The sequence below is a fragment of the Eleutherodactylus coqui genome, chromosome 8, assembly GCF_035609145.1.
Source record: "Eleutherodactylus coqui strain aEleCoq1 chromosome 8, aEleCoq1.hap1, whole genome shotgun sequence".
NCBI lineage: Eukaryota > Metazoa > Chordata > Amphibia > Anura > Eleutherodactylidae > Eleutherodactylus > Eleutherodactylus coqui.
In genome coordinates, this window is record NC_089844.1 from 208,296,761 (window position 1) to 208,368,849 (window position 72,089).

At 48.5% G+C, this 72,089-nt stretch overlaps 3 protein-coding genes across 3 annotated transcripts; all 3 read left to right on the forward strand.

Moving 5' to 3' along the window:
- The first annotated feature begins 21,559 nt into the window (after window positions 1-21,559).
- LOC136577818 (histone H1B-like) lies at window positions 21,560-22,246 on the forward strand. Its single transcript, XM_066577741.1, has one exon. The coding sequence runs from the start codon at window positions 21,572-21,574 to the stop codon at window positions 22,226-22,228; it is 657 nt and encodes a 218-aa protein (XP_066433838.1). The 5' UTR covers window positions 21,560-21,571; the 3' UTR covers window positions 22,229-22,246.
- Window positions 22,247-22,878: 632 nt separating this feature from the next.
- Window positions 22,879-23,289, forward strand: LOC136578111 (histone H3). Its single transcript, XM_066578013.1, has one exon. The coding sequence runs from the start codon at window positions 22,879-22,881 to the stop codon at window positions 23,287-23,289; it is 411 nt and encodes a 136-aa protein (XP_066434110.1).
- A 684-nt stretch (window positions 23,290-23,973) lies between these two features.
- On the forward strand, window positions 23,974-24,332 carry LOC136577819 (histone H4). The gene has a single exon (XM_066577742.1). The coding sequence runs from the start codon at window positions 23,974-23,976 to the stop codon at window positions 24,283-24,285; it is 312 nt and encodes a 103-aa protein (XP_066433839.1). The 3' UTR covers window positions 24,286-24,332.
- The last annotated feature ends 47,757 nt before the right edge of the window (window positions 24,333-72,089 follow it).

The following is a 72,089-nucleotide window of genomic DNA, read 5'->3' on the forward strand; positions in this document are numbered from 1 at the left end:
GAAGTGTAAAGCACTGAAAACTATTCCTAATACACCACACACAGAGACTTGTAGATTTAAGAGGCTTTGAGCAGGGCCAGAAAAAAAAAAAATACTGTATAGCGCTGAGAAGCAGGGCTAATTCACCGTCCACAGAGACTTGTAGACTTGAGAGGCTTTGAGCAAGGCCAGAAAAAATTGAACCAGTGTAAAGCGCTGATACCTAGTAGTAATTTACCGTACACAGAGACTTGAAGATTTGAGAGACTCTGTTCAGGGCCAGAAAATCAGTTACGGTTCATTGCATCACACCAAAGACTGGATGAACCACAAATAAATTCCATAGGCCAAACTTGGCACAGTTGCCATCACCCAGGACCTTAGCCTCTCCACCCACCCTCAACAAACGTGGGCATAAAGTGGACTTGAATGCTAGTACTTCTGTGAAAGTCTCAATAAATCAGTTACGGTTCCTTTCATCGCTCCAAAGACAAGATGAAACATGAAGAAATTTTAATGAGCAAAGCAGGACAATTCAATCTGTGTATGTGTCAGATAGCTGAACACCACGCTGGGAAAATGTTGTGTAACAAGAGTTTAGACGAACCACTGGAAAATTGGTGGACCAAGAGTAGAGGTGGACACCTGGAAACATTTGTTTAGCAAGAGTATAGGCGACGCCCAAAAAAGTAAAATAGTTTGCTAAGAGTAAAAGCGAAGGCCTGAAAAATGTATGTACCAAGTATCAGGGTAAAATTTCTAAGTACAGCACCAATCGGGCCCACCCCACTTTCTCCGTTGCCGGCGGTAAGAAGAGACACCACACAGGGATCTGGTATCATTCCTCACACGGGACATGGCTGCGCTGTGCCGACGTGCTTTATTACAGATTACATGAGATCTTATACCCTTTGTCCCCTCACCAACAAGGGGTGATGGGCTTATAACCATATATGGGCAGTCCGGATTTTCGGCCTGAGACAGTGAAAATTATGTACATGGTTGAACATCTTGATACGGCACTTCTGGGGAAACGGCCAAGTACATGCGGCCTTCATGTCTGGTTCTTCTTTGCTGTGTTTAAGATACATTTTGTTCAAGATACGTTTTTGTCTTCGCCTGGCAAGGCCTCTTGGAATATCTGATGTAAGGCGACATATAAGTTTTTTTCATTTGGAATTGAATAGAACTTGCATACAGGTATAAAGCATAAAAAAAACATATGGCAATATATATATATATATATATATATATATATATATATATATATATATATATATATATATATATATATATATATATATATATATATATATATCCTCACACAAGAGTACAGGTGTACCCCTGAAAAATGTGTTTACCCAGAGTGCAAGTGAAATCCAGGAACATTTTTTTTAAGATAGAGCTTGTTGTTGCGTAATTTGCTAACAGAGCCTGGAGGCAGCCCTCCAAAACAAACAAAAAAAGATAGTTTTTACGAAGCCTTTTGGCCCGCAGAAGAATTGGCTGCTCAGCGTGATGTCATGCTGGCTTAGGAGAAGGTGGAAGAGGAGGAAGATCAGAGAAGCATAAACCAAGCTACTTCCCTCTATTTTTTGGGGTGATATAGGATGCATGGGTCTTGAGTTCCAGCTTAAATAATCTTTATGCTCCGCTGCTCTCCATTGGTGGAGAAGAGAAGTCAGGGGAAATCCAGCCTTTTTGTTCATCTTAATGAGTGTAAGCCTGTTGGCGCTCTCAGTCGACAGGTGGGTACGCTTCTCCGTGATTATCCCTCCAACAACACTAAACACCCTCTCTGATAATATGCTAGCGGCAGGGCAGGCCAGCACCTCCAAGGCATACAGCGCCAGTTTGTGCCACGTGTCTATTGAACCAGTGTAAAGTGCTGACATCTAGGCCTAATTCACCGCCCACAGAGACTGGTAGATATGAGAGGCTCAATGCAGTGCTAGAAAAAAATTAAAGCAGTGTAAAGCACTGAAATCTATTCCTAATCCACCACCCACAGAGACTTGTAAATTTGAGAGGCCTTGAGCTGGGCCAGAAAAAAAATAACCCACTGTATAGCGTGATAACTAGGGCTAATTCAAAGCACACAGAGACTAATAGATACAGTATGCTCCAATACATCAACAACACTTAGTCCCCCCCCCCAAAAAAAAAACAAAACAACAAAAAACAAAAAAAAAAACTAAATATAAACCCCTAGTAGTACACAGCATAAAACCTCTAACAGTGGGCAGAATACAGCTGGGATGCACGTACACACACACACACACACACACACACACACACACACACACACACACACACACACACACACAACAATTTTTACTTTGGTCAAACCCTTATTAGCAAGGCACATCTTAGCTAAGCACAACACTACCTGCAACCAAGGACAATCACTGCCTGCAGGTGACACTGCTGCCTCTTCTCCTGGGTTACATGCTGCCCAACCCAACACACACTGCACTCCTGCGTCCACAGCGCACACAAAAGTTTCCCTGTGCAGCCTTCAGCTGCCCTCATGCCACACGCTTGCTTCATAGCTACACCACCGTCATGTCTATTTATAAGTGCATCTGAGATGAGAAGGAACTGGGGGCACAAACTGCAGAGGGTTGGCAGGGTCAGGCAGCAACCCTTTTTGAAGGGAGGGGGGGGGGGTGCATTGTTGAGAATTGATGATAAATTGACGTACGATCATCATTCCAATTTCGTGCCACCTCTATCGCAAAATTGTCAGGAGCTGCAAACGTGGGCATAAAGGGGACTCAGGTGCCAGCCCAGCACTTCTACACATTTCCACAATGCAGCAATACCCTGTGTGGGAAGTATGTGAGCAGGCCCTGGGTCAGGCTTGGTCCCAGACTCCATTTTGTGTGACCCAAGGTACCGCCAATGACATAGCAGTGGGGACTCCATGTGTCCACACACTACTCATTGTGTTTGGGTGTCGGGTACCTCATCGACAACGCAAGGGGAAAGCCATCTGCACTCTGCACCCTACCCAAGTCAGTCAGTGTCTTTGTGCCAGACAGGTAAATCACCGCTATGGGAAGTCTGTGTGCACCCAAAGCATAGGTGAGTCCAAAGAATCCCAAGACATGAACCATGAAGAAATCAGAGTGCCCAAACATGGCAGACTTTCACTGCACCGAGGACATAGGCCTCTGCACAAACCCTCATCAATCGTGGGCATAGAGCAGACTCTGATGCTAGTACAGCAGTGAACGTCTCATTTAATTTGTTGCGGTTGCTTTCACCGTTCCAAAGACTGGATTAACCAGGGCCAAGTTCCACGGGCCCAACCTGGCACAGTTGCATTTCCATCATGACATAGGCCTCTGCACAAACCCTCAGCAATGGCGGGCATACAGCGGACTTCAATGCTAGTGCAGCTGTGAACGTCTTATTTGTGCAGTATCGCTCCTCTTGTTTGGCCCAAACCAGTGCCGCGGATAACTGTGGTAACGCAAGAGAAAATACATGTTGGCCTCAGCCCACAATTCATGCCCTAGTCAGTCAGAGTTTTGGGGCCAGATAGGTAAAACACTGTGATGGGAAGACTTTGTGCACCAATAGTATAGACAGATCCTTGTAACATTCCAGTAGCAAAGTTATAGGCAGACCCCTGTAACATTCCAGTAGCAAAGGTATAGGCAGACCCCTGTAACATTTCTGTAGCAGCAGTATAGGCAGACCCCTGTAACATTTCTGTAGCAGAAGTATAGGCGGACCCCTGAAACATTTCTGTAGCAGCAGTATAGGCAGACCACAGTACCATTTCTGTAGCAGAAGTATAGGCAGACCTCAGTAACATTTCTGTAGCAGAAGTATAGGCGGACCCCTGAAACATTTCTGTAGTAACAGTATAGGCAGACCACAGTACCATTTCTGCAGTAATAGTATAGGCAGACCACAGTACCATTTCTGTAGTAATAGTATAGGCAGACCTCAGTAACATTTCTGTAGTAGATATATAGGCGGACCCCTGAAACATTGGTGTACCATTAGTGTTGGCGAAGTCCGGAAAAAAAAAAAGGTAGATAACAGTATAGGCGAAGGCTAGAAAAAATAGTGTAACACGAGTACAAGTGAAACTCTGAAAATGTATCAACCGAGAGGGCAGGTGAAACCCAGAAATATATATATTTTTTTTCCATTTGTTCTTTATTGCATTTTTGAAAAAAACACTTACAGGACATACATTAAATATACGTGTGAGTGCACATGAATTTAGTAGGTCATACTTGATTACAATGGAGCAAATTGTTGTTTAATAGCTTCACTTTTGTAATAGCCTTGTAGAGTCCATGTCTATATCCTGTGTAAAAAAAGCGAATTTTAGACATAAAACCACGAACAAAACTGATCATGTGTATTTTTACTTAGTATTATATATATACACACACACATATACATACACACACATATATACACCTACATATTTACACATATACACACATACCTACATATATACACACATGCATACACACATATACACATACATCAAATCAAATCAAATCATGGTATTTGTATAGCGCCAACTTATTCCGCAGCACTTTCAGGTAATTATTACTTATTACCCCCCACCAAGCTGGGTTCTCATTTTACCGACCTCGGAAGGATGGAAGGCTGAGTCAACCTTGAGCCGGCTACCTGATTCATGTGAGAATCGAACTTGCAACCTCCAGGTCGTAGGCAAGAGCTTACACTCTGCACCACACGAGGCTCACTACATATATACACATACATACATATATACACACATATATACACACACATATGCACATACATACATATATACACACATTTACACATACATATATATATATATATATATATATATATATATATATATATATATATATATATATATACACACACATATACACATACATATATACACACATATACACATACATACATATATACACACATATGCACATACATACATATATACACACATATACACATACATACATATATACACACATATACACATACATATATACATACATACATAAATACACACATATACACATACATACATATATACACACATATATACATGCATACATATATACACACATATACACATACATACATATATACACACATATGCACATACATATATACACACATTTACACATACATACATAAATACATATATACACACATATACACATACATATATACACACATATACACATACATACATATATACACACATATGCACATGCATACATATATACACACATATACACATACATACATACATACACACATATACACACACATATACACATACATATATACATACACACATATATACATGCATACATATACACACATATAAACATACATACATATATACACACGTATACACATACATATATACACACATATACATACACATACATATATACACATCCATATATACACACATATATACCTACATACATACATATTTACACACATATATACATACATACATACATACATACATACATATATACACACATATACACATACATACATATAAACACACACATATACACATACATACATACACATATACACATACATATATACATACACACATATATACATGCATACATATATACACACATATATACATGCATACATATATACACACATATAAACATACATACATATATACACACATATACACATACATATATACACACATATACACATACATATAAACACACATATATACCTACATACATACACATATACACACATATATACCTACATACATACACATATACACATACATACATATATACACACATATGCACATACATATATATATATATATATATATATATATATATATATATATATATATATATATATATATATATATATATTACATATATACATACACACATACATACATATATACACACATTTTTATTTTTTCCTTCGTTCCTAACTTATAACAAGAGAGTAAAAAAAAAAAGTTAGTGGTACAGTAGGGTGGGGGTTAAAGGGAATATGGTGTCAGCTTTTAGTCATTAAGTAGGGTAGTTTTGTAACCATGGGTTCCATTTATTTCGGTATTTAGCATAGCTTCCATTTTTTAGGGCATATCATTTTTCATATGTAATATGGTCCGCGATTGTCTGTTTTAGTTCCAAAATGTTCGGAGCTTTGGCGGATTTCCACTTCCTTGACACCAATAATTTGGCGGTTAGGAGTATGTGGCCTGTCAGACTTTTCATTGAATTGGGGATATGTTTATTGTCTAGCAAAAGGATGGCTAACTCAGGAGATTTGGGAATATATATTTTTGTGATCTTTCTCAGTATGGAAAAAAACTTCGTCCCAAAAGCCTAGGAGTTTTGGGCAACTCCAAAATATGTGACATAGGTTGCCTATGTGGCCACAATGTCTCCAACAATGATTGTCTGAGTCTGTAAAGGCCCTAGCAATCGCCACTGGAGTGAAGTACCATCTAGTTAAGACCTTGATATGCACCTCGATCGTATTGGAGTTGATAGTTGCTTTATTGGCCCATGTGAAGGCCGAGAGCCACCTGTCTGGTGTGAATCTCTTTCCTATGTCCCTCTCCCAGTTGAGAATGTGAGCACGTTTTATGTTGCTCATGTCTCCAGAGAGCATGTCGTAGCAGACTCTCACCAGGGAGCGGGAGGTCGGAGAAGGATTGTTAAAGACTCTCAGCATGTCGTCTGTGAACTTCACTTTCCAGAGTTGGGCGGACTGTAATAAGGACCACACTTCAAGGTATTTAAATGCATCTCTTGAAGAGAGATTGAATTTTCTATCAGGATTTGGAAAGGCAGTATGTCATCATCTAGCAGCACATCCCCCAGATTTAGTATTCCCCTCTCCATCCGCGACCCCAAGTGTAGGTTGGGGATAAGAAACTCGAGAGTAGAAATTGGGATACATTCCATAGTTTTCACCGTGTGAGGGCTGGTGTTCCGAGCCAGCCAATTCCAGGATTCTAGTGAAGCTTGTATAGGTGGGGAAATAGACTGTAGATTATGGATCAGCGGCACAGACGAGGAGAGAGAGGATAAGAGGGAGGCCAAGAGAAGAGAGCGGATGGGCCTGTCATTGATTAATTGGGTCTCAACTTAAAGCCAGCTTGGATCCGGCCTTGGTTTCAGCCAATGTCTGGTTTGATTAACATTAGTCGCGTGGAGGTAAGACCATAAATTCGGCACTCCCAGGCCTCCCTGCTTCCTGTTAAGGTAGAGTATAGGAGCGGCGACTCTTGGTCTTTTCCCCTTCCATATGAAGTTAGAAAATTGTTTTTTGAAATTTTGAGATTTCAGATCTAGGGATCCGAAGGGTAATTGTTCGAAAAAGATATAGGATTTTAGGGAGAATCAACATCTTATAGAGCGTAACTCTGCCCATCCACGACGGCTCTTTGGTCGCCAGGGACTCTAGCTCCGTTTGAAGGTTAACTAACAAGGGTATCAAGTTCGCTGGGATAATATTAGCCAGCGGGGTGCATAATTTTATTCCCTGGTATGGGATGGTATTTTTTCCCCATTGGAAAGGGAACTCCTTTTGGATAGTGATTTTTAGGGGGTTGTCTATGTTAATGGGGAGTATCTGGGTTTTGTCTATGTTTAATTTGTAGTATGAATTTTTGCTAAATTCTTGGATTGTATTGCTTACTTCTCTTAGAGATGTTATGGGATCTGTAAGGAGGAGCAGGACATCATCCGCAAACAGACTTATTTTGTGCTGTCTAGCGCCAGCAGGGATCCCCCTGATGTTTGTATTGAGCCTAATATTCTCCGCCAGAGGTTCCATAACTAGCGTGAATAGCAATGGAGATAGCGGGCACCCTTGCCGGGTGCCGTTAGTGATTTGGAAGGGTTTTGAGAGGACCCCATCCACTAGAACCCTGGCGGAGGGGGAGCCATAGAGAGCTCGAATGGCCCTGAGAATATTTCCCTGGAAACCAAATTTCTCCAAGGTGGCGAAGGCGAACCCTCAATGTAGCCTATCAAAGGCTTTTTCGGCGTCTAAAGCCAAAAGGATTGTTGGGGTATGATTCGCCTTTGCCATTGCCATAAGATTCAGTACTCTTCTGGTGCCGTCCGACGCCTGCCTACCTCTCGTAAACCCGACCTGGTCGCTATGAATAATCTGTGGAAGGATTTTTAGTAGGCATTGGGCTAATACTTTTGAATATATTTTTGTATCGCAATTTAACAATGAAATTGGCCTAAAGTTTGCTGGAGAATTCAGGGTTTTTCCCTGTTTAGGAATTGTGACCAAAGTGGCTCTCAACATTTCCTCCGGTAGGCTACCACTGAGCATTGCTTTGTTGAATGTTTCGGCTAGACAAGGGGCCAGGTCCGGAGCGAAGTCTCTATAATATTCATTTGAAAAACCGTCCGGGCCTGGAGCCTTGTGTGCTTTCAGTGTCTTAATTGTTTCCAAGATCTCCGCAGGAGAGATAGGGGTGTTTAATGACTTTAGTTGGTCCTCCGCGACAGTAGGGAGAGCTATTTTCCCCAGGAAATTATTGATTTGCTGGATATCTGGTTGAGGGGTGGAGCCATCTTTATTCAAATTGTACAGATTGGAATAGAACAGACTGAATTCATCCGCTATTTTTTGTGGATGTATTATTTTCGTTCCCGATCCATCCTGCCTTACCAGATAAGGAATTTTGGATGGTGACTGGCGTTGTTTTATTATCCTAGCCATTAATCTAGAAGGCTTATTATACGCTGTGTAATAATTCATTTTTGAGAAATTTAGAGTTTTGACGTAGTCTTCTATTAATTCTTGGCGAAGTTTATGGCGTAGATACATTAGTTCCCTGTGGAGCCCAATTGAGGGGGAGATTTAAATTTTTTGCTCAGGATTAGCAATTTGTGCTAGGATATTGTTTATTTGGAGTTGTTTCTTTTTTTTATATTGAGAGCTAATCTTAATCATTATGCCCCTCATGTATGCCTTGTGGGCACACCATGTGGAGAGGACATCTGTGTCTGGGTTCCTGTAAACAAGAAGTATTCTGTCAGGGATTCTTTGATCAGCTTATTAAATTCAGGGATCCACATGAGGGAGATATTGTTTCTCCAGTTCCCAGGTGGGCGGAGAGGATTGGATGTCTCAAACGTAAGATATATAGGGGAGTGGTCTGACCATGTAGTCTTACCAATGTCTGCACTTCTAACTCCCGCTAATGTCAATTTGTCCACCAAGCATAGGTCGATCCTTGAGAAGGATCTATGGCGAGGGGAGTAAAAGGTATACTCCCTAGATGTGGAGTTGAGACATCTATAAGAGTCGAACAGTGCTCGTTTGTGAAGCCATGGGGCGAGGGTGGGTGATAGTCTATTGGCGGTGCTGGTTGAGTCAAGTTGTTTGTCAGGGATGATATTGAAGTCGCCGCATATGATAAGTTTGCCTTTTTGGACTTTACGTACTTTTTTTAAGGATCTTGCTTAAAAACGAGATCTGCGAGGAATTAGTGGCATATATGTTTACTAGAGTCATTTGTACCTCGTTAAATAGACCTACTAAGATAACATATCTACCATGGGGGTCTATGATCTTTTCGGTGAGATCTATATCTATGGTTTCTTTAATTGCAGTTATAACCCCCGCTCTCTTCTTCTCAGCGCAGGATAAAAAGATATTGGGACATGTCTTGTGGAGAAAGGGAGGATGTGCTGCCGCGACGAAATGTGATTCCTGGAGACATATGATGTCGACCTTTTCATGCATCACATCTCTCCAGACTGCTGACCTCTTATAGGGAGAGTTAAGCCCTTTTGCATTGAGTGAAGATATTTTTAACACCATTTTTTAGGAAGCTGCTGAGTGTTGTACTTATGGAACCTTGGATTTTTGCTGACTGTTGTTGGGTTGGGGAAGGGAAAGACAACATGAACAATCATAACAGAGATAGCTGGCCACAAACGCCAACTAGTATGGCCAGATATACAACTGTTTCTGGATGCAGTGTTTAATAGCCAGAAAATTGTTGGGAACAGCTGCCCATATTGAGCTGTTCTCGCAGGTTTGTGATCCTGCGTGGTTATGGGGGGGTAAAAAGTTCGCCCGACGGGAGAGAGAAATAAGCCTCCAGGTTTTGCGGGGGAATATATAAATCAGCGAGGTGAGCGAGGTTGCGTATTCTCTCCTGAACGCTCTAGTGGACGATGAGCGGCGGATTTATTTTGGGGTTCTTCGGTGAGCTGAAAGCCCCACGAGATGAGGGTTTTTTCACCTTCTTCTGGCTTGTTAAATACATATGTAGTGCCTTCTTTGTGGAGTATAAGTTTGGTGGGGTGGCCCCATTTGTAAGGAATTTTTTTTCTTTCCTGAGGGATGAGGTTATACGGAAGAAGGATTTCCTATGGTAGCGGCGGATAGGTCCACAAATAATTTAATATTTGAGAACTGTGGAGGTAGATCAGTCATTTTGCGGGAGGCAAACATGAGTGCCTCTTTGATGTGATAGAAATGGATCTGCGCTATGACATCACGTGGGACATTGTCGTGAAGGAATTTCGGTTTCTGCAGACGGTGTGCCCTATCAATTATGAGTTCCTGATCTGGAGTAGAAGGCAGGAGTTTTTTCATTAATTGCACCAGAAAGTCCTTCAAATCTGCTGGGCTGACTTTTTCTGGGATGCCCCTAAATTTTACATTATTGCGTCTGTTGCGATCTTCCAGATCCGCCATCTTAACTTTAATTTGGTCTACCTCCTCCTCCAGAGAGTAGTGTGCATCAATCAGGGAGTTGTGAGATTTAGTTAATTCCTCCATTTAATTTTCTATATGGGAGGTTCTTTCCTCAATCTCATTTATGGTGGAGCTGAATGATGACGAGAATGTGTGGAGATCTTCTCTTATAGTGCTCCTTAGAGCGAGCATCATCTCCTTTATAAAGGCCTCCGACGCAGGTTGGTCTGATGTTGGGACCATTTCTAAAAATTCAGCGGTATTGGGTGGGGACAAAGATATGTTTATTGCCTCCGCTAGCCTCTGTCTCCCCTTTTCAGGGCTAGCTGAGGGTGAACGACTGTCCTCTGAGTGTGACATGTGGCTGGGCGCCATCTTGGCTGGGAGAGTGGGGCTGCGTGTGATGGCTGCCGATGTCTCACTCACCTCTCCCAGGATTAGAAGTAGGCATGCATCCCTCCGGTCGGTGTTGGGACTCTCTGCTGATGAAGCTTGCCTCTGGGGAGAGCCGATAGCAGCATTGCTAGGTTCGTCCGAGGAGGGGGGGGGGGGGGAGCGCTGTCGCCGGAGCTCTTCTGCCTCTGCGGGCAGAGTAGAAGTCGGGAAGAGGCTGCGGGGGCGCCTTTGAAGGCTTGCGTCGGGTCATATCGGGACGGCAGGAGGTTCAGGTACGTCTTTGTGGCGGAGGGAAGTCCTGCTGGTGCTTTTCTAATTGCTGTGGAGGTTTATATCAGAGTGGTGCTCAAAGGATGGCGTCCGTCTTTGTCCGCAGTCAGGCCACGCCCCCAAAATATTTTTTTAAAGATACAGCTCGCTATTGCTTAATTTTCAACATAGCCTGGAGGCAGCCCAGTGGGGAAAAAATGGTTTCTGGTAAAGTATCAATACTTTTGAAACTTTGAACAATTGTAAAAAAAAAAAAAAAAAGTAAGCAGAGCCTTTTGGGCCACAGAAAAATTGGCAGTTCAGCATGATGACATGTTGTTTCAGGGGGAGGAGTAGGGGGAGGAGGACTAATATCCAAGAGTGATTGACAAAGCTAATCCCCCCCCTTTTTTTTCTGGTGATAGGGAATGCTTATTTATCCGGCTGCAGCAAAAATAATCTTTAGGTACTGCTGCTTTCTGCCGGTGGAGAAGAGAAGTCTGGGGGAATCAAGGCTTTGTTCATCTTTATGAGTGTAAGCATGTCGGCACTGGCAGTTGACAGGCGGGTACGCTTGTCCATGATGATTCCCCCAGCTGCACGAAACACCCTCTCTGACAAGATGCTAGCGGCAGGGCAAGCCAGCACCTCCAGGGCGTACGGCGCAAGTTCGTGCCACGTGTTCAGCTTTGCCACCCAATAGTTGCATGAAGCAAAGGCATCACATAGAGCGGTGGTACGATCAGCTACGTACTCCCTCACCATCTTTTTACAGTGCTCCCTCCGACTTAGCCTTGACTGGGGAGTGGTGACACAGTCTTGCTGGGGAGCCATAAAGCTGGGCAAGGCCTTGGAGAGTGTTCCCCTGCCGGTGCTGTACATGCTGCCTGATCTCTGCACCTCCCCTGCTACTTGGCCCTCGGAACTGCGCCTTCTGCCGCTAGCGGTCTGAGATGGGAAGTTTACCATCAGTTTGTCCACCAGGGCCCTGTGGTATAGCATCACTCTTGAACCCCTTTCCTCTTCGGGAATGAGAGTGGAAAGGCTCTCCTTATACCTTGGGTCGAGCAGTGTGTACACCCAGTAATCCGTAGTGGCCAGAATGCGTCTAACACGAGGGTCATGAGAAAGGCAGCCTAACATGAAGTCAGCCATGTGTGCCAGGGTACCTGTATGTAACACATCGCTGTCCTCACTAGGAAGATCACTTTCTGGATCATCCTTCTCCTCCTCGTCCACAGGCCATGCACGCTGAACAGATGAGAGGCAAGCAGGATGGGTACCCTCTGCAGAGTGCCCAGCTGTCTCTTCCCCCTCCTCCTCCTGAGGCTCCTCCCCCTCCTCCTCCGCCTCCAAAACGCGCTGAGATATAGACATGAGGGTGCTCTGACTATCCAGCGACATACTGTCTTCCCCTGTTTCCTGTTCCGACCGCAAAGCGCCAGCCTTTATGTTTTGCAGGGGACTTCCCAACAGGCATAACAGAGGAATGGTGATGCTAATGATTGCAGCCTCGCCGCTCACCATCTGGGTAGACTCCTCAAAGTTTCCAAGGACCTGGCAGATGTCTGCCAACCAGGCCCACTCCTCAGTAAAGAATTGGGGAGGCTGACTCCCACTATGCTGCCCATGTTGGAGTTGGTATTCCACTATTGCTCTACACTGCTCATAGAGCCTGGCCAACATGTGCAGTCTAGAATTCCACCGTGTGGGCATGTCGCACAGCAGTCAGTGCTCTGGCAGATTAAACCGATGTTGCAGGGTCCTCAGGGTGGCAGCGTCCATGGTGGACTTGTGGAAATGTGCGCAGACGCGGCACACCTTGCCGAGCAGGTCAGGCAAGTGAGGCTAGTTTTTAAGAAACCGCTGAACCACCAGATTGAAGACGTGGGCCAGGCATGGCACGTGTGTGAGGCTGCCGAGCTGCAGAGCCGCCACCAGGTTATGGCCATTGTCATACACGACCATGCCCGGTTGGAGGCTCAGCGGCGAAAGCCAGAGGTCGGTCTGCTCTGTCAGACCCTGCAACAGTTCGGGGCCCGTGTGTCTCTTGTCACCTAGGCAGAGTAGTTTCAGCACGGCCTGCTGACACTTGCCCACCGCTGTGCTGCCGCGCACACCGACTGCTGGCGACGTGCTGCTCACACTTCTTAATTGAGAGGTAGAATTTGCGTAGAAGGAGGAGGAGGGGGAGGGTTTAGAGGAGGTGGCATAGACCGACGCAGATACCAGCACTGAGGTAGGACCCGCTATTCTGGGTGTGGGTAGGACGTGACTCGGTCCCAGCCTCCACCAAATTCACCCAATGTGCCGTCAGGGAGATATAGTGGCCCTGCCCGCCAGTACTTGTCCACGTGTCTGTGGTTAAGTGGACCTTCCCAGTAACCGTGCTGGTGAGGATGCGATTTATGTTGCGGGATACGTGCTGGTGTAGAGCTGGGACGGCACACCGGGAAAAATAGTGGCGACTGGGGATAGAGTAGCGCGTGACCACCGCCACCATCATGTTTTTGAAAGTTTCTGTTTCCTCTAGCCTGTATGGCAGCATCTCCAGGCTGATTAATTTTGCAATGTGCACGTTTACAGCTTGTGCATACGGGTGCGTTGTGGCTGAGTTGCGCTTTTGCTCCAACGCTTTTGCTAGGGACAGCTGAACGCTGCGCTGAGAGACATTGCTGGATGGGGTGGAGGACAGTGGAGGTGAGGGTGTGGGTGCAGGCCGGGAGGCGCACGTGCCAGTATCCTGAGTTGGATCTGAGTGGCAGGTTGGGGGACAAGGCAGTGGTGTTACCCGGAGGCAGTGAACGGCCTTCGTCCCACCTTGTGGGGTGCTTGTCCAGCATATGCCTGCATATGCTAGTGGTGGTGAGGCTGGTAGTGGTCGCTCCCCGGCTGATCTTGGCGCGACACAGGTTGCACACCACTGTTCAGCGGTCGTCCACGCTCTCACTGAAAAACATCCACACCTTTGAACACCTAGCCCTCTGCACGGAGGCTTGGCGCGCGGGAAGGGGGGGGGGGGTGCTTTGGGAATCAGTTGGGGGATTCTTCGCTCTGGCCCTGCCTCTACCTCTGGCCACTCCACTGCCTCTTCCAAGCTGTCCTGCTGCTGCACTTGCCTCCCCCTCTGAAGCCCTGTCCTCAGTAGGCTTAGCAAACCAGGTAGTGTCAGTCACCTCATCGTCCAGCTGCTCTTCCTCCGAATCCTCTGTGCGCTCCTCCCTCTGACTTACTGCCTTTACTACTACCTCACTGATAGACAACTGTGTCTCATCATCATCATCATCCTCACCCACTGAAAGCTCTTGAGACAGTTGTCGGAAGTCCCCAGCCTCATCACCCAGACCCCGGGGACTTTCCAAAGGTTGGGCATTGGTCAAGACAAACTCCTCAGGTGAGAGAGGAACCATTTTTTTCCCACTCATGGCAGGGGCCCCAGAACAGTTCCTGGGAGTATGTCTGCTCAGAATATGTCATTTTCATGGAGTGAGGAGGCTGGGAGGAAGGATGAGTTGCAGCCAGAGGAATCAGAGTTGCAGTCCCTATCTGGGAGTAGTGGACTGCATAGAAGACTGGGTGGTCGACACATTGCTGGATGCACTTTCTGCCATCCACGACAGGACCTGCTCACACTGCTCTGTTTGTAATAAAGGTCTACCACATGGACCCATAAATTGTGATATGAAGCTGGGGACCCCAGAAACTTGCCTCTCTCCTAACCCCACAGAAGCCGGCTGTGATTCACCTGGACCAGGAACTCAGCCTGTGCCCACACCCTCACTTGCACGTCCATGTTCACGTCCTCGACCCTTACACCTACTCCTCATCATGGTGGATTAAGAATAGAGCAGGGGCTAAATAAAGTACCCCGCTGTATAGCACTGGCAACCTGGCCTTAATTCACCGCACACAGAGACTTGTAGATAGCGGAGGCTCTACTGCTCGCAGAGAATCGTAGATAATAGAGGCTGTGTGGAGTGGGAGAACACTGTAAAGCCAGTGGAGAGTGCTGGTAACTGTGGCGATCTCAACCCCACCAAGCTGCATAATACTAAAATGGAATCACTACAACTCCAAGTAGCCTCCCAGTAAAATCCACATGGTCAGATGTAGCCCTAAGAAGGACCGTTGGGGTTCTTGAAGACAGGATCCTACACTACCACTGTCCCTATCTCAGCAGCACTTTCCCTATACTCTGCATAATCGACTGCAGCCCGAGATAAAAAAAGAAAAAAAAGTGCAAAACTGCTCCCAGCAGCCACAACAGTAATGCACACGGTCAGATGTGGCCCTAAGAAGGACCATTGGTGTTCTTGAAGACAGGATCCTACACTAACACTCTCCCTATAGTAGCAGCAGCACTTTCCCTATGCACTCCCAGTGTGTGTCTGAGGCGAGCTGCGGGCGGGGCCGCTTTAAATATTCATCAGTCACTTGATCTCGCCAGCCACTCACTTCAGGGGGGTGGGATAGGGCTGGCACATCACAGGAGGAAGTGGTATTGCCTTCCCTGCATGTCTATTGGCTAGAAAATGGCTCTAAACATGTGGGGAAGAAAATGGAATTGACTCGAGTACCGCATGGTACTCGAGTCAATTCAATTCGAGTAACGAGCATCTCGAGGTCCCTAATGCTCGGACGAGTGTGCTCGCTCATCTCTATTAGTTAGTTCTTTTTTTTTTTATTAATTAATTTATTTTAAGGGAGGAGTAAAAACAAAAATGGGAAAAAATAAAACAAAAACAAAAATGCGTGGCCACTGAGGGGTTAACTTTAGAGATGAGCGAGTGTACTCGCCCAAGCTTGATACTCGTTCGAGCATTAGCGTACTCGGGATGCTCGTTACTCGAGACGAGCACCACGCGGTACTCGATTCAATTCCATTTCCTTCCCTGAAAGTTTTGCGCCATTTTCTGGCCAATAGAAACGCAGGGAAGGCATTACAACTTCCTCCTGTGACGTTTCAGCCCTGTCCCACCCCCCTGCAGTGAGTGGCTGGCAAGATCAAGTGACCCCTGAGTATTTAAAGTGGGTCCGCTCGCGGCTCGCCACAGTCACACACTGGGAGAGATCAGGGGCAGTGCTGCTGCTGCTATAGGGAAAGTGTTAGTGTAGGAACCTGTGTACAAGAACCCCAACGGTCCTTCTTAGGGCCACATCTGACCATCTGCATTACTGTTGTGGCTGCTGGTAGCAGTTTTGCTTTTATTTTTGTATATCGGGCGTGTAGCCCCATTACAGCTATAGCGTTCTCAGGCTGCAGTCTGTACTGCATAGTATAGGGACAGCGTTGCTGAGATAGGGACAGTGGTAGTGTAGGATTCTGTGTACAAGAACCCCAACGGTCCTTCTTAGGGCAACCTGTGACTGTGTGCATTTTACAGGTTGTCGGATGGGAGTTGTAGTCCATCACTATTGCACAGCTAGGCCTGTTTGCAGCCTTCCGTATAATTTTTTTTCTGGCTGCAGTTAGCGTTAGAATACCGCTGTCAGCCTCCAACTGTACGCCAATAATTCCATTTTTTTTTTTACACCGCTCTGTGTCTGTGGTCAACTTCACGCACAACGTACGGCGACAGCCCCTGGTAGAGGGAAAGTCATATACACGCTATATAGCCGGTATTCTTTTTTTAAAATAAAAATAAATATATAAAAGCTCCTTCTTAGGGCTACCTGTGACCGTGTGCATTTTACAGGTTGTCTGATGGGAGTTGTAGTCCCACACTATTGCACTTAGGCCTGTTTGCGGCCTTCCTGACTATTGATTTCTGCCTGGAGTTTGCCTTACTATACCGCTCTCAGCGACAAAGTCTACACACATAATTCCAAGATTATTTACACTGGCCTGTGTCTGCAGTGAATTAGAGACGCACAGCATACGGCCACAGCAACTGGTAGAGGGAACGTGATATACACACTATCCAGCCTGTATTCTTTGACCAAAAAAACCCCAAAAAGCTCCTACTTAGGGCTACCGCTGAGCGTCTGCATTTTACTGGGTGCCTGGTGGGAGTTCTGGTGCATGACTATTGCATTGCTTCCATTTTTTTCTGCCTGGAGTTAGCGTTACGATTCCGCTCTCTGCGTAGAAAACTGTACGCATATGATTCCATAATTATTTACAGCGGTCTGTGTCTGCTCTATTCATAATCCACGATGCTGAGGGGTAGGGGTCAAGGATGTGGATGCGGGCGAGGATGCGGAGTTCCAAGTGAGGGTGTGGGCACAGGCCAAGTTTCTGGTCCAGGTGTATCCCAGCTGGCTGCTGTGGGATTAGGAGAGAGGCAAGTTTCTGGGGTCCCCAGCTTCATATCACAATTTGTGGGTCCATGTGGTAGACCTTTATTGCAAACAGAGCAGTGTGAGCAGGTCCTGTCGTGGATGGCAGAAAGAGCATCCAGCAATGTATCGACCACCCAGTCTTCTACGCCGTCCACTGCTGAAACTCTGAATCCTCTGGCTGCTGCTCCTCCTTCCTCACAGCCTATACTGATGCAACAAAAATGGTACTGGGGTCTGCATATGCTTCTGCTACATTAATGTTACAGGGGTCTGCTGCTAGAGAAATGTTACTGGGGTCTGCCTATACTTCCGCTACATAAATGTTACAGGGGTCTGCTGATATTGCTGCTACAGAAATGTTACAGGGGTCTGCCTATACTGCTGCTACAGAAATGTTCCTGGGGTGTGTTTATACCTTTGCTACAGGAATATTACAGCGGTCTGCCTATACTATGGGTGCACTAAGTCTTCCCATTGCAGTGCTTTACCTATGTGGCACAAATAGTACAGTGGCTGACTAGGCCTGAATTGCTGTCCGAGGCCAAGTTGCTTGGCGGGGCGAAACTCTCCCATGGTTGGGCACTCCGAGTACTTCCTGTGTAATACCATCTTTGTGCACTTACAGCATAGGCTAGGCCAAGGAACTCAAAGACTGCCTCTTCCAGTCTTGAGCTATCTATGTTGTGTCACATGGATTTCTTGTTGCTATGTAACTCAGGGCACCTTGGGTCACAAAGGTGGAGGCTTGGAACCGAGCCTGACCCTGGGCCCGCTAACGTGCTTCCCACACAGACTATAGCGGGTCCTGGTCATGGTGTCTTGGCCTTGTAATGCCACCTCCTCCCGCTTGGGGTCAGGGGATCAGCAATGCACATCATGTGCTTTCTCTAGTGTTACTACAGTTATCGGAGAAACTTGTTTGGGCCAAATGAGATGAGCGTAACTGCATTAACGTTACAGGAGCCTGCCTATACTTCAGCTGCAGAAATGTTACAGGGGTCTGCCAATACTGCTGCTACATAAATGTTTCTGGGGTCTGTGTATACTTCTGCAACTAAAATGTTACTGTGGTCTGTCTATACTGTTACTACTGAAATGTTACTAATACTGGGCTATGCCTATACTGCTGAAACTGAAATGTTACTGGGGTCTGACTATACTGTAACTCAGGAGAAGAGGCAGCGGTGTGTCCCGCAGGCAGTGCTTGTGTTTGGTTGGAGGTAGTGTGGTGCTTAGCTAAAGTGCGCCTTGCTAATGAGGGTTTGTCCGGAGTTTGTCTGGAGCTACACAATGCTACAACATCAGCATCGAGGGGCATTTTCTGCTCAGCCATCGTGGTAACTTCCCGGAAAACCTTGGTGCCCTCAGCCATGAGCAAGGTGGACGATCCCACCAAGATGTGAAGGTCATGGAGGCAGGGTATCAGGGTAGACGGGGTGCATATATCAGGGCCGGCTATTATTGGGGCATCAAACTGGATTGCCAAAGATTGAACAACACTCCGTGACAAGCTATCAGCCTAACTATTTCCCTTTACCGCTACTACTTGCACACAATGTGACACAAGAACACTAGACCCTTTGTACGGACACGGTGACCTTTACATAAACATTACATTCAGAACTCATTTATTGTATTGTTCTCCATTGTATGTCCATGTTGGTCATTGTGAGCAGATTATTGACCCACCGGCCGCACTGTGTACTGCGGCTACTGCCTTTACATGTATGACTGCAGGTAGATACAGTGACCGGAGACTAGTGGGTTAAGGGTTAAATGTACATAGCTAGGCCGGTGTCCCGTGGGAAGTCACGCATGGGGCAGCCCGGACAGGGAGCTGTCTTCCGTGAAGCTTCTTGATGGCACCCCATGGTATTTATTATCCCCTCCTCCCCACGGAGGCATCACATAGACATAGAACAAGAGCAGCGTCCGAGGCAGCTAGGAGAGCCCGTCCTAGAGAGCGCTGCCCCCTCCCCTCACACCTGCCCGGAGGAGGGTTCATGGGAGGGCATGAGATGCAGCAAAGCCGGAGTGACCCTACTGTACTGAGAAGGAAGCTGGAGGCCGGCCGGGAGACGGAGCTCAGCTACAGTTGTACTGATGCCGTACCATCTGCGTTGCTCCTATTCACTTACAGCTGAGCGGCCCTGGTGCATTATGTCTCCAGCGGATGTAAGGGTGGAAACATGGGTTGGGAGCCCCGAGTTAGATGGTACGTCTAGGCGAGGGGCACGACGGTGGACCGGCTGCCGCACACACACCTCCCCACATGTACCGCCCATTCCCCTGGCAAGCTCACATATCTCCCAGGCGGATTCCCATCTCTGGTCCTGTCTCACACATCTCCCCGCCGGATTGACATCTACTCTCGTTTCCCCCCGGGCGCTCGCTGGACAGCTTTGTCTGCTCCCAGCTCCTGTCCCCGTCGGCCGCAGCAGCCGTCGCCGCTGTCACCCTACGCGCTGGCCTCCGCTCCCGTACACCGATGGCACTGGTGCCGCTGCCACGGCGAACCCCGCTCTCGCTGCCCATGGCGCCGCTGGTGGCCAGCTCTGCCGATGACTGTGCGCTGCTTTTGTTCGGCCGGAGCAGCGGCTTGCCTACAAGAGCTCCACTAGCTGCCCCTGACACTGCTCTCTTTCTGGGTCGCCTCCTTGGGCGCTAAATAGAAGAGCTGATTAGCGATCTGGAAGGGTATAGGGGACGGGGTTGTGGGGGAAGCGGGGGTCTCACAGGACCGATGGTCCTTTAGCTTTCTGGACCAACACGCTCTCCCGTAGGAATCCCAGCGGACACTGTACAACATCTGCTGCCCCCGGGGATCTACAGTGCAACCCTCCCTGCGGGTTCTGTACGATGTCACCGACTGTGGCACTGGATCTGGCGCTGAGAGTCCCGCTGTATCACTGCTCCGCTCGGACATCAGTGACTGACAGGCCATCGCCGGCTGCAGGAGACCCGCGGGTAGAAGGCTTTGTTCAGGCGTCATTTCTTGGCGATCTACATCCCGATTAGAGCGTTGTTAGATGCCACCGCTCTTCAGCCAAATCCCAAATTCCATCTTCACCGTCAACGATTGATGGGAACTACAGAGCCGATGCAATGGCCGTCACGTCCAGCACATGGTATCCCTGGGATGATATAGAACGGGCAGCAGCCCGCGGGAGGAGATGCACCTGCAGAGAAGAAGAATCGCTTCTTCTTGTGGACAACCACACCCATCATGTCCGGGGTATTAAAGGGACGATAACGTGTGGCATTCCCGATCGTCTGAGTGTACAGGGGGGTACTGGATTTCCTCATCTTACATTGTGCCGCAGTATAGAGAAGTCTGCAGTATATACAGTATACATTCAGCACCCGGGAGCTGGCAGTGAGCGGAGGCGCCGCCTGTGCTACACCTCTGGGCTCTCGGCAGCTCCAGGTCGTCCTCGCATTGTGCAATCAGCTTCTGCACGATGGAGATTGTGGAGTAGATCCCGGGGATGGTGACAAGGGCCGGGAATAGAGGGAAGGCGCTCCCGCAGCGGTTTTATCTCCGCAGATACGCGGTGATGTGCAGATCGGGAGAACTATGGCGAAGATCTCGTGGCCTCCTCTCCGCTCCTCCCCGGAACCTCCGCCAGCGGCGGCTATAAACGGTTGCATGAGATGTCAGAGAGTGAGGAGTCACGTTGAACGCGAGCTCTCCTGTCCGGTTCTGACCGGTGACGGACTCTTATCCCGGGCAGGGAAGCACAAGAGGAGAACGGAGCGGAGAGAGGCCCGGATGGGATAAGGCAGTAGCTGTGCTCAGTGTCAGCCAATAGCAGCTCAGGACGGGCCTGCTCACGAGCCAATCAGAGCGCGGCCGCTGTACATATAAGAGGCGCCACCAGCGCCGCTCTCAGAGTTTCTCTTCCAGGAGAGTTTTAGTATTTGATTTCCGCAGCACACAATGGCAGAAACCGCGCCAGCCGCCGCTCCTCCTGCCGCCGAGCCGGCTGCCAAATCCAAGAAGCAGCCGAAGAAATCCGCCGCAGGGGGCGCCAAGAAAAGCAAGAAGTCCTCCGGTCCCGGCGTGTCGGAGCTGATCGTCAGAGCCGTGTCCGCCTCTAAAGAGCGCAGCGGGGTGTCTCTAGCCGCCCTGAAGAAGGCTCTGGCTGCCGGAGGGTACGATGTAGAGAAGAATAACAGCCGCCTGAAGCTGGCCGTCAAGTCTCTGGTCACCAAGGGCAGCCTGCTCCAGGTGAAAGGCAGCGGCGCATCCGGCTCCTTCAAGCTGAACAAGAAGCAGGAGACTAAGGACAAACCGGCCAAAAAGAAGCCAGCGTCTGCGGCCAAGCCCAAGAAGCCCGCTGGAGCCAAGAAAGCGGCGAAATCTCCTAAGAAGCCCAAGAAGGCTCCGGCCAAAAGCCCGAAAAAAGCAAAGAAACCTGCAGCGGCCGCCGCCAAGAAAGTGGCCAAGAGCCCGAAGAAAGCCTCAAAGCCGAAGGCCGCCCCAAAGCCCAAGAAGGTGACGAAGAGTCCGGCTAAGAAGGCGGCCAAACCCAAAGCTGCCAAGAGTCCGGCTAAGAAGGCTGTTAAAGCCAAGAAGAGTGCGGCTAAGAAATAAGCTGAAGCCGCCCATGCATTTACCCCACAAAGGCTCTTTTCAGAGCCGCCACCTTCTCACCGCAGAGCTGTATTATCACTGCCTCGGATTCTGTTCTAGATAGCAGCGGCCCATAGCGGCTACAGGGGACTTCATATCAGTTGGGAGTCTAGGGAGCGAGGGGGAGGCTGTAGAGGGGGAGTAATACGAGACATTGTCGCCGCATCATCCCCGTTCCTGTTGGGCACTGTGACCTATACAACGCGTGTATGGATGCCGGGCTGAGTGTGAAGAGGGAGGGGACTCGCCGACCTAATGCATTTCCCATAAAATCAGCGCAGCTTCTAATGGGGGAGACTGCCGTGCAGCGTGGAGTGCGTGTTTCTGCGGACATATCAATGCAGGGAAGCAGCTGAGAACATGATTTCACAGACACCCGTACGTATCATGCAGTGGCCTGATAGGGTGAGGTGGGGCCAGCCTCTGCCGACTGCTGATTGGTCGCGGGCATCAAGCGTTTTGGCGGGCTAGTGGTTTGTTTGAAAAAGCCAATGAGATGTAGGGGGCGTTGTTTCTAAGAGCCAATAGGGAAGAGCAAGTAGGGTATAAAGGCTCTGCTCTGTCTACGGCTCCCATCATATCACATCTGTGTGCATCTCTACAGTAGAGCTATGGCCAGAACCAAGCAGACCGCTCGTAAATCCACTGGAGGGAAAGCTCCCCGCAAGCAGCTGGCTACGAAGGCCGCCAGGAAGAGCGCTCCTGCCACCGGCGGAGTGAAGAAGCCTCACCGCTACCGTCCAGGTACAGTGGCTCTCCGTGAAATCCGTCGCTACCAGAAGTCCACCGAGCTGCTGATCCGTAAGCTTCCCTTTCAGCGCCTGGTGAGAGAGATCGCCCAGGACTTCAAGACTGACCTGCGCTTCCAGAGCTCAGCGGTCATGGCCCTGCAGGAGGCCAGCGAGGCTTACCTGGTAGGGTTGTTCGAGGACACCAATCTGTGCGCCATCCACGCCAAGCGGGTCACCATCATGCCCAAAGACATCCAGCTGGCCCGCAGGATTCGCGGAGAGAGGGCTTAGATCTGCTCTGGGCACCGCATGGAACACAAAGGCTCTTTTCAGAGCCACCAAATCCTCCTCAAACGAGCTGCATCCTGTCCTCCGCTGTCATTTCCCCAACTCGGGTTCACAGCCAGCCTGTGTGCGGTGTACCCTGGCGCCGCCTCTCCCCAATAATGTTCTGTCGTCAGCAGGAGGTGGTCTGTTAACCCCTTCAGGGACCTAGTCAGTTCCTCAATTAATTTATGCCATTCTCTAATCTTTTAAATGTAGTAGAAAGAGATTTGAATTCCCGGCAGACTGTTATGAACGTGGTTGATCAAACGTGTCCGTATGAGGCATCTATCTGTGCCTGTGGGCCGGGAAGGGATTAGTGTTGAGGATCTATTTATGTGGGTATTATCTCATTGTACGAAGAAGAAAGACAGCAATACACAAAACTACACTAATTAATACCGCATAATGGGACTGGGAACCGGCCGGGAAACTTGAGAATTGTAAGAATACGCGTTAAATTCTAAATTCCAAACGGTTCTGTGTTAAACCAATCAGCAAGGAGAGGGGCGTGGCCAACATGTAATTGCCCCAATAGGAACGCCTAAACTGTCGTCATTGGTTACTGTTTTCAATCTGGTCCGCACGTTGAGTAGCTAAGGGAGGACGCTTGAACCGGTTTGCAATTGCTTTCTACTTACAACGTGGAAGATGTCTGGTCGCGGTAAAGGAGGGAAAGGTCTTGGGAAGGGCGGCGCCAAGCGGCACAGGAAGGTGCTCCGTGATAACATCCAGGGCATCACCAAGCCTGCCATCCGCCGTCTAGCTCGCAGGGGAGGCGTCAAGCGTATCTCCGGTCTCATCTACGAAGAGACTCGCGGCGTCCTGAAAGTCTTCCTGGAGAATGTGATCCGCGACGCCGTCACCTACACCGAGCACGCCAAGAGGAAGACCGTCACCGCTATGGACGTGGTGTACGCGCTCAAGCGCCAGGGCCGCACTCTCTACGGCTTCGGAGGTTAATAATTCTGCTCTTTCTCCATAACACAAAGGCTCTTCTCAGAGCCGCCCACCTCTTCCAAGGAAAGGCTGTAATACAACTTCTTGTGGGGTCGCTGCTGCCTGATTGCCCATCTATATATATAAATATATATATATATATATTTTTTTTTTTTATACATTGCTGGATGAATTGCAGGGAAGGGCTTATATATTTAACCCCTTCCCGACAATTCATCCCGCGATCGCCGGCAGCCAATTGCTTTCAATGGAGCCGGCTGTATTGCCGTCTCCATTGAATTCAATGGGCTAACACCGTTCTGCCGGGACAAGGTGAGTATACATATATATTTTTTTATTTTTACACATTTCTGGATGAATTGCAGGGAAGGGCTTATATATTTAAGCCCTTCCCGACAATTCATCCTGCGATCGCCGGCAGCCCATTGCTTTCAATGGAGCCAGCTGTATTGCCGATTCCATTGAATTCAATGGGCTAACATTGTTCTTCTCTGCCACAGCTGTTACAGCTGTGGCAGAGGAGAACGATCTTTATGCTGACGGGGGGGGGGGGGTGTCTCACTCTTGCCACTATTGTGCTTAATAGTGGGACCTGGGAACTTGAGATGCAGCCCAACAGCTAGCCCCTTGCCTGCCCTATCCGTTTCTGTGTCGTTCCCATCACTTTCTTGAATTTCCCAGGTTTTCGCAAATGAAAACCTTAGCGAGCATCGGCGATATACAAAAATGCTCGAGTCGCCCATTGACTTCAATGGGGTTCGTTACTCGAAACGAACTCTCGAGCATCACTGAAAGTTCGACTCGAGTAACGAGCACCCGAGCATTTTGGTGCTCGCTCATCTCTATTGCCAACTCTTATACAGGAAGAAGAGGGCGTATCCAAATGTTGCTTGGTACAAAGATTAGTGTTACGTAGCCTACTGTTACAAAGGTGAAAATACTTATTGATCTTAAGACTTATTGACATCTACCAAATATTCTCAAAGCTCTTAAGGCCTGTCTCAGACATAGAAATTACTTAAGTCAGGATATTGCTGTTGCAATTTTGGGAGATATCCAATATGTTCACCATTTTGTATGTATTTTCTGTTGTCAACTGTGAATATACAGTATTTTGTGTATGGTCTAGTCCTTTGGGGGAAGGGAACATCACCCCCCCCCCTCCACAAGAATTGGAGAAGCAGTGCTGTGTGTCCAAGAACTGGCAGAAACCTATCTAGGAATATCTTTGTCTTTGTCTTGGTCAAGCAGAGAGGAGAAACAGGATGTTCTTCTCATGAGACCAAATTCAAGAATGAACTGAGCGTGCTCACCGAAGTTCCTCCCAGATGGATGACATCACAAGCTACCTCACAAATACCTCCCTGTATGAACGACCAATCAGCACACTAAATGATGTAACCGTATACTTCCTGTGTTGAAACTTATTTAAGTTTTACCCGCGCTTAATAAAGCTAGAGACTCTTTTGGGGACACATGATGTAGACTCGTGGTCTTTGAAAGGCTCTCCAGGCCTGCACATATTATCTCATTTGAAACACACAGTATATCTGATATAATAATTTTGCGCTCACATTAGACAACATTTCTGCAATAGTTGTGTGTCTTCTCTGTTAACATAGCTTAGCCTTATTTAATTTGTCTTTTGACTTATCTTAAAATCCTAGTTCCCGGCACTACAAAGCATAGGTTTCAGTCTTCTCATCACGGGCTTCCGTATCTACAAATTTGGGACCTGGCAACGAGGTCATCAGATCGGTAGCGGTGTGGTCTGATAACACAGAGGATGGGTGCTGCTCTGGTGAAGTCCTGAAGGCGAGCATGTGAGGTTCGTATTAGAGGGATGTTTAGTCTGAGTGTGTTAACGGATGGGAGTGAGAGGGCTGTGTGGTATACGGAAAGGAGGGAGGTGATGCATGGTGGTGCGGCACCATGCACAGCTTTGTGGGTGCGGTTGAGGAGTTTAAATTTAGTTCTGCAGCGGATGGGCAGCCAATGCAGCGACTGGCATAGTGCAGAGGTGCCTGAATAATGGCGGGATAGAAAAAAAATGAGCCTAGCTGCCATGGTTAGTATGGATTGGAGCGAGTCTGGTGTGGGTGAAGCTGATGAGAAGCAAGTTGCAGCAGTCGAGTCAGGAGTGGTTGAATGCAACCACCAGTGTTTTTAGCATGTCCGTGGTGAGGAACAGACAAAATTTGGCAATATGTCTGAGGTGTAGGTTGAATATGTGGGCAAAAGATTGGATGCGCGGGTGTCTATGAGACCCAAACCAAACCGGCTGTTTACCACTCAGGGTATTTAAAGCAAACGCGGATGCTAGTACTTCTGTAAAAGTCTCATTAAATCAGTTACAGTTCCTTTCATCGCTCCAAAGACAACATGAAACATGAAGAAATTTTAATGGGCAAAGCAGGACAATTCATTCTGTGTATGTGTCAGATAGCTGAACACCGCGCTGGGAAACCTTTGTGTACCAAGAGTATAGACAATCCCCAGAAGCATTTCTGTACCTGGAGTACAGGCGAACACCTGAAAAAAATGTCTTTACCAAAAGTATAGGCGAACCCCTGAAAAATTGGTGTACCAAGAGTGCCGGTGTACCCCTGAGGGTGAAACCCAGAAACTTTTTTTTTTTAAAGATAGAGCTCGTAGTTGCTTAATTTGTAACAGAGCCTGGATGCAGCCCTCCAAAAAATTTACTTTTAACAGAGCCTTTTGGCCCTCTGAAAACTTGACTGTTCAGCGTGAGGAAAGATGAGGGGGGGGGGGGAAGATCAGAGAGGCATAGACCAACCTACTTTCCCCCTTTTTGGGGGTGATAGAGGGTGCAGGGTCCCCGTGTTCAGCGTACGTTTGTGCCACGTGTCCAGTTTTAATCCAAGTAGTTTTTTTATTGAGTTTACATATGATAGGATGTTACATTCACATCATCACAGTAAATAGACTGATATATAAGAATATCACAAAAACAGGATTAGAAGATTACTGCTTACTTAACAGTCGTTAATCATTGAAGGTGATTTTGATTGTCGCTGATAAAAAGCGATGAACAGAAATATATTTGGTATACATAAAGAAAACAAATATTTTTCAATAACCAAACTAAACTTCAGTGTGGTCTACGATTATATCTCAGGAACTATGCACGACGCGTCTATATTAAAGAGTCCGAACAGGCTTATCGTAGGATATGATTTAGCCAGGGGTTCCACATGCGAGAGAAGTTAGGCATGGTGTCAGTTGATAATGCTAAAAATTTTTCGTAGGAGCAACAGTCAGACATAACATCAGAGACCTCGGATAGTGTTGGGAGGACTGCGGATCTCCACTTCCTGAAAACAACTAACTTGGCAACCATCATTAAAGGGGTTGTCCCGCGCCGAAACGGTTTTTTTTTTTTTCAAACCCCCCCCCCCCCCCCCCCTGTTCGGCGCGAGACAACCCCGATGCAGGGACGTACAGAAAGCTTACCGGAGCGCTTACCTTAATCCCCGCGCTCCGGTGACTTCTATACTTACCTGTGAAGATGGCCGCCGGAATCCTCTTCTTCCGTGGACCGCAGCTCTTCTGTGCGGTCCATTGCCGATTCCAGCCTCCTGATTGGCTGGAATCGGCACGTGACGGGGCGGAGCTACACGGAGCCGGCATCCTGCACGAAAGGCTCCATAGAAGAAAGCAGAAGACCCGGACTGCGCAAGCGCGGCTAATTTGGCCATCGGAGGGCGAAAATTAGTCGGCACCATGGAGACGAGGACGCCAGCAACGGAGCAGGTAAGTATAAAACTTTTGATAACTTCTGTATGGCTCATAATTAATGCACAATGTATATTACAAAGTGCATTAATATGGCCATACAGAAGTGTATAGACCCACTTGCAGCCGCGGGACAACCCCTTTAAGTGGCATATCAGTTTTCGCCTTGGAAATGGGATGTTGTTGCATTTTAGCAGCAGTAGGGCTAGTTCTGGTGTCTTAGAAATAGAGCAGTTAGAGATTTCTTGAGAAATAAGAAATATTTCTCTCCAAAACGATTGTATGGATGGACAGGACCAGAGTAAGTGTATGAGCGAGCCTTCTTGACCGCAGCCTCTCCAGCAATGTGGGTCCGTACCGGGAAAACATCTAGCCAATTTAGCAGGAGTGTAGTACCATCTAGTTAAGGTTTTATATTGTATCTGGAGGAGATTGGCCGACAAGGTAGATTTATTTGCCCACTCAAAGGCTAATAGCCATTGATCTACAGAGAAGGATCTCCCCAAATCCGTTTCCCAATTTAGCAAATGAATTTTCTTCCTTGTGCCCATATCTCCTGAAAGAATGTTGTAAAATTTTCTTGTTAAGGAGGTATTTGATGAATTTGCTTTGGAAAATAAGCTGAGTAATTTATTAGGTAAATAGTACTTTTCCAAATGGGTCTTTGATAGAAAGGAGCATAGTTGGCAGTAAGAGTGGAACTCTTTATCAGAGATTCCATGTTTGATTTTTAAGGATTGAAAAGAAGCAATCCTTCCCTCCAGAAAAAGGTCCGCTATTTGGGTTATTCCTGCCTTGGTCCAATTCAGTATTGATAAGTTCGGAATGAAATAAGTGAGGATTTCTAGGGGGAGTTTAATCTCTCTTTTATTTGTATCTCCTTTTAATTTGAGCTTGCATATATTTCAGGCTTGTAAGGTTGCTAACATGGGCGGAGAGAAACCTTGAAGCTCCAAATCTAAGGTGGGGTGTAGAGGGGGTCCGGCTACTGTCGTAGCTAAGAGTAGGGACTCTAATTCTCTATTTTTGTTGAAGTGTTTTTCTATATGTTGCCATGGAGGGGGCTGGTCTGTACCTACCCAAGGGGCAGGCAAATTTAGATTGATAGCTTGGCAATATGCCCACAAGTCCAGAACCCCCAAACCTCCTTGTCTACGGTTAAGAAACAATATTTTGGATGCAACTCTGGGTCTTTTATTGTTCCAGATGAAGGACGATAGTTGTCTCTGAAAAGCTACTATTTTGCTATAGGGGATTGGGAGAGCCATGGTGCGAAACAGGTATAAAAGTTTAGGTAGGACTAACATTTTGTACAACATAATTCTACCTATCCAGGATTGTTCATGTCTCCCCAGATAGATCAATTCCTCCTGAATTGAAGTGAAAAGAGGGTCTAGATTAAGCACCAGCATTTCCGACAATGGAAGAGATAGGTTTATTCCCAAATATGGGATCGCTGTTTTCCATGAAAATTTAAACTCGGTTTGAATGGCCTCCTTTAGGGAGGAAGGAACGTTTATGCCTAGGATTAGGGACTTATTTATATTTAATTTGTAGTAAGATGCATTACTGAATTCTCCGATAATGTCCTGCAATGCCCTCAACGACGTTAGTGGGTTTGATAACGTTAGTAGGACATCATCGGCATAGAGTCCAATCTTGTGTTGTCTACCATTCATTGGGTAGCCGATGATATGGGGGGAACATCTAATCAGTTCGGCCAAGGGTTCCATAACCATTATAAAAAGCAGGGGGGAGAGGGGGCAGCCCTGTCTAGAGCCATTGGTGATTTGAAAAGGAACAGATAGGGCTCCATCAATCAAGACATTCGCCGACGGGCAAGAGTAAAGTGCCTTAATTGCTTTAAGTAAGTTATTACAGATGCCAAACTTTTCCAGGACCGCAAATGCGAAGTCCCAATGTAGTCTGTCGAAAGCCTTCTCTGCATCCAGGGCAAGGAGTAGAGAAGGCGCTCGACTAGACCCCATGCGTGACAACAGGTTGACAACCCTTCTTGTTCCATCCGATGTCTGCCTACCTTTGGTGAAGCCCACCTGATCGCCATGAATTATATCTGGGAGTATTTGAAGAAGTCTTGCCGCTAAAATTTTGGAAAAAAGTTCTGCATCCGAACTAAGTAAGGAAATAGGCCTAAAATTTGCTGGGTTATCTGGTGTTTTTCCTGGTTTGGGGATTGCAACAATAGTGGCCCGGAGCATCTCTGTTGGCATGGTGCTCTTTGTAATGGCTTCATTAAAGATATCAACTAAGTAGGGGGAGAGGGTCTGCAAATGGATCTTATAATATTCGTTTGTGAAACCGCCTGGGCCTGGTGATTTAAAGTTTTTTAATAGTTTGATAGTTGATAAAACTTCTGTTTTAGTGATAGGGGCATCCAGATCGTATTTAGATGGGTCTATTTTGGGAAGGGGCACTTTTTGTAGGAAGTGGTTGATTAATTCTAAGGTCGGTTGGGGAGTGGCGGGGTCATTTTTTAAATTGTATAGATTGGCGTAAAACGAGCTGAATTCGTTAGCAATATCTTGGGAATGGGTGAGCCTTACATTTGGGTTGCTAGGTTTGAGTAAAAATGGAACCCTTGCCTTTATAGGTTTTGGTTTGACTTTGTTTGACATAAGTTTGGAGGGCTTATTATATGAAGAATAATAATTAGCTGTCATGTAATTGGTGTTTTTATTATGTTCTTCTATAAGTAGTGATCTCAATTTTCTCCTAAGAGTTGCTAATTCGATATGATCAGACGTCTGGGAGGTTTTTTGGATTTTGGTTTCTATGGTTTGGATTTGGCTTAACAATTCGTCCATCAGTTTTTTCTTATTTATTTTATGTTGGGCGCTTATTTTGATCAGTACCCCTCTAATGACCGCTTTGTGGGCATTCCATAGAGTGAAAGGACTGATTTCCGGGCCTGCATTTATCTCAAAATATTCCCTCAAGGCTTCAGCGATTAAAATTTTATTTTTGGGGATGTTCATTAACGGAACATTGTAGCGCCAAATCTTGGTGTTTGTTCTAGCGGGTCCAAGGTCTAATTTAAGGAATATTGAGGAATGGTCAGACCAAGTTGCTATACCAACTTCAGATGTCTTGACTAGTGGTAGTGTCCATCTATCTGTTATGAACAGGTCTATGCGTGAAAAAGTTTTGTGGCGTGGGGAGAAATACGTGAATTCTTTAGAAGAGGAATTCAAACATCTAAATAGGTCGTATACAGCTTCTTTATGAAGCCAAGGGGAGAGTGTAGGCGAGGATCTATGGATATTTGTTGAGTCAAGATTTCTATCTGGTGTAATGTTAAAGTCTCCACCTATTATTAATTTACCTATCTGTAGTTTTTTAACTTTTTTTATGGTTTTATTTAGAAAGGAAATTTGAGATGTATTTGGAGCATAAATGTTAGCAAACGTTATAGGAGTTTGATCAATAGTGCCGGATAGAATAAGGTACCTTCCCTTAGGGTCTATTAGGCTGTCTTTAAGTGTAAAGTTGACTTGGGCTTTAAAAGCAATTAATACGCCTGCTTTCTTTTTAGGGGCGCAGGCCATATAAATTTGGGGGAAATTTTTATTGGAAAATTTTGGGCATGCTAAAGAGGAAAAATGTGTTTCCTGTAGAAAAATCACATCAGCCCCCATTTGCCTGGCATCCTTCCACACCATGGCTCTCTTAAAGGGTGAATTTAGACCTCTCGCGTTTTGAGATGTAAGCCTAAGTGACATGGTTTTCAATCATGTGGATATTAAAGTTCCGAGAGTGAGACAAGACCACACAAACAACAGATAAACAATTATAGGTACATACGAATGAGAGTGCATCAGGTTCGACATTTGTAGGGGATGTCATGCAGATTTCTTGATGCCTAAGAAGAAAACTGGAGAGAACAAAACAAGTGTAACAAACATCAAGAAAGGCAGGGTTTGTTGCCTGCATACTGGTGGGGGAGAGCAAAAGTTCGCCTGAGGTTGGTCAACCTTCCCTCAAGGTTGGCATGAGCAATCTCACCCAGGAAACAAGAAGCAAAAAAGCTTAAATTTGGAGAGTCCCATTCTGGGTTTGGGAGTCTCTGAATGTAGATTCAAGTATGGGTCGTACGGGACCACGAGTTGGATAATTTGTTGGGTCTTGTTGTAGAGGTGTCCCGGCTAAACTCCGGGAGATAAATATTCCACGTCGCGAGAGTCTTACTTCCCTCTTGGGGAGTTGCGATAATATGGAGGGTGCCGTCTTTGTTGATCAGCAGTTTCGTTGGGAAACCCCATTTGTATAGGATTTTGTTTGCGCGTAGTGCCGCCGTCACAGGAGCAAAGGCTTTTCTTGCTTGGATGGTTGCTTGGGAGAGGTCAGAGAATATTTGAATTTTAGAGAAAGGATCAGGCAAAGAGTCCATTTTTCGTGCTGCCTGCATCATGGCGTCTTTTACATGGAAAAAATGGATTCTCACAATCACATCCCTTGGAGTGTCTGGTGGGAGGAAATTTGGTTTGGGGAGTCTGTGAGCTCTATCTATAATCCGTTCAGACTCTGGAGTCCCTGGCAGAATGGCGGTGATAAGTTTTGCGAGGAAGGTTTTTAAGTTTGATTGATTTACGTTTTCTGGTATTCCTCTGAGTTTTAAGTTGTTTCGCCTACTCCTATCTTCTAGGTCCGCAAGTTTATTTTTAATAGCCGAAACTTCCTCCTCTAGTGAATAGTGTGAGTCAATTAGATTGTTATGTGAGGAGGTCAGCTCCTCCATCTTGTGCTCCACATGGTCTGTGCGGTCACCTAGTTCTTGTATGGATGAATTAACGGAAGTAGAAAGTATCTTAAAGTCCTTCTGCATAGACTTTCTCAAGGCCATCACTATGTTTTTTATAAACGATTCAGAGGCCGGTTGGTCTGTGGAGGGTAGATTTATAAACGGATCTTCTGCCGCAAGTGAGCTGGTATCAGAAAGGGAGGGGGAGTCTACTCTTGGCCGTTGCTTTTCAGGGCTAGAGGTGGGGGAAAAAGCACTTCCCCGCTGATTTACTGTTGCAGGCGCCATCTTATCTATGTCTCTGGTGAGATTGTGTGTGATAGATTTTTCACTCACCCTCCTCTGGCGTTGTGACAGCGGCTCTTGTTCTTGCCTGGGTGGGGAGGAATCACTGCTCTTCTCCCCTGCTCTACGATCGGTGCACAAGCTCCCTCTGACTCAGCAGAGGATTGCAGCGCTTCTCCGTCTATGGAACGTTCGGGGAGCGCGGGCGGGCCGTCCGCAGCTGCAGACTCTCCCCGGCCGGCACCCCGGGCAGAGAAGAAGTCGGAGACTTTCTGCGGGGGCGGCTTGGAAATCCTGCGCTTTGACATCGCTGTGTTCTCTCCGGTAGGTAGCTCGTCTTTAGGGTGAAGAAAGCTCTTTTAGCAGCTTAATAGTCGCTCGGAAGGGAACCAGCCAGCGGAGCCTAGCAAAATGCGCCCAGCTCGGTCGGCAGTCAGCCCCCCCCCCACACACACACGTGTCCAGTTTCGACACCAAATAGTTGTGTAGAGTTGCTAAATGGCCCACTGAAGCACGTCCTCTACCACTAGCGTTGTCAGATGGGAAATTTAGCATCAGCTTTTCCACCAGGTCCTTGTGGTATTGCATCACTCTCGTACTCCTTCCCTCTTCGGGAATGAGAGTGGAAAGCTTCTCATTATACCGTGGGTCGAGAAGGGTGAACGGCCAGTGATCCTGGTTGGCCATAATACATCTAACGTGAGGGTCACGGGAAAGGCAGCTTAACATGAAGTCAGCCATGTATGCCAGAGTCCCAGTACGCAACACATCACTGTCTTCACTAGGAGTATGACTTTCATGATCCTCCTCCTTTGCTTCAGCCCATACCCGCTGAGCAGATGTGAGGGAAGTAGCATGGGTACCCTATGCAGTGTGGGCGGCAGTCTCTTCCCCCTCCTTCTCCTCCTCCTCCACCCCCTCCTCCTCCAATACGCATTGAGAAACAGGCATGAGGGTGGTCTGGCTATCAAGCGACATACTGCCATCCCCCATCTCCTGTCATAACCGCAAAGCATCGGCCTTTATGCTTAGCAGCAAACTTCTCAGCAGGCAAAATAGCGGGATGGTTACACTGATAATGGCCGCACCACCGCTCACCATTTGTGTAGACTCCTCAAAGTTTTCTAGGACCTGACAGATGTCTGCCATCCATGCCCATTCCTCTACGAAGAACTGCGGAGGCTGACTACCACTGCGCTGGCCATGTTGCAGCTGGTATTCTACAATGGTTCTATGCTACTCGTACAGCCTGGCCAACGTGTGCAACATAGAGTTGCAGCATGTGGGCATGTCGCACAGCAGTCGGTGCTCTGGCAGCTGGAACTGATGCTGCAGTGTCTTGACGGTGGCAGCATCTGTAGTGGACTTCCTTAAATGGGAGCACACGCGACACACCTTGCTGAACAGGTCAGACAAATGGGGGTAGTTTTTCAGAAAGCGCTGAACCACCAGATTAAGCATGTGGGCCAGACATGGCATTGGCATGGCTGCCAAGCTACAGAGCCGCCACCAGGTTACGCCCATTATCACACATGACCATGCCTGGTTGGAGGTTCCGAGCTAAAGCCACAGATCTGTCTGCTCTGTCAAACCCTGCAACAGCTCTTGGGTGGTGTGCCTCTTGAATTCCAAGCCAGAGAAACCTTCACGGACGTAGGACCCGGAATCCTCGGTGTGGGTAGCACGTGAGCAGACCCAAGGTCAGACTCGGTCTCTGCCTCCACGACGTTCACCCAATGTGCAGTCAGGGGGATGTAGTGCCCCTGCCCTACAGCACTTGTCCAAGTGTAGGTGGTTAAGTTGACCTTTTCAGTTACCACGTTTGTGAGTGCACGGTTTATGTTGAGTGAGACGTGCTGGTGTAGGGCGGGCACGCACACCGGGAAAAATAGTGGCCACTGGGGACCGAGTACTGAGGTAACGCCGCCGCCATCATGTTGCAGAAAGCCTCAGTTTCTACTAGCCTGCATGGCAGCATCTCCAGGCTAAGTAGCTGTGCGGTATGCACGTTTAAAGATTGTGCATGTGGGTGTGTGGCAACTAGAGATGAGCGAGCGTACTCGTCCGAGCTTGATGCTCGTTCGAGTATTAGGGTGTTCGAGATGCTCGTTACTAGAGACGAGCACCACGCGATGTTCGAGTAACTTTCACTTTCATCTCTGAGACATTAGCGCGCTTTTCTGGCCAATAGAAAGACAGGGAAGGCATTGCAACTTCCTCCTGTGATGTTCCAGCCCTATACCACCCCCCTGCAGTGAGTGGCTGGGGAGATCAGGTGTCACCCGAGTATTTAAATCTGCCCCGCCCGCGGCTCGCCACAGATGCATTCTGACAGAGATCAGGGAAAGTGCTGCTGATGCTGCTGCTTCTATAGGGAGAGCATTAGGAGTTATTTTAGGCTTGAAGAATCCCAACAGTCCTTCTTAGGGCCACATCTGACCGTGTGCAGTACTGTTGAGGCTGCTTTTAGCAGTGTTGCACTTTTTTTTTGTTTTTGTATATCGGGCGTGCAGAGCATTGCGCCCTCAGTCTGCAGTCATTGTACATAGTATAGGGCCAGTACTTGTGAGGCAGGGACAGTGGGAAAGGTGAAAGAGATATACTGTCTATATAGGCAGTGGGCTTTTTCAAACAAATTTGGGAAAAATACTATATTTGGGCTGCCTGTGACCGTTTTCAGTGTACTGCGTGTCTGCTGGGGGTAGTAGTCCTAATTAATACGCAGCTAAGTGTTACAGCAGGCTTGCGCAAAATTGTTTCCTGGCTCTGCGTTGCCCGTTACATCACCACCGTCATCCCGTCCAGAGGGAAACAGTCTGCAGTAATTTTACATAGTATAGGGCCAGTACTGGTGAGGCAGGGACAGTGGGAAAGGTGAAAGTGATATACTGTCTATATAGGCAGTGGGCTTTTTCAAACAAATTTGCGAAAAATACTATATTTGGGCTGCCTGTGACCGTCTTCAGTGTACTGAGTGTCTGCTGGGGGTAGTAGTCCTAATTAATACGCAGCTAAGTGTTACAGCAGGCTTGCGCAAAAGTGTTTCCTGGCTCTGCGTTGCCCGTTACATCACCGCCGTCATCCCGTCCAGAGGGAAAGAGTATACATATATACGCTGCCTACAGTATCTGTCTGCTGTCTCAGCTCAGCCTTTCAAAAAATAGAAGCAAAATACTTAAGGCCCACTAGTGGCGTTTGGCCACTTGACTGCTTCAGCGCTGTGAATTTCACTAGCTGAGTCATACGCACCTACGTCTCACTACAGGCGTGCGCTAAATTGTTTCCTGGCTCTGCGTTGCCCGTTACATCACCGCCGTCATCCCGTCCAGAGGGAAACAGTATACATATATACACTGCCTACAGTATCTGTCTGCTGTCTCAGCTCAGCCTTTCAAAAAATAGGAGCAAAATACTTAAGGCCTACTAGTGGCCTTTGGACACTTGACTGCTTCTGCGCTGTGAATTCCAATAGCTCAGTCATGCGCACCTACGTCTCACGACAGGCTTGCGCAAAATTCGTTCCTGGCTCTGCTGTGCGTTCCGTAAGCGAAGTCAGCCTCCAACCACAGGCCAATAAGCGGCACATTTAATTACAGCGGTCTGTTTCTGCACTACTGGTAATACACCATGCTGAGGGGTAAGGGTAGGCCTAGAGGACGTGGACGCGGGCGAGGACGCGGAGGCCCAAGTCAGGGTGTGGGCACAGGCCGAGCTCCTGATCCAGGTGTATCGCAGCCGACTGCTGCGGGTTTAGGAGAGAGGCACGTTTCTAGCGTCCCCAGATTCATCTCACAATTAATGGGTCCACGCCGTAGACCTTTATTAGAAAATGAGCAGTGTGAGCAGGTCCTGTCGTGGATGGCAGAAAGTGCATCCAGCAATCTATCGACCACCCAGAGTTCTACGCCGTCCACTGCTGCAACTCTGAATCCTCTGGCTGCTGCTCCTCCTTCCTCCCAGCCTCCTCACTCCATTACAGTGACATTCTGAGGAGCAGGCAGACTCCCAGGGACTGTTCACGGGCCCTTGCTCAGAATGGGCAGCAATGGTTCTTATCCCACCGGAGGAGTTTGTCGTGACCGATGCCCAACCTTTGGAAAGTTCCCGGGGTCCGGGGGATGAGGCTGGGGACTTCCGGCAACTGTCTCAAGAGCTTTCAGTGAGTGAGGAGGACGACGACGATGAGACACAGTTGTCTATCACTCAGGTAGTAGTAATTGCAGTAAGTCCGAGGGAGGAGCGTATAGAGGATTCGAAGGAAGAGCAGCAGGGCGATGAGGTGACTGACCCCACCTGGTTTGCTAAGCCTACTGAGGACAGGTCTTCAGAAGGGGAGGCAAGTACAGCAGCAGGGCAGGTTGGAAGAGGCAGTGCGGTGGCCAGGGGTAGAGGCAGGGCCAGACCGAATAATCCACCAACTGTTTCACAAAGCGCCCCCTCGCGCCATGCCACCCTGCAGAGGCCGAGGTGCTCAAAGGTCTGGCAGTTTTTCACTGAGAGCGCAGACGACCGACGAACAGTGGTGTGCAACCTTTGTCGTGCCAAGATTAGCCGGGGAGCCACCACCACCAGCCTCACCACCACCAGCATGCGCAGGCATATGATGGCCAAGCACCCCACAAGGTGGGACGAAGGCCGTTCACCGCCTCCGGTTTGCACCACTGCCTCTCCCCCTGTGCCCCAACCTGCCACTGAGATCCAACCCCCCCTCTCAGGACACAGGCACGACCGTCTCCCGGCCTGCACCCACACCCTCACCTCCGCTGCCCTCGGCCCCATCCACCAATGTCTCTCAGCGCACCGTCCAGCCGTCGCTAGCGCAAGTGTTTGAGCGCAAGTACGCTGCCACGCACCCGCACGCTCAAGCGTTAAACGTGCACATAGCCAAATTGATCAGCCTGGATATGCTGCCGTATAGGCTAGTGGAAACGGAGGCTTTCAAAAACATGATGGCGGCGGCGGCCCCGTGATATTCGGCTCCCAGTCGCCACGACTTTTCCTGATGTGCCGTCCCAGCCCTGCACGACCACGTCTCCCGCAACATTGTACGCACCCTCACCAACGCGGTTACTGCCAAGGTCCACTTAACAGCGGACATGTGGACAAGCACAGGCGGGCAGGGCCACTATATCTCCCTGACGGCACATTGGGTGAATTTAGTGGAGGCTGGGACCGAGTTAGAGCCTGGGACCGTTCACGTCCTACCCACCCACAGAATTGAGGGCCCCAGCTCGGTGCTGGTATCTGCGGCGGTGTATGCTTCCTCCACCAAACCAACCTCCTCCTCCTACGCAACCTCTGTCTCGCAATCAAGATGTGTCAGCAGCAGCACGTCGCCAGCAGTCGGTGTCGCGCGGCGTGGCAGCACAGCGGTGGGCAAGCATCAGCAGGCCGTGCTGAAACTACTCAGCTTAGGAGAGAAGAGGCACACGGCCCACGAACTGCTGCAGGGTCTGACAGAGCAGACCGACCGCTGGCTTTCGCCGCTGAGCCTCCAACCGGGCATGGTCGTGTGTGACAACGGCCGTAACCTGGTGGCGGCTCGGCAGCTCGGCAGCCTCACGCACGTGCCATGCCTGGCCCACGTCTTTAATTTGGTGGTTCAGCGCTTTCTGAAAAGCTACCTACGCTTGTCAGACCTGCTCGGAAAGGTGCGCCGGCTCAATGCACATTTCCGCAAGTCCAAGACGGACGCTGGCACCCTGCAACATTGGTTTAATCTGCCAGTGCACCGACTGCTGTGCGACGTGCCCACACGGTGGAACTCTACGCTCCACATGTTGGCCAGGCTCTATGAGCAGCGTAGAGCTATAGTGGAATACCAACTCCAACATGGGCGGCGTAGTGGGAGTCAGCCTACTCAATTCTTTACAGAAGAGTGGGCCTGGTTGGCAGACATCTGCCAGGTCCTTGGAAACTTTGAGGAGTCTACCCAGATGGTGAGCGGGGATGCTGCAATCATTAGCGTCACCATTCCTCTCCTATGCCTCTTGAGAAGTTCCCTGCAAGGCATAAAGGCAGATGCTTTGCGCTCGGAAACGGAGGCGGGGGAAGACAGTATGTCACTGGATAGTCAGAGCACCCTGTCTATATCTCAGCGCGTTGAGGAGGAGGGGGAGGGGGAGGAGCATGAAGAGGAGGGGGAAGCGACAGCTTGGCCCACTGCTGAGGGTACCCATGCTGCTTGTCTGTCATCGTTTCAGCGTGTGTGGCCTGAGGAGGAACAGGCGGAGGAGGAGGATCCTGAAAGTGATCTTCCTAGTGAGGACAGCCATGTGTTGCGTACAGGTATCCTGGCACACATGGCTGACTTCATGTTAGGATGCCTTTCTCGTGACCCTCACGTTACACGCATTCTGGCCACTACGGATAACTGGGTGTACACACTGCTCGGCCCACGGTATAAGGAGAACATTTCCACTCTCATACCCGAAGGGGAAAGAGGTTCGAGAGTGATGCTATACCACAGGACCCTGGCGGACAAACTGATGGTAAAATTCCCATCCAACAGCGCTAGTGGCAGAAGGCGCAGTTCCGAGGGCCAGGAAGCAGGGGAGGCGCGGAGATCAGGCAGCATGTACAGCACAGGCAGGGGAACACTCTCCAAGGCCTTTGACAGCTTTATGGCTCCCCAGCAAGGCTTAGTCGGCGGGAGCACTGTAAAAGGATGGTGAGGGAGTACATAGCCGATCGCACGGCCGTCCTCTGCCCCCTACAACTACTGGGTGTCGAAGCTGGACACGTCGCCTGAACTCGCGCTGTATGCCCTGGAGGTGCTTGCTTGTCCTGCGGCTAGCGTCTTGTCGGAGAGGGTGTTTAGTGCGGCTGGGGGAATCATCACGGATAAGCGTACCCGCCTGTCAACCGACAGTGCCGACAGGCTTACAATCATAAAGATGAACAAAGCCTGGATTTCCCCAGACTTCTCTTCTCCACCAGCGGACAGCAGCGATACCTAAACAATACGTAGGCTGCACCCGCGGAGGGAAGCATCGTTCTCTATAACCATAAAGAACGGGGACCTTTTAGCTTCATCAATCTGTGTATTATATTCATCCTCCTCCTCCTGCTCCTCCTCCTGAAACCTCACGTAATCACGCCGAACGGGCAATTTTTCTTAGGCCCACAAGGCTCAGTCATATAACTTTTGTAAACCATGTTTATACGTTTCAATTCTCAATTCAATAAAGCATTGAAACTTGCACCTGAACCAATTTTTATTTTAACTGGGCCGCCTACAGGCCTAGTTACAAATTAAGCCACATTAACCAAAGCGATTAATGGGTTTCACCTGCCCTCTTGGTTGGGCATGGGCAATTTTTCTGAAGTACATTTGTACTGTTGGTAGACCAATTTTTTGGGGCCCTCGCCTACATTGTAATCCTAGTAATTTTTAGCCCACCTGCATTAAAGCTGACGTTACCTCAGCTGTGCTGGGCACTGCAATGGGATATATTTATGTACCGCCGGTGGCTTCCTGGGAGCCACCCATGCTGTCAGTCCACACAGAGTTGTAACTGCATGTGTCCACTTCTAAAGAACCCCAATCTGACTGGGGCATGCAGTGTGGGCTGAAGCCCACCTGCATTAAACCTGACGTTACCTCAGCTGTCATGGGCGATGCAATGGGATTTATTTATGTACCGCCGGTGGCTTCCTGGGACCCACCCATGCTGTCGGTCCACACGGTGTTGTAACTGCATGTGTCCACTTTTAAAGAACCCCAGTCTGACTGGGGCATGCAGTGTGGACCGAAGCCCACCTGCATTAAACCTGATGTTACCTCAGCTGTGATGGGCAAAGCAGTGGGATTTATTTATATACAGCCGGTGGGTTTCAGGGAGCCACCCATGCTGTGGGTGCACACGGAATTCCCATTGCGGAGTTGTACCTGCCTGTGACTATTTATAAAAAACCCCGGTCTGACTGGGGCATGCAGACACCTTGACAGAATGAATAGTGTGGCACATGGGTTCCCCATTGCTATGCCCACGTGTGCAGCTCCTGGTGGAGGTGGCACAGGATTGGATTTCTCATTGCTTCTGTACAGCATTATGGGCTATCGCTCCGTCACTTTTAAAGAGGGTCGCTGCCTGGGCGTGCCAACCCTCTGCAGTGTGTGCCTGCGGTTCCTCCTCGTGGCAGACACACTTATAAATAGACATGAGGGTGGTGTGGCTATGAGGCCAGCGTGTGGCATGAGGGCAGCTGAAGTCTGCACAGGGACACGTTGGTGTGCGCTGTGGACACTGGGTCGTGCGGGGGGGGGGGGGGGGTTGGGCGGCATGTTACCCAGGAGAAGTGGCAGCGGAGTGTCATGCAGGCAGTAATTGTGCTTTGTTGGAGGTCGTGTGGTGCTTAGCTAAGGTGTGCCTTGCTAATGAGGGTTTGCCAGAAGTAAAAATTGTTGGGAAGGGGGTGGGGGGGTGCTATTGTGGCTTAATAGTGGGACCTGGGAACTTGAGATGCAGCCCAACATGTAGCCCCTCGCCTGCCCTATCCGTTGCTGTGGCGTTCCCATCACTTTCTTGAATTGCCCAGATTTTCACAAATGAAAACCTTAGCGAGCATCAGCGATATACAAAAATGCTCGGGTCGCCCATTGACTTCAATGGGGTTCGTTACTCGAGACGAACCCTCGAGCATCGCAAAAAATTTGTCTCGAGTAACGAGCACCCGAGCATTTTGGTGCTCGCTCATCTCTAGTGGCAACGTATTTCCGCTTTCATTCCAACGATTGGGTTAGCGACAGCTAACGCTACACTGGTGCGCTGGGACACATTGGTGGAGGACCGTGAAGGTGAGGGTGTGGGTGCAGGCCGGGAAAAACTTGTGTCTGCGTCCTGGGAGGGGGGTTGCATCTCAGTGCCAGGATGTGACACTGGGGAAGAGGCAGTGGTGTGACCCGCAGGCGGTGAATGGCTTACGTTCCACCTTGTGGGGGTGCTTAGCCATCATATGCCTGTGCATGCTGGTGGTGGTCAGGATGGTAGCGGTGGCTCCCCGGCTGATCTTGGTGCGACACAGGTTCGCACCACTGTCTGTTGGTTGTCTGTGCTCTCAATAAAAAACCTCCAGACCTTCGAACACCTTTACCTCTGCATGGAGGCTTGCCGCGAGGGGGTGCTGTGGGGGACAGTTGGTGGATTATTTGCTATGGCCCTGGTTCTCCCCCTGGCCACCACACTACCTCTTCCAACCTGCTCTGCTGCTTCCTCTCCCCCCCCCCCCTGAAGCCCTGTCTTCAGTAGGGTTTGCAAGCCAGGTGGGGTCAGTCACCTCATCGTCCACCAGCTCTTCCTCTTACTCCTCAGTCAGCTCCTCCCTCCGACTAATTGCCCTAACAACCACCTCGCTGACAGACAACTGTCTCATCCTCATCATCCACAAATAGCTCTTGAGACAGTTATTTAAAGTCCCCACCCTCATCACCCTGAGTCTGTGAAAGTTCCCCATTTTCGGCATCGGTCACGACAAACTCCTCACGTTGCTGTGGAACCATTTTTTTTAGACTCAGGGCAGGGACGCAGGAAGAGTTCTTGGGTGTATGCCTGTTCAACGCAAATCCCCTTTTCCTGGAGTGACCAGGCTGGGAGGAAGGAAGAGCAGCCTGAGGATATAGAGGTGCAGTCCCTTGGGTGGCGTGAGTGGGCTGTGTGGAAGACTGGGAACTGGATAAAGTACTGGAGGTGTTATCCACTATCCACGTCAGCACCTGATCGCACTGCTGTGCTTTAAATAATGGTCTACCATGCGGACCTGCAAAATATGACATGAAGCTGGGGAGTGGAGATAAGCGGCGCTCTACCAATCCCTCAGCAGCAGGCATTGTTTCACCCTGCCAAGGACCTCGGCCTGTTCCCACACCCTCATTCTAATGCCCGCGTCCATGCCCTCGACCCTTACCCCTAATCCTCGTTGTGTAGGGTAAAGGACTGAGCAGTGCCAGAAAAAAAAAAAAATCAATGTATACCGCTGATACCTAGGGCTAATTCACCGCCCACAGAGACTGGTAAATATGAGAGGCTCAATGCAGTGCTAGAAAAAAATTAAAGAAGTGTAAAGCACTGAAAATTATTCCTAATACACCACACACAGAGACTTGTAGATTTGAGAGGCTTTTAGCAGGGCCAGAAAAAAAATTAAAGGGGTTGTCCCGCGGCAGCAAGTGGGTCTATACACTTCTGTATGGCCATATTAATGCACTTTGTAATGTACATTGTGCATTAATTATGAGCCATACAGAAGTTATCAAAAGTTTTTTACTTACCTGCTCCGTTGCTAGCGTCCTCGTCTCCATGGTGCCGACTAATTTTCGGCCTCCGATGGCCAAATTAGCCCCGCTTGCGCAGTCCGGGTCTTCTCCTGTCTTCAATGGGGCCGCTCGTGCAGAATGCCGGCTCCGTGTAGCTCCGCCCCGTCACGTGCCGATTCCAGCCAATCAGGAGGCTGGAATCGGCAATGGACCGCACAGAAGAGCTGCGGTCCACGGAGGAAGAGGATCCCGGCGGCCATCTTCACCGGTTAGTATAGAAGTCACCGGAGCGCTGGGATTAAGGTAAGCGCTGAGCGTTTTTTTTACGTCCCTGCATCGGGGTTGTCTAGCGCCAAACGGGGGGGGGGGGGGTTGAAAAAAAAACCCCGTTTCGGCGCGGGACAACCCCTTTAACTAGTGTAAAGCGCTGAGAAGCAGGGCTAATTCTCCACCCACAGAGACTTGTAGACTTGAGAGGCTTTGAGCAAGGCCAGAAAAAAATGAACCAGTGTAAAGCGATGATACCAAGTAGTAATTTACCGTACACAGAGACTTGGGGATTTGAGAGACTCTGTTCAGGGCCAGAAAATCAGTTACGGTTCATTTCATCACTCCAAAGACTGGAGGAACCACAAAGAAATCCCACAGGCCAAGCTCGGCACAATTGCCATCACTCATGACCTTGGCCTCTCCACCCACCCTCAACAAACGCGGGCATAAGGTGGACTCGAATGCTAGTACTTCTGTGAAAGTCTCATTAAATCAGTTACGATTCCTTTCATCGCTCCAAAGACAACATGAAACATGAAGAAATTTTAATGGGCAAAGCAGGGCAATTCAATCTGTGTATGTGTCAGATAGCTGAACACCGCGCTGGGAAACCGTTGTGTAACAAGAGTTTAGACGAACCACTGGAAAATTGGTGGACCAAGAGTACAGGCGAACACCTGGAAACATTTGTTTAGCAAGAGTATAGGCGACGCCCGAAAAAAATAAAATAGTATGCTAAGAGTAAAGGTGTAGGCCTGAAAAAATAGTGTACCAAGAGTACAGGTGTACCCCTGAAAAATGTGTTTAGCCCTCCGAAAAAAAAAAAAAAAAAAAGCAATAGTTTTTACAGAGCCGTTTTGCCCGTAGAAAAAGTGGCTGCTTAGCGTGATGTCATGCTGGTTTAGGAGAAGGTGAAAGAGGAGGAAGATCAGAGAAGGATAGACCAAGCTACTTCCCTCCATTTTTGTGGGTGATATAGGATGCATGGGTCTTTAGTTCCAGCTTAAATAATCTTTATGCTCCGCTGCTCCCCATCGGTGGATAAGAGAAGTCAGGGGAAATCCAGCCTTTGTTCATCTTAATGAGTGTAAGCCTGTTGGCGCTCTCAGTCGACAGGCGGGTACGCTTATCCGTGATACCAAACACCAAACACCCTCTCTGATAATATGCTAGCGGCAGGGCAGGCCAGCACCTCCAGGGCGTACAGCACCAGTTTGTGCCACGTGTCTATTGAACCAGTGTAAAGCACTGACATCCAGGCCTAATTCGCCGCCCACAGAGACTGGTAGATATGAGAGGCTCAATGCGGTGCTAGAAAAAAATTAAAGCAGTGTAAAGCACTGAAATCTATTCCTAATACACCGCCCACAGAGACTCGTAAAGTTGAGAGGCCTTGAGCTGGGCCAGAAAAAAATAACCCACTGTATAGCGCTGAGAACTAGGGCTAATTCAAAGCATGCGTAGACTGGTAGATACAGTATGCTCCAATACAGCAACAACACTTAGAGCCTCCTAAAAACTAAATATAAACCCCTAGCAGTACACAGCATAAAACCTCTAACAGTGGGCAGAATACAGCTGGGATGCTTGGAAAAAAAAAATGGTGCACTACTGGTCCCAGCCAGCCAAAATGCTAAAGCACACAATAAGAGTAGTCCTAGAAAGGACTGTTGGGTTCATGTAGTCAGGATCCCTGCTTAACTGCTACCTAATCCCTACACTAACACTTTCCCAATCTCAGCAGCTCTATCCCTAAACTCTGCCAGCATGCATCTGAGGCGAGTCGCGGGTGGCAACAGTTTAAGTACTCAGCATTCACCTGATCCGGCCAGCCACTCACTGCTGTAGATGCGCACGGGGTTGGAACGTCTCAGCAGGAAGTGGTAATGCCTCCCCTGCGTGTTTAGTGGCTAAAAAAAAAAGAAAAATGGCACTAAACATGCAGGAGGGGGCATTAAAGTTTTTCGAGGAAAGGAAGGGAAATCTTTGTGTGGTGGAAAGTGGGCCAGGTCCCACAATTAAGCCACAATGGGGACAAGAGCCTGCCACAAGAGGCGTCCACAGCACACACAAAAGTTTCTCTGTGCAGCCTTCAGCTGCCCTCATGCCACACGCTCGCTTCATAGCTACACCACCCTCATGCCTATTTATAATTGCGTCTGAGATGAGGAGGAACCGGGGGCACACACTGCAGAGGGTTGGCAGGGTCAGGCAGCAACCCTTTTTGAATTTCAATCCCGTGCCACCTCCGTCGCAAAATTGTCATTAGTCGCAAACGTGGGCATAAAGGGGACTCAGGTGCAAGACCAGCACTTCTACACATTTCCACAATGCAGCAATACTCTGCGTGGGAAGTATGTGAGCGGGCCCTGGGTCAGGCTTGGTCCCAGCCTCCATTTTGTGTGACCCAAGGTACCACCAATGACATAGCAGTGGGGACTCCATGTGTCCAGACACTACTCATTGTGTTTGGGTGTCGGGTACCTCATCGACAACGCAAGGGGAAAGCCATCTGCACTCTGCACCCTACCTAAGTCAGTCAGTGTCTTTGTGCCAGACAGGTAAATCACCGCTATGGGAAGTCTGTGTGCACCCACAGCATAGGTGAGTCCAAGGAATCCCAAGACATGAACCATGAATAAATCAGAGTGCCCAAACATGGCAGACTTTCACTGCACCGAGGGCATAGGCCTCTGCACAAACCCTCATCAATCGCAGGCATAGAGCGGACTCCGATGCTAGTACAGCAGTGAACGTCTCATTTAATTTGTTGCGGTTGCTTTCACCGTTCCAAAGACTGGATTAGCCAGGGCCAAGTTCCACGGGCCCAACCTGGCGCAGTTGCATTTCCATCATGACATAGGCCTCTGCACAAACCCTCAGCAATGGCGGGCATAGAGCGGACTTCAATGCTAGTGCAGCTGTGAACGTCTTATTTGTGCAGTATCGCTCCTCTTGTTTGGCCCAAACCAGTGCCGCGGATAACTGTGGTAACGCGAGAGAAAATGCATGTTGGCCTCAGCCCACAATTCATGCCCTAGTCAGTCAGTCAGTGTTTTGGGGCCAGATAGGTAAAACACTGTGATGGGAAGACTCTGTGCACCAATGGTATAGACAGACCCCTGTAACATTCCAGTAGCAAAAGTATGGGCAGACCCCTGTAACATTTCTGTAGCAGCAGTATAGGCAGACACATGTAACATTTCTGTAGCAGCAGTATAGGCAGACCCCTGTAACATTTCTGTAGCAGCAGTATAGGCAGACCCCCGTAACGTTTCTGTAGTAGAAGTATAGGCAGACCCCAGTACCATTTCTGTAGTAACAGTATAGGCAGACCCCAGTAACATTTCTGTAGCAGAAGTATATGCGAACCCCTGAAACATTGGTGTACCATTACTGTAGGCGAAGTCCGGAAAAAATAGTTAGATAACAATATAGGCGAAGGCCAGAAAAATTAGTGTAACAAGAGTACAAGTGTACCTCTGAAAATGTATCAACCGAGAGGCAGGTGAAACCCAGAAATATTTTTTTTTAAAGATACAGCTCGCCTGGAGGCAGCCCAGGGGGGTGGGGGTGGGGGTGGGGGAATGGTTTCTGGTAAAGTATCAATACTTTTGAAACATTGAACAATTGTAAAAACAAAAATGTAAGCATAACCTTTTGGGACGCAGAAAAAGTGGCAGTTCAGCGTGATGACATGTTGTTTCAGGGGGAGGAGGACTAATATCCGAGAGTGATTGACAAAGCTAATCCCCCTCTTTTTTTTCTGGTGACAGGGAATGCTTATTTATACGGTTGCAGCGAAAATAATCTTTAGGTACCGCTGCTTTCCGCCGGTGGAGAAGAGAAGTCTGGGGAAATTCAGGCTTTGTTCATCTTTATGAGTGTAAGCATGTCGGCACTGGCAGTTGACAGGCGGGTGCGCTTGTCCGTGATAATACCCCCAGCTGCACTAAACACCCTCTCTGACAAGATGCTAGCAGCAGGGCAAGCTAGCACCTCCAGGGTGTACAGCGCAAGTTCGTGCCACGTGTCCAGCTTTGACACCCAATAGTTGTATGGAGCAGAGGCATCACATAGAACGGTGGTACGATCGGCTACGTACTCCCTCACCATCTTTTTACAGTGCTCCCTCCGACTTAGCCTTGACTGGGGAGTGGTGACACAGTCTTGCTGGGGAGCCATAAAGCTGTCAAAGGCCTTGGAGAGTGTTCCCCTGCCTGTGCTGTACATGCTGCCTGATCTCTGCGCCTCCCCTGCTATTTGGCCCTCGGAACTGCGCCTTCTGCTGCTAGCGCTGTCAGATGGGGAGTTTACCATCAGTTTGTCCACCAAGGCCCTGAGGTTTAGCATCACTCTCAAACCCCTTTCCTCTTCCGGGAATGAGAGTGGAAAGGTTCTCCTTATACTGTGGGTCGAGAAGGGTGTACACCCAGTGATCCGTAGTGGCCAGAATGCGTCTAACGCGAGGGTCACGAGAAAGGTATCCTAACATGAAGTCAGCCATGTGTGCCAGGGTACCTGTACACAACACAACGCTGTCCTCACTAGGAAGATCACTTTCTGGATCATCCTCCTCCTCCACAGGCCATACACGCTGAATAGATGAGCGGCAAGCAGGATGGGTACCCTCTGCACTAGGCCCAGCTGCCTCTTCACCCTCCTTTTCCTGAGGCTCCCCCCCTCCTCCCCCGCCTCCAAACCGCGCTGAGATATAGACATGAGGGTGCTCTGACTATCCAGTGACATTCTGTCTTCCCCCGTCTCCTGTTCCGACCGCAAAGCGTCAGCCTTTATGCTTTGCAGGGCACTTCTCAACAGGCATAGCAGAGGAATGGTGACGCTAATGATTGCAGCATCGCCGCTCACCATCTGGGTAAACTCCTCAAAGTTTCCAAGGACCTTGCAGATATCTGCCACCCAGGACCACTCCTCGGTAAAGAATTGGGGAGGCTGACTACCACTCCGCCGCCCATGTTGGAGTTGGTATTCCACTATTGCTCTACGTTGCTCATAGAGCCAGGCCAACATGTGCAGCGTAGAATTCCACCATGTGGGCACGTTGCACAGCAGTCGGTGCTCTGGCAGATAAAACCGATGTTGCAGGGTCCTCAGGGTGGCAGCGTCCATGGTGAACTTGCGGAAATGTGCGCAGACGAGCTGGTCAGGTCAGGCAAGTGAGGGTAGTTTTTAAGAAACCGCTGAACCACCAGATTGAAGATGTGGGCCAGGCATGGCACGTGTGAGAGGCTGCCGAGCTGCAGAGCCGCCACCAGGTTACGGCCATTGTCATACACGACCATGCCCGGTTAAAGGCTCAGCGGCGAAAGCCAGAGGTCGGTCTGCTCTGTCAGACCCTGTAAGAGTTTGTGGGCTGTGTGCCTCTTGTCACCTAGGCTGAGTAGTTTCAGCGCGGCCTGCTGACGCTTGCCTACCACTGTACTGCCGCGCCACGCCACACTGACTGCTGGCGACGTGCTGCTCACACTTCTTAAATGAGAGGTAGAGGTTGCGTAGGAGGAGGAGGAGGAGGAGGGGGAGGGTTTAGAGTAGGTGGCATAGACCGACGCAGATACAAGCACCGAGGTAGGACCCGCTATTCTGGGTGTGGGTAGGACGTGAGCGGTCCCAGGCTCTGACTCAGTCCCAGCCTCCACCAAATTCACCCAATGTGCCGTCAGGGAGATATAGTGGCCCTGCCCGCCAGTACTTGTCCACGTGTCCGTGGTTAAGTGGACCTTCCCAGTATCCGCGTTGGTGAGGGCACAATTTATGTTGCGGGAGACGTGCTGGTGTAGGGCTGGGACGGCACACCGGGAAAAATAGTGGCGACTGGGGACCGAGTAGCGCGGGACCGCCGCCACCATCGTGTTTTGGAAGCTTCCGTTTCCTCAAGCCTGTACGGCAGCATCTCTAGGCTGATTAATTTTGCAATATGCACGTTTACAGCTTGTGCGTACGGGTGCGTGGTAGCGTATTTGCGCTTTTGCTCCAACTCTTCTGCTAGTGACAGCTGAACGCTGTGCTGAGAGACATTGCTGGATGGGGTGGAGGACAGTGGAGCTGAGGGTGTGGGTGCAGGCCGGGAGACGCACGTGCCTGTGTACTGAGCGGCGGGGTGGATCTGAGTGGCAGGTTGGGGCACAGGGGACGAGGCAGTGGTGTGATCCGGAGGCGGTGAACGACCTTCGTCCCACCTTGTGGGGTGCTTGGCCCTCATATGCCTGCACATGCTGGTGGTGGGTAGGCTGGTAGTGGTGGCTCCCTGGCTGATCTTGGCGCAACACAGGTTGCACACCACTGTTCACCGGTCGTCCGCGCTCTCACTGAAAAACATCCACACCTTTGAACACCTAGCCCTCTGCACGGAGGCTTGGCCGCGAGGGGGTGCTTTGGGAAACAGTTGGGGGATTCTTCGCTCTGGCCCTGCCTCTACCCCTGGCCACCCCACTGCTTCTTCCAACCTGTAGTGCTGCTGCACTTGCCTCCCCCTCTGAAGACCTGTCCTTAGTAGGCTTAGCAAACCAGGTAGGGTCAGTCACCTCATCGTCGAGCTGCTCTTCCTCAAAAACCTCTGTGCGCTCCTCTCTTGGACTTACTGCCCTTACTACTACCTCACTGATAGACAACTGTGTCTCATCATCATCATCATCATCCTCACCCACTGAAAGCTCTTGAGACAGTTGCCGGAAGTCCCCAGCCTCATCATCCAGACCCCGGGGACTTTCCAAAAGTTGGGCATCAGTCACAACAAACTCCTCAGGTGAGAGAGGAACCATTTTTTCCCACTCATGGCAGGGGCCCGAGAACAGTTCCTGGGAGTCTGCCTGCTCATCAGAATATGTCATTTTCATGGAGTGAGGAGGCTGGGAGAAAGGAGGAGTTGCAGCCAGAGGATTCAGAGTTGCAGTCCCTATCTGGGAGTAGTGGACTGCGTAGAAGACTGGGCGGTCGATACATTGCTGGATGCACTTTCTGCCCATTACGACAGGACCTGCTCACACTGCTCTGTTTGTAATAAAGGTCTACCACATGGACCCATAAATTGTGATATGAAGCTGGGGACCCCAGAAACTTGCCTCTCTCCTAATCCCGCAGCAGCCGGCTGTGATTCACCTGGGCCAGGAACTCGGCCTGTGCCCACACCCTCACTTGGATGTCCGCGCCCACCTCCTCAACCCTTACACCTACTCCTCATCATGGCGGATTACGAATAAAGCAGGGGCGAAATAAATTACCCAACTGTACAGCACTGGCAACTTGGTCTTAATTCACCGCAGACAGAGACTTGTAGATAGCGGAGGCTCTTTTCTGTGGCTTGAAAAAAGTAACCCGCTGTCTTGCGCTGGTACCTAGGGGTAATTCACTGCTCGCAGAGACTTGTAGATAATAGAGGCTGTGTGGAGGGGGAGAAGACTGTAAAGCCAGTGGAGAGTGCTGGTAACTGCGGCGATCTCAACCCCACCAAGGAAAGGGTATTATGAGAAGCTCTGCACAGCGGCTGAGCTGAAGTACTTCGCAATAGCCCGGTAATATTACAGTACTGTTTATCGTGAGAGTGGTATTTTACTGCACACTCCAGCCAGAAAAAAATAACACGGCAGGCTGCAAACAGGCCTAGCTGTGTAATACTAAAATGGAAGCACTACAACGCCCATCATCCACCCAGTAAAATGCACACGGTCAGATGTAGCCCTAAGAAGGACCGTTGGGGTTCTTGAAGACAGTGTGAGGGTATATGTATATATTGCCATATCTTTTTTATGCTTTTATACTTGTATGCAAGTTCTATTCAATTCCAAATGAGAAAAAACTTAATCTGTCGCCTTACATCAGATATTCCAAGGGCTTGGAAGGCGAAGACAAAATGTATCTTAAACACCGCAAAGAAGAATCGGACACGAAGGCCGCGTGCTTGGCTGTTTTCCCAGAGGCGCCATATCTAGATAACGACTGTTCAACTACGTATATAACTTTCACTGTCTCAGGCCGGAAATCCGGACTTTACATATATGGTTATGCGGTGAATTTGAGCCAATGAGACCATTACCCATTCCTAGTGATGTGACCAAAGGGTATAAGACCCCATGTAATCTGTAATAAAGCGCGCAGTCATGTCCCCGTGTGAGGAACTATACCAGACCTCCGTGTGTGGTGTCTCTTCTTTTTTTTTTTTTTTTATCCAATTTTTATTGACATTTTGAATTTTTCAACAATCAGAAAACAGACAATAAGATAACGTCTCAAGTGGCATGAAAGTAAAATTACATACGTGCATAAGAGATCAAATGAAAATGCACAACGCTCGTTATTAGTTTAGAGACGATCACAACAACAAAGTGGCAAGAGCCGCTAGGGGAGACATATCACTCTTCAGGGTGGCCGCCCTGTCCGGGATGCCACCGAAGAACATCAAGATTAACTTCAAACACAGGATGACAGGTACAGTAGGTAACGAAACAAAGGGGGAAGGTTAGGGGGGGATGGGGGGGGGGGGAGGGGGGAATAGTCTCGTGCTTCATCTATCTCTGCGAATGATGAGAATCCGAACGAAGAAGACTAAGACGGCTGGGGGTATAGCCTACGAGTCGTACGGGCTAAGCCGAAGGGTCTCTATGTAATAGGCGGGGAGAACATGAAACAAGGCTCAACATGGTGAAGGATGGTCGGGTGTCCCTCCCAAAAACACTCGGAGGGTCCAGTTATTTTATCACAGAGCTGTCCTGATAGAACGCCATGGGCTCCAGGTTTCTAGGTATTTCTCATGGGAACCTCTGGCGTAGCTAGTCAACTCCTCCAGGCTCGATAGGAGATCCACCCTCTCTCTCCACTTAACCAGGGAAGGGGGGTCCTTACTACGCCAGAGAAGGGGGATGAGAGACTTAGCAACATCAATTAAGTGTGCTATTAATTTGTGTTTCTGCGGATGGAAGGTAGCTGACGGCTTCTACAGTAATACCACCTCAGGGGAAAGGACTAACCCTGGAGCAAGTTTGCTCAGCACGCATCCCACACCTTTCCAGAAAGGAGTCAGCACCGGGCACTCCCACCACAGATGTAGATATGAACCCGTTGCGGAGTCGCACCTCCAGCAGGAGTTCTGAGATGTAAGTTTGTGGTCCGAGAGCCACTGGGGAGTTCTATACCATCTAGATAGCAACTTATAATGTGATTCCTGCGAAGTGACGCAGAGGGAGGTGCCAAATGAGTTTCTGAGTATGACCCTCATGTCGCTCTCCGAAAGGGAGATCTTGAGCTCCTTCTCCCAGGAGGTGATGAACACTGGTTAAGAGTTGTGTGGTGGTGAGACAAACTGTTTACGGATGACAGCCAGTTTCCTCTTGGAAACGTTTTTGTCGTTAAGAGATTTCTCAAAATTAGTTAGAGGTCTGGTCGACCTATGCAGATACAAAAAATTTATCATGATATGTGTAATATGTGCTGTCATTAGAAAAGGTAGCTTATGTCCGGGTAATAGTCCCCCCAGAATATCCGAGGGGGGCAAGTGAGCCCTCGTCTGTAAGTCTGATATTTTTTTATCGGACAAAATCTGCCAGTTGCCAGCAGAACAGACCCACTGTCATGTGTAAAGCGTTTAAAGGGGTGAGAGGAGAGGGGGTGGGGGCCAACTCCCCCCCCCCCCCCAGCCTAAACCAGGCCTCCATAGCTCCCTTCAGTAGGGGACTGACCTTTCCCCGTCTCTGTAAGATCTGCTTAGGAAACCATAAATCCTGAAGGAGGGTGGGGCCGTAAGAGGCCAGTGCGAGGTCATGCACTAGCTGGTCTTTGATTGGATGTACTAGCTCCATCCAATGACTTAGTTGGGTCGACAAGTATATGTCTCTTGGGTTAGGCAAGTCTATACCTCCATCTGTCCTTCTCCTTTCTAGCAAACTGTGGGCTATTCTCGGTCTTCTGCCCCTCCAAACATAGTTCAAGACAATTGAGCGCAAAGACTTGAAAAAAGACTTGGGAATGTAGATTGGGAGAAGTCGCATTTTGTATAAAAAAATTGGCATGACGTAAGATTGAAGAATGTTTTTTCTCCCTAACCATGAAAGGAAAGGGAAGTCATATGAATGCAGCAAGTTTCTTATCTTAGGCAGGAGAGGAGAAAAATTGGCCGAGAACAGATCCTCTGCTTTTTTAGTCAGTCGTATACCCAGGAATTCAATGTCTGCTGTTGCCCATGAGAAAGGTGAATTTGTCTTCAGTGCCCGACTGCGGTTAGATGAGATCGAGACACTCAGGACCTTTGACTTTGAATAATTTATTTTGAAATTAGATAAGGTCTCGAATTCCTCTAAGAGAGTGGTGAGGCGCGGCAGACCCTCCTCTGGGTTCGTGACTAGAAAGACAATGTCGTCTGCGTAAGCTGCCAGTGAGAGGGTCCTCCGGCCAACTTTTAGACCCCGGATACCTGAATCTAATCGGATCTTCTGTAAGAACGGCTCTAGGGCAAGAATAAATAGCGAGGGAGATAGGGGGCACCCCTGCCGTGTGCCGTTACTGATATTAAAGGGGGGCGAAAGGATTTCATTTATTTTAAGTCTGGCATACGGGGCGGCATAGAGAGAAAAAATGGCGGTAATGAAGGTGGGAGGTATTTTGAATTGGGAGAGAACAGTTTGCATGTATAGCCAATTGACTCGGTCAAAGGCTTTTTCAGTGTCAGAGCCGACCAAAGCCAAAGGGATGTTTAATGTTTGCGCGTGTCTTATTGCATGTAGAAGTCTGATACAGTTATCTTTACCTTCTCTGCCCCTGACGAAACCAGTCTGCTCCTCGTTTACTAGGGATGGGATATACCTTTCCAATCTTTTAGCGAGAAGTTTAGCCCACATCTTCACGTCAAAATTAATTAGAGATATAGGCCTGTGACTTCCGCAAGCTTCAGGGTCTTTATTCTCCTTATGTATTAATGTAATGTGCGCTTCTTGCGCTTGTTTGGGCAGTGAATCTCCCTGGAGTAGGGAGTTAAATAGTTCCGTTAAATGAGGAGTCAGACATGATTTAAAGGCTTTGTAATATGCGGCAGGTAGTCCATCGGGGCCGGGACTTTTACCCGAAGGGGATGAAGTCAGGAGGTCCTCTACCTCTTGAGAAGAAACTGGTCTCGTCAGGGCTACAGCTGCATCCTCGTCTAGACAAGGGAGGTCCAACTCGCTCAAAAAAGCCTGAATCTGTGTGTGCGCTATCTGTCTCTCTTCCTGGGTGAGGGATTGGCGAATATTATACAATTGGGAGTAGTAGGCTTGGAATTCCGCTGCTATGTCCACAGAGGATGTGACGGTACCGCCCATGTTGGTCTTTAATGAACTAATGAAATTTCTTTTCTGAGCTTTTTTGATAAGAGCAGAGGTCCACTTACTCCCTCTATTGCCCTGTACATAAACTGTTTTTTGTAAATGTAGGTGTTTTTTTATTGTACTTTGAATCGAGGTCTCTTTTCAGCTCCTTCCTGAGGCTAATTAATTTGTCTAATGAGGCCTTGCATTGAGAGCTTTTTACGGCTTGTTCTAGTTTAGTAATTTGCTGGAGCTTTTCATCTGTCTGTTTTTGTTGCCTTTTTTTAATTCTAGAGCTTAGCGCAATTAATAAGCCCCTTGCGTAGGCCTTGTGAGCTTCCCATGTCATTGGGATTGAAACCTCTGGAGATTTATTTAGTTGGAAGAATTCTTCTAATCGGGACCGAAGATATTGTTTATCCTCTTCTGCGTCCAGAAGCGAGGGGTTTAATTTCCATCTCCATTCACGAGGAGAAGGTGGGATGAGGTCTATGCTGATGTGAAGTGGAGCATGGTCCGAAATTAAGATGGGGTCTATTTTAGCACCGTTGACGGTGTTTAATAGGGACAAGGAAATAAAAAGATAGTCGAGGCGTTGAAAGGAGAGGTGTACATGAGAATAAAAGGTAAAATCCTTCGTGGACGGGTTGAAATGCCTCCAAGCATCTACCAAACCCAACTCCGAGAGACTGCGGTACAGTCTTCTAAGTTTAGTCTGAGAGATGTGGGACCTTCCGGTCGATGAATCGAGAATGGGACTTAGAGTCAAATTTAGATCACCTCCCAGGAGAATTGGGCCCTCTGTGAAATGCTTTAAGGTCTCGAGGTGTCCCAGCAACCAGGGCACCTGCCCCGCGTTTGGAGCGTACAAATTAGCAATCGTCACTTTTTGGTTTAGAAGTTTGCCTCTTAAAAAGAGGACCCTTCCCTCTTCATCTGAGTGTTGGGCTTCACAAGTAAAAGTTACCGAATGATGGAATAATACAGAAACTCCCCTAGCGGCGGATGTCGGATGCGTGCTGTGGTATGCCTGCGTGAAATGTTTTCCAGGGAGTGATAAATGTCTATTTCCCCTGAAGTGGGTTTCCTGTAGGAATGCAATTTTAGTACCGTACCTTCTCAGCAGCAACGCTATGTGATGCCTTTTGGATGGGGAATTCAGTCCTTTCACGTTCCACGTGGTCCATTTCAGTGGTTCATTCATGCTAATGTAAACTCTAGCACACCTGACTCTGGATAGCGTGGAAAAAGAGAAGCGTCAGTCGTAGGCAGGTAAAAGACTACTACACCTCCCACGTTGGGATTCACCTAACTGGGTACCCGAGACTGATGGGTGGAGGGAAGGGGGAGGGAAGAAGGGGAGCACCTGGGACGAGCCAGGGGGGGGGGGGACTTACTTAACAGAGACAGAAGGGAGGGAGGTAGACTATAAAATACGTATAAACGAGAGAACTAGGCTATTCCCTCCAGATGGAGAGAACTGCAGGGTCTCACGTCGACTGGGTCGTCTATTCGTGAGAAAGTGGAGGGGGGGGGGGGTAAGATGGGTGTGAGGCGGGTTGGTCGACCCTTATTCAGATAAGGACCGATCAACTATGGACAGCCTGAACTGCAGGGGTCCAACAGGGTCCTTTAGAAAGGACAGCCGTAAAGGGGGGTATAAGGTCTTGGATCCCATCCCGAGTTAGACAAGAGAGGGATGCAATAGTAGCGGAGGAGTCAACTATAACATGATAAACATATAAAAAATAACATGCTGCGTCACTATATAGTGACTATACAAAACCGTTTCGGTGAGGACGAGGTCGGTCGGGAGCCGGGAAGCTTGAAACTCCGGCTTGGGTCAACACGGGCGCTTTCTTAATGGCGCATGACCAGGCCGTATGTGTATAGCCTGTAAAAAGGCAAACGATAACAGTAACATACGGGAGCTTCAAGTGTCCTCGTTGTTGATGGTTTCCTTTGCCTTCTTTCGCTTCCCTCTAGGAGACTTTGCATTAGAGGCTGGTTGCCAAGCATCAGGCTGAGGGAGTTTTGGCAGATTCGGGAACCCTGGAAGCGGGAGCCAACACGGCAGGTCGAGAGGTGGTATATCCAGCAGGGGCCAGGCTTTGTGCAGATCCTCTGGGGTTCTTATAGAGAGCCTGCGCCCACCTACGGTAATCCCAAGTCGAAAAGGGAACAGCCAGGAGTAACGTAAGTCTTTAGCCCTAAGGGCTTCAAGTAACGGTCGTAGGAGTCTCCTCTTGTTCAGAGTTGAGGGCGCTAGGTCCTGATAGAACTGCAGTGCGTGCCCTCCAAACTTTAATCCTTTGTGTCCTCTCGCAGAATTTAAAATAGCCAGGGTATCTTGGTGAGAGAACATTTTACAAATAATGTCCCTGGGAGGTTCATTTGTGGGAGGAGGGGGTCTAAGTGCCCTGTGAATGCGCTCTATACCCATATGTAGAGCTTTCTCAGGTCCTAGAAGAAGTTTGAAGATTTCAGCTCCTACCTTAAGGAGGGAGTCCGCCTCGTATGACTCGGGGAGCCCCTTTATGCGAACGTTGCATCGCCTGTTTTGGTTTTCTAAGTCTTCCTGGGCAATTATGGCGCGGTTCAGGTGCTCGTGTTGTTCCTTCAACACTTGCGTCAGAGCACGGGCGTGAGAAGTGATGGCGGAGGAAGAAACCTCCAAGTCTTCAACCCTGCGCCCCAGATGTTTCACATCCTCCTTTATTTCAGATAGGTCTGATATTAGGGGCTTCAGGGCGTCAGCAAGAAGCTGCTTTATAAAGCCTTTTGAAATGGCTTTGTTATCTTCCTCTTCTTCAGATGAGGACTCCCCTCCCCTTCTCCTTACTATGAGCCGGTGCAGCAGCTTCGTGGGACGGCGCCATCTTGGCCGGCTGGCGCGGTGACCGCGAGTCCCGTTCTTTTAAGAAGCGCTGCATCCCGACCTGGTTCTTCAGCGCCCGCAGTGTGCTCAGCTGCTCTGCGCTCCTCTCCTTCCCCGTTTTCGGCATGTCTGCTGTGAAGAGCTTATGATAGGACCCTGTGGGGACACCTCGCAGTCGGAGCGCTGGACTCAGGCAGCCATCACGCTCGGAGGTCAGGCTCCGCCCCCCGTGTGGTGTCTCTTCTTTACCGCCGGCAGCGGGGCATTGGAGTGGGCCTGATTGGTGCTGTACGCAGAATTTTCCCTGACAAATGGCGCCCAACAAGGTGGGGCGGTAAAACCGGAGCCGTGCAGCCCTGTCTACCCGGATCTACGCCACGGGGAAGCCGTCCTGCTGCAAACCGAGCCTGATCAACTCACAGAACTCAAGGTAAGACCGGCATATATTTATGTTGTGCTTTACACTGAGAGTCTTGCAGCAGGAGGGACTATCTGTGTTTTGTGACCGGACGGCTTGGGTTAAGAGTTCTACACGGTAACTTGTGGGTTTCAGGTTTGCCGTCACGGACCACTGACCGTGATAAGCGCACCAATTGCTCACCCAGAAACTAGTCTGTAGTCTATTTGTACTTTGAAGTCCGTAGTGTTTTAATGATAGTGAAGGTTGTTTGTTGTATCTGCAGAATTTTTTTTTCTCTTTTTATTTTCATTTGGTCTCACAGACGAAGGAACCCTTTGTTTTAGTTTAGTTAGTTGTTGATGGTTTAGCTGAGAGGGATGCACTCTTTGGGACTGGTTCCATAGAAGAAGATGCCTTCGGTTGTTTTGCCGTATATAAGGGGCTAACGATTCGGGTAAGAAGGATGCACTCTATGGAGCGTGTTATTATTGTTATTATTATTGTTCTAATATGCGTAAGATCTTATTAAAGAAGACGGATCCCCTTATGGGCCGCCGCCGTGCGGATCAATTGGTGGAGGAGAGACAAGGGTCCCAATTTGTAAACTGTAAGAAAACTCTTATGAAAATGTGTGACATTGACCCACACGGTAGATTACAATATGGGGACTGGGAGGAGGTCTTTAGGACCAAGAAGGGCGCCTTGGAAGACCAAGGGTTGCTAGAAAGTGCTGAAGTGAGAAGGAGAGAGACAGTCAGAGAAAGTTAAGTATGTACACATTATTTGTTTAAAGGTGTATAATACTAGGTGGAGATAGATATATATATATATATATATATATATATATATATATATATATATATATATATATATATATATATATATATATATATGTGTGTTTGTGCTCGTTACTCGTGCTCGTTACTCGGGTCGAAATTTCCGCGATGCTCGAGGGTTCGTTTCGAATAACGAACCCCATTGAAGTCAATGAGCGACCCGAGCATTTTTGTATTTCGCCGATGCTCGCTAAGGTTTCCATTTGTGAAAATCTGGGCAATTCAAGAAAGTGATGGGAACGACACAGCAACGGATAGGGCAGGCGAGGAGCTACATGTTGGGCTGCATCTCCAGTTCCCAGGTCCCACTATTAAGCCACAATAGCGGCAAGAGTGCCCCCCCCCCTCCCAACAAGTTTTACTTCTGAAAAGCCCTCATTAGCAAGGCATACCTCAGCTAAGCACCACACTACCTCCAACAAAGCACAATCACTGCCTGCATGACACTCCGCTGCCACTTCTCCTGGGTTACATGCTGCCCAAACCCCCCCCCCCACGACCCAGTGTACACAGCGCACACCAAACTGTCCCTGCCCAGCCTTCAGCTGCCCTCATGCCACACCACCCTCATGTCTATTTATAAGTGCGTCTGCCATGAGGAGGTACCGCAGGCACACACTGCAGAGGGTTGGCACGGCTAGGCAGCGACCCTCTTTAAAAGGGGCGGGGCGATGGCTCACAATGCTGTACAGAAGCAATGAGAAATATAATCCTGTGCCACCGCCATCAGGAGCTGCACACGTGGGCATAGCAATGGGGAACCCATGTGCCACACACTATTCATTCTGTCAAGGTGTCTGCATGCCCCAGTCAGACCACGTTTTTTTATAAATAGTCCCAGGCAGGTACAACTCCGCAATGGGAATTCCGTGTGCACCCACAGCATGGGTGCCAAGAAGCCACCGGCGGTACATAAATATATCCCATTGCATTGCCCATCACAGCTGAGGTAATGTCATGTTTAATGCAGGTGGGCTTCGGCCCACACTGCATTCCCCAGTCAGACTGGGGTTCTTTAGAAGTGGACAGATGTAGTTACAACTCTGTGTGGACCGACAGCATGGGTGGGTGCCAGGAAGCCACCGGCGGTACATAAATATATCCCATTGCATTGCCCATCACAGCTGAGGTAACGTCAGATTAAATGCAAGTGGGCTTCAGCCCACACTGCATGCCCCAGTCTGACCGGGGTTTTTAATACATAGACACTGGCAGGTACAAATCCCTAATGTGAAGTCCGTGTGGACAACCAAGGGGGCAGGTGAAACCCATTAATCGCTTTGGTTAATGTGGCTTAATTGGTAACTAGGCCTGGAGGCAGCCCAGTTTAAATAAAAATTGGTTCAGGTGAAAGTTTCAACGCTTTAATGAGCATTGAAACGTATAAAAATTGTTTAGAAAAATTATATGAGTGAGCCTTGTGGGCCTAAGAAAAATTGCCCGGTCGGCGTGGTTACGTGATGTTTCAGGAGGAGGAGCAGGAGGAGGAGGATGAATATTATACACAGATAGATGAAGCGAAAAGGTCCCCGTTTTTGATGGTGATAGAGAACGATGCTTCCATCCGCGGGTGCAGCCTACGTATTGTTTAGGTATTGCTGCTGTCCGCTGGTGGAGAAGAGAAGTCTGGGGAAATCCAGGCTTTGTTCATCTTGATGAGTGTAAGCCTGTCGACACTGTCGGTTGGCAGGTGGGTACGCTTTTCCGTGATGATTCCCCCAGCCACACTAAACACACTCTCTGACAAGACGCTAGCCGCAGGACAAGCAAGCACCTCCAGGGCATACAGCGCGAGTTCAGGCCACGTGTCCAGCTTCAACACCCAGTAGTTGTAGGGGGCAGAGGCGTCACCGAGGACGGTCGTGCGATCGGCTACATACTCCCTCACCATCCTTTTATAGTGCTCTCGCCAACTCAGCCTTGACTGGGGACCGATGACACAGTCTTGCTGGGGAGCCAGAAAGCTGTCAAAGGCCTTGGAGAATGGTCCCCTGCCTGCGCTGTACATGCTGCCTGATCTCTGCGCCTCCCCTGCTACCTGGCCCTCGGAACTGCGCCTTCGGCCACTAGCGCTGTCGGATGGGAAGTTTACCATCAGTTTGTCCACCAGCGCCCTGTGGTATAGCATCATTCCCGAACCCCTTTCCTCTTCGGGAATGAGAGTGGAAAGGTTCTCCTTATACCGTGGGTCGAGCAGTGTGTACACCCAGTAATCTGTAGTGGCCAGAATGCGTGTAACGCGAGGGTCACGAGAAAGGCATCCTAACATGAAGTCAGCCATGTGTGCCAGGGTACCTGTACGCAACACATGGCTGTCCTCACTAGGAAGATCACTTTCAGGATCCTCCTCCTCCTCTGGCCATACATGCTGAAAGGATGACAGGCAAGCAGCATGTGTACCCTCAGCAGTGGGCCAAGCTATCTCTTCCGACTCTTGCTCATGCTCCTCCCCCTCCTCCTCCTCCTCAACGCGCTGAAATATAGACATGAGGGTGCTCTGACTATCCAGCGACATACTGTCTTCCCCCGCCTCCGTTTCCGAGTGCAAAGCGTCTGCCTTTATGCTTTGCAGGGAACTTCTCAAGAGACATAGCAGAGAAATGGTGACGCTAATGATTGCAACATCGCCGCTCACCATCTGGGTAGACTCCTCAAAGTTTCCAAGGACCTGGCAGATGTCTGCCAATCAGGCCCACTCTTCTGTAAAGAATTGAGGAGGCTGACTCCCACTACGCCGCCCATGTTGGAGTTGGTATTCCACTATAGCTCTACGCTGCTCATAGAGCCTGGCCAACATGTGGAGAGTAGAGTTCCACCGTGTGGGCACGTCGCACAGCAGTCGGTGCACTGGCAGATTAAACCAATGTTGTAGGGTGGCAGCGTCCGTCTTGGACTTGCGGAATTGTGCGCTGAGCCGGCGCACCTTTCCGAGCAGGTCTGACAAGCGTGGGTAGCTTTTCAGAAAGCGCTGAACCACCAAATTAAAGACGTGGGCCAGGCATGGCACGTGCGTGAGGCTGCCGAGCTGCAGAGCCGCCACCAGGTTACGGCCGTTGTCACACACGACCATGCCCGGTTGGAGGCTCAGCGGCGCAAGCCAGCGGTCGGTCTGCTCTGTCAGACCCTGCAGCAGTTTGTGGGCCGTGTGCCTCTTCTCTCCTAAGCTGAGTAGTTTCAGCACGGCCTGCTGACGCTTGCCCACCGCTGTGCTGCCACGCCGCGCGACACCGACTGCTGGCGACGTGCTGCTGCTGACACATCTTGATTGCGAGACAGAGGTTGCGTAGGAGGAGGGTGGTTTAGTGGAGGAAGCATACACCACCGCAGATACCACAACCGAGCTGTGGCACGAAATTCGGGGGGTGGGTAGGACGTGAGCGGTCCCAGGCTCTGACTCTGTCCCAGCCTCCACTAAATTCACCCAATGTGCCGTCAGGGAGATATAGTGGCCCTGCCCGCCTGTGCTTGTCCACGTGTCTGTTGTTAAGTGGACCTTGGCAGTAACCGCGTTGGTGAGGGCGCGTACAATGTTGCGGGAGACGTGGTCGTGCAGGGCTGGGACGGTACATCGGGAAAAGTAGTGGCGACTGGGAACCGAGTAGCGCGGGGCCGCCGCCACCATTATGGTTTTGAAAGCCTCCGTTTCCACAAGCCTATACGGCAGCATCTCCAGGCTGATCAATTTGGCAATGTGCACGTTTAACGCTTGAGCGTGCGGGTGTGTGGCGGCGTACTTGCGCTCACGCTCAAACAGTGGCGCTAGTGACGTCTGCACGCTGCGCTGAGAGACATTGTCGGATGGGGCCGAGGACAGCGGAGGTGAGGGTGTGGGTGCAGGCCAGGAGACAGTAGTGCCTGTGTACTCAGAGGGGGGTTCGATCTCAGTGGCAGGTTGGGGCACAGGGGTAGAGGCAGTGGTGCAAACCGGAGGCGGTGAACGGCCTTCGTCCCACCTTGTGGGGTGCTTGGCCATCATATGCCTGCGCATGCTGGTGGTGGTGGCTCCCCAGCTGATCTTGGCGCGACAAAGGTTGCACACCACTGTTCGACGGTCGTCAGGCGTCTCTGTGAAAAACTGCCACACCGTTGAGCACCTTGACCTCTGCAGGGTGGCATGGCGCGAGGGGGCGCTTTGGGAAACATTTGGTGGATTATTCGGTCTGACCCTGCCTCTACACCTGGCCACCGCACTGGCTCGGCCTGTGCCCACACCCTGACTTGGGCCTCCGCGTCCTCGCCCGCGTCCACGTCCTATAGGCCTACCCCTACCCATCAGCATGGTGTATTACCAGTAGTGCAGAAACAGAATGCTGTGATTAAATGTGCCGCTTATTGGCCTGTGGTTGGAGGCTGACTTCGCTTACGGAGTGCACAGCAGAGCCAGGAAATAATTTTGCGCAAGCCTGCTGTAACACTTAGCTGGCTGCGTATGAATTTGGACAACTACCCTCACCAGAGACCCAGTACACTGAGGGCGGTCACAGGCAGCCCAAATAGAATTTTTTTCACAAAAGTTTGCGGAAAGGCCCACTGCCTATATTCACGAAATATGTCTTCTGTCCCTGCCTCAGCAGCACTACTGTCCCTGGAGTATGTCAAATAACTGCAGAGTGTTGCACTGTGGACTGTAATACAGCGCTGATGTAACAGCCAACACAGAGCCAGGAAATAATTTTGCGCAAGCCTGCTGTAACACTTAGCTGGCTGCGTATGAATTAGGAGGACAACTACCCCCAGCAGAGACCCAGTACACAGAGGACGGTCACAGGCAGCCCAAATAGATGTTTTTTACCAAATGTTTTTGGAAAGGCCCACTGCCTATATACACTAAATATGTCTTCTGTCCCTGCCTCACCACCACTACTGGCCCTGGACTATGTATAATTACTGCAGGGCGCAATGCTCTGCACGGCCCATATACAAAAAAAAAAAAGTGCAACACTGCAAAAAGCAGCCTCCACACTACTGCACACGGTTAGATGTGGCCCTAAGAAGGACCGTTGGGGTTCTTGAAGCCTAAAATACTCCTAACACTCTCGCTAAAGCAACTCCAGCTTCAGCAGCACTTTCCCTAAGCTATGTCAGAATGCATCTGAGGCGAGCCGCGGGAGGGGCAGATTTAAATACTCGGGTGACACCTGATCTCCCCAGCCACTCACTGCAGGGGGGTGGTATAGGGCTTGAACGTCGCAGGGGGAAGTTGTAATGCCTTCCCTGTCTTTCTATTGGCCAGACAAGCGCGCTAACGTCTCAGAGATGAAAGTGAAAGTAACTCGAACATCGCGTGGTACTCGTTTCGAATAACGAGCATCTCGAACACGCTAATACTCGAACGAGTATCAAGCTCGGACGAGTACGTTCGCTCATCTCTACTGAGCTCGCTTTTACTGGGAGAAGGATTGTTTACTTGAAGCTGCAGCTTGTGTCTAGGTTTCCAAGATCAAGAAGATAACAGCGAGAGAGAATGCAATACTAACCCTGAAAACTATCTTTGCTTGCTTAAAATGAATTGAAATTAATTTAATTAATTATACTGTCTTACAAGGCAGGAAATATAGCAATTTCTAAGGTATATTCTTACTGGGTTCTGATCACAAATGGACACGTCTTGGTCTCTTTCATACATGTAAGAAAGTTATACCCCACTCACATCCTGTGGGGGCTTTTAAGAATACAGGGGTTGACAATGCAGAACATGTTGCATTGTCAGAAGGTCCCAGCATATGTGTTAATTATGAGTTGAAATGCAGGGAATAGTTAAACTAAAACAACTCTGTTCAGTCAGTGAATGCATATTCGGAGAGATAACAGTTATTTTGCAAAGGTGGGTGCTTTCAGCTCAGGGTCACAGAGAAGGAAAGGCAGGGGGGCTGACAGATACCCACGCATTCTAAAATACTTCAGCGTTTAATATAACATATAATAGCTTCAGTAGATAAGAAAGATAGAATGTCTCAGTCACTCAGCTATTTTTTTTCACATAATTTGTCAAAAATAGCGCTCATTCACAATCTCATCTCAATAGAATCATGTACTTTATAACATTATAGCACTCACCTCAATGTTTTTCAACTGATGTATGTTTGTTTGTCAAACTTTTTTTGTTTGTGCATCTGTATGTACTGGTACACCTTCAATGGGGGGGTGACGGGGCAAACTTGAGCGCATGGATGGATGAGAGTTAGTGACCCATGTTCAGGCTGTGATGAATGTAAAATGTGTGATGCAGATATTGACTGGGGATAAAAGTCCCCCCCCCCCCCCATGCATAAGACTTTACTTGGTTGTGATGTGGACGTGCGGACTGTAAAGCTTAAATGAAGTTGTGAAAAAAGACGCAAGCAGCCAATATCGAAGGGGTGGAGCTAGATGATGTAAAGGATGTAATGTTTCATCCCTCTTGTCCACAAGGGAGGGGGTGAGGATCTTGAGCAGCTAGTAAAAGTTTTTTTTTTTTTTTTTTTCTATCTCTCAAATTTGATAAGACATTGCAGGCAGGATCAGATTAATAATGAATTTGCTTAAATGATATCACATTTCCAATATTAATAGGTGTTTGTAGATTATTCTGCCCTGATGTAACTCATGTCTCTGTTATTGGTGCTAACATCTTACAGGTCTTATCTGCATCCATCAAATCTTTTTACAATGTTGTAATACCTTAAACCCGGCTACTCTTCTTACAATTGAGTACCCTGGTTCAAAGGGGGGGAGGAGAAGGCATAGGTGATCTAGGTATTGCAAATCAGCCATTTTTAAATTTTTTGCAACAAGATTCTGATCTTTTTGAAATAGAATATCAGCAGGATTGTCTAGCATTGATGCAACAAGAAAATGTAAGTTTTAAAAAGTTACTGAAACCCTTGTTAACAATGTATATTTTGAGTTGTTTTTTATAGATGGTACCAAGGGTGATGGACGACTCCACACTGGATATGCAGTGGTCACACAACAAGATGCCCTAAAAGCAGAATGCCTCTGCATGTCTCAGCACAAGAAGCGGAACTGCAGGCCCTCACTGAGGCGTGTAGAGTGGTAGAAGGTAAGACATCAACCATTTACACTGACTCCCGGTATACATTTGGCATAGCTCATGATTACGGCCCAACATGGAAGGCCAGACAGTTTTTTACCTCAACATGACAGCAAATTAAGAATGGTGCAGCGGTGCAGAGTCTCACGGAGGCCCTACGTCTACCTAACAAAGTGAAGAGCTCACACCAATTCCGACACCAGAGAAGCAAGAGGAAACGTCATTACAGACCACACAGCAAAGGCAGCGGCCCTGAAGCCGTGAAAGAAAAGAAGAATTTGACTAACAACTGTGGACTTTGACAAAACTTTGGACTTTGATAAAAACATTGGACTCTGCTAAAAACTTGTACTTTGATATGCTTAAGACTTTACAGTTACAAGCCAGCAAGGAAGAAAAGGAAAAATTGACTAAAAAGGGACGGCGTATGGTGAACAGTCAACAAAACTTGCCTACCACGGTCCCTGTGCCCCATGATGGCCCAGCTGACGCACGGAAATACGCACCTCTCAATGCAGCAATGATGTTGACGCTTGAACAAGGACGGGTGGCTCCTGGGTTTTCTCTAACTGCTGCATCATTTGTCCAATTTTGCATGATCTTTGCCGTAAGCAACAGGGCAGAAGTAAATTTGCCAGATCACACTTGCCGGGGTTACTCTACCCATTTCAGGGATTGCAAATTGGCTACACTCAGCTCCCACTTGTTGGGAAGTATGAATATGTGCTTGTTGTTGTTGATGATTTCTTTTCAGGTCGGAGACCTACCCTGTTGCAAAGGTAAATAGGCGGGTGGCCGCACAGAGGCTCATGAATGAGGTAATCTGCAGATATGGGGTACTGGAAGTGATTGAGTCAAACAAAGGTACACACTTCACAGGTGAAATAATGCAACACATCACGTCTGCTTTAGGTATATCCCAGGCTTTTCACACACCCTACCATCCACGGAGTTGTGGGAAAGTAGATACAAAAGGCAATGGAGGAAATGGGCAAATCTTGAATTGAGTGTCTTCTATTAATTTTTCATTTTTCTCCGGAGGGTACATGCCACAGTAGCAGAGTTTGGGGAATGGTTTTCCTGTTGATTTTGTCATAGGTCTCTCCAAGGAATTGTCAATAATGCATTCTGCAGTCTCTGCTTCTCTCCCAGGTCCTACAGATGAGTGTCACAATCTGAAACCAGGTGACAGGGTCTATGTGAAAAAGTTTGAGAGAGAAACCCTGTTTGAATGCCCCTACCAGATGCTGCTCACCACCCCAACTGCAGTCAAGCTCGAAGGAAAGCCCACTGGGATCCACACCTCGCACTGCAAGAACTCATGATCCTGTATATCCTTTACATGCTATAATGTGGTACAATTCCTCTAACATACACCTTTGACTAATGTACACTAGCCCCCTGTTTCAGGGATCAGAACAAATTAATACAATCAAATGTGCAATATGAAGAGTACACTGAGGGTGAGAATCCAACACTGCATCGTGCTAAGAGAGAAGTTGATGCTCCAGGTGGTAACTTTGACCCACATGTATACATAGATGCCATAGGAGTGCCAAGGGGGGTGCCAGATGAATTTAATTCTAGAGATCAGGTTAAAGCAGGTTATGAGTCCTTATTTGCTATTGTCACTGTTAATAATAATTGGATGAATTATATCTATTACAATCGGCAGAGGTTTGTAAACTACACCAGGGATGCTTTACAAGGGTTAGCTGACCAGTTAGGGCCCACTGCATCCATGGCGTTCCAAAATAGAGTGGCCCTGGATATGATTTTAGCAGAAAGAGGTGGGGTATGTAACTTCCTGTACATGTATTATCCCTTTTATCAAAAAGAGTATGAGTAAGGGACTGGACAATGTGACACCAAAATTCCCCTTGTTTGAAAAAGATGAAGAGCCAGTTCCGATAGTGCCAACCATGTACGTTACCAGAAGAATGGAGAGATGTACTAGTACTGCGCCTGCTCCGATCTCCTAAGATGAATTGTCAGTGGACTTCCCATTTGCCTAGGGATAGTGCAGAAGACCTTAGGTTCGAGCGAGGGCACACCCTGCGGGGTGTTAACTTGTACAGATAGAGGGTATGGATGCCAGGAAATGAGCCCAGGGAATCCATGGCCTCCTTCTGAGGTGAGGTAGGGATCCCCCCTCCTAGCAGTAGGGCCTTACGGGCAGTGGGAAAACCCTGACGCAAGGGAGAGGCAACCGAGGAAGAGTGCAAGGCCTGGTGCTTGATCTCCATATTAAGTTTTTAGGGGGGTTTGTGAGGGTATATGTATATATTGCCATATGTTTTTTATGCTTTTATACCTATATGCAAGTTCTATTCAATTCCAAATGAGAAAAAACTTAATCTGTCGCCTTACATCAGATATCCCAAAGGCCTTGCAAGGCAAAGACAAAATGTATCTTAAACACCGCAAAGAATTAATAAATCTACAGTCTTGAATGTCTCGATCCCAAGAGCTTGCTGTGCGACCCTAATGGCTGACTCCCCGTTCTCCTGGTCCAACACTGCAATAGACTTTCTGGGAGTGAGATTGACAAGGAGGCTGGAATACCTTTTCGAAGCCAACTTCCCCCAACTAATCACTAAAGTTAAAACCCTGCTACATAACTATGACCTTCCCTATATCTCCTGGTTTGGGAGGTAAAACATAATTAAATCCTACATACTCCCATTGATCCTATACCAGATCCGGTCCCTCCCGATCCACCTTCCAACTAACTTTGTCAATACCCTCCGCAAGATGTTTACCAAATATATTTGGAGACAAAAGGGCTCCAGGCTGCCTTACAGCCTTATGACAAGGCGGAGGGAGGAGGGAGGAGGGAGGAATGGGGCTGCCGAGCATCTCTGACTTCTATACCGCATCTCACATTAGCTACTGGGCGAAATTGTCCATACCATCAGGGGACCCCCTGCTGTTCCGGATGATTAAAGCCATGTATGGACCCACTTTGTTGGAGACCTTATGGTTCCCCCCAAAAGCTGTCTATAGGAAAAGAGGCTACAGCCTGCTTCTGAGGGGACCCACTGAAGCATGGGATTCTTATGCAGAGGTGCTGGTGCCGTCTCCTTCCCCAATCACCCCATTATGCACCCTCCCAACATTGATGGGCCTCCCGTCAGACCCCTGCTCTGCCAGACTTTGGCAAAAACTCAGTTACAAGTCCTTAGGTGAGCTGCAATCTCTGTCTCATCTAAACCCCAGGGAGACAGTGGAGACTCTACTGCCCGACCAGCCAATGCTTTTCCTCCAAAGAGCTCAAATTGAGGGTGTAATCAAAGATTTCAAGAAAACCCACACATCTACAAGACCCCCACAGCATTTGAGAGGGCAGTGGGGGCAGGTAGCACATCCGCGGGAAGAATAGCATACCTTTGCAAGCTTTGCTTCCCACCCTCCTCATCCTGCAAGCCCGCGTTCCTCTCCTCATGGGAGAAGGAGCTAAATACAGCTCTATCCTCCTCGGACATCCAACTAATCCTAAAGCTAGCACATGGACTATCCTCGTGCATAATTAACCAAGAAGCACACTATAAACTACTAGTCCGCTGGTATAGGACCCCACAGTGGTTGGCCGACCATAAGCTTACATCCATCAACAAATGCTGGAGGTGTGAAAATGGCCCAGGCTCATACCTCCATATATGGTGGACCTGTCCACTCTTGTCGACCTTCTGGCAAAAGATAGCCGACTCGTTAAAAAGAATCCTACCCAACTTTACACTGACTCCTGAGGCAATGTTCTTGTGGAAGCCCTCGGGGGAATTCAGCCCTATGAGGCACAGACTACTAGCGCACGCAATCGACGGGGCAAAGGCACTTATTCCTCCCCTGTGGCTGCAGAAGTCTCCACCTCTCTTTTCCCAATGGAAAGATAGGATGGACCGGACCTATAATCTGGAGGAACTCTCCAGCTGGTCAAATGGCTCACATGAAAAATTTCTGGAAATTTGGAGCCCATGGCGTAAAATACGTTCTGAGCTCATCCCCCAGACCCACGGAGGGGAGGGGGCGGAGGTCGGAGTCTCGACCTAGGTATATCTGGAGAGTTCCCTTCACCTTGGAGAGGAAATGCACATACAGAATGCTCTTGAACCCCCCCCCCTCACTTCCCCTACCCTTCCCCCACTCTTTCCTGCCCATCGTCCCCTACCTCCCCCTGTCTTGTTAGTCTTTGTTTGTTCACCCGGTCGCCGAGTCACATTCATACTTATATATAGAGAATAGCAATGGATCCTTTGCAGTAGGTGGCAAATTTCTGTGGGTTGTTTACTAAAGGATCCAGGAATTCTGACTTGCCTGATTGTATATGCCATGTACGTTTTTGTTCAAAACTCCATAAAACTTTGGATTAAAAAAAAAAAAAAAAACACCGCAAAGAAGAACCGGATACGAAGGCCGCGTGCTTGGCTGTTTTCCCAGAAGCGCCGTGTCTAGATAACGGCTGTTCTACTACGTATATAACTTTCACTGTCTCAGGCCGGAAATCCGGACTTTACATATATGGTTATGCGGTGAATTTCAGCCAATGAGACCATTGCCCATTCCTAGTGATGAGACCAAAGGGTATAAGACCCCATGTAATCTGTAATAAAGTGCGCAGTCATGTCCCCGTGTGAGGAACTATACCAGACCTCCGTGTGGAGTGTCTCTTATTTACCGCCAGCAGCGGGGCATTGGGGTGGGCCTGATTGGTGCTGTATGCAGAATTTTCCCTGACAACAGGATCCTACACTACCACTGTCCCTATCTCAGCAGCACTTTCCCTATACTCTGCATAATAGACTGCAGCCCGAGATTTAAAAAAAAAAAAAAAAAGTGCAAAACTGCTCCCAGCAGCCACAACAGTAATGCACACAGTCAGATGTAGCCCTAAGAAGGGCCGTTGGGGTTCTTGAAGACAGGATCCTACACTAACACTCTCCCCATAGTAGCAGCAGCACTTTCCCAATACACTCCCAGTGTGTGTCTGAGGCGAGCCGCGGGCGGGCCCGCTTTAAATATTCTAACTAATAGAGATGAGCGAGCGTACTCGTCCGAGCTTGATACTCGTTCGAGCATTAGGGTACTCGAGATGCTCATTACTCGAGACGAGCACCACGCGGTACTCGAGTCAATTCCATTTCCTTCCCTGAAATGTTAGCGCCATTTTCTGGCCAATAGACATGCAGGGAAGGCATTACCACTTCCTCCTGTGACGTTCCAGGCCTATCCTACCCGCCTGCAGTGAGTGGCTGGCCAGATCAAGTGACCCCCGAGTATTTAATTTGGGTCAGCTCGCGGCTCGCCACAGTCACACACTGAGAGAGATCAGGGGCAGTGCTGCTGCTGCTATAGGGAAAGTGTTAGTGTAGGAACCTGTGTACAAGAACCCCAACGGTCCTTCTTAGGGCCACATATGACCGTCTGCATTACTGTTGTGGCTGCTGGTAGCAGTTTTGCTTTTTTTTTTTGTATATCGGGCGTGCAGCCCCATTACAGCTATAGCGTTCTCAGGCTGCAGTCTGTACTACTTAGTATAGGGACAGCGTTGCTGAGATAGGGAGAGTGATAGTGTAGGATCCTGTGTACAAGAACCCCAACGGTCCTTCTTAGGGCCGCATCTGACCGTCTGCATTACTGTTGTGGCTGTTGGTAGCAGTTTAGCTTTTTTTTTTTTTTTTTTTTGTATATCGGGTGTGCAGCCCCATTACAGCTTTAGCGTTCTCAGGCTGCAGTCTGTACTGCATAGTATAGGGACAGCGTTGCTGAGATAGGGAGAGTGGTAGTGTAGCATCCTGTATACAAGAACCCCAACAGTCCTTCTTAGGACTACCTGTGACCGTGTGCATTTTACAGGTTGTCGGATGGGAGTTGTAGTCCATCACTATTGCACAGCTAGGCCTGTTTGCAGCCTTCCGTATATATATATATATATATATATATATATATATATATATATATATATATATATATATATATATATATATATATATATATATATATATATATATATTTATTTTTATTTTTTTTCTGGCTGCAGTTGGCGTTAG

Coding starts and splice junctions, on each gene's coding strand:
- LOC136577818 (XM_066577741.1), top strand. CDS start 21,572: ATGGCAGAAACCGCGCCAGCCGCCGCTCCTCCTGCCGCCGAGCCGGCT.
- LOC136578111 (XM_066578013.1), top strand. CDS start 22,879: ATGGCCAGAACCAAGCAGACCGCTCGTAAATCCACTGGAGGGAAAGCT.
- LOC136577819 (XM_066577742.1), top strand. CDS start 23,974: ATGTCTGGTCGCGGTAAAGGAGGGAAAGGTCTTGGGAAGGGCGGCGCC.